At 36.7% G+C, this 72,089-nt stretch overlaps 1 protein-coding gene, 2 long non-coding RNA genes and 1 pseudogene across 3 annotated transcripts; 3 read left to right on the forward strand and 1 right to left on the reverse strand.

Annotated features, from left to right (window-relative positions):
- Window positions 1-5,183: 5,183 nt before the first annotated feature.
- On the reverse strand, window positions 5,184-5,663 carry LOC128285103 (ATP synthase subunit beta, chloroplastic-like). Its single transcript, XM_053022428.1, has one exon. It carries the CDS (start codon window positions 5,661-5,663, stop codon window positions 5,184-5,186), a length of 480 nt encoding a protein of 159 aa, XP_052878388.1.
- Window positions 5,664-6,938: 1,275 nt separating this feature from the next.
- On the forward strand, window positions 6,939-13,283 carry LOC128285104 (photosystem II CP47 reaction center protein-like; annotated as a pseudogene).
- Window positions 13,284-31,345: 18,062 nt separating this feature from the next.
- On the forward strand, window positions 31,346-33,783 carry LOC128283821 (uncharacterized). Its single transcript, XR_008274232.1, has 3 exons — window positions 31,346-31,447; window positions 31,906-31,989; window positions 33,428-33,783. It is a non-coding gene; the product is annotated as an uncharacterized LOC128283821 (long non-coding RNA).
- Window positions 33,784-37,595: 3,812 nt separating this feature from the next.
- Window positions 37,596-40,060, forward strand: LOC128283822 (uncharacterized). Its single transcript, XR_008274233.1, has 3 exons — window positions 37,596-37,726; window positions 38,193-38,276; window positions 39,706-40,060. It is a non-coding gene; the product is annotated as an uncharacterized LOC128283822 (long non-coding RNA).
- The last annotated feature ends 32,029 nt before the right edge of the window (window positions 40,061-72,089 follow it).

A 72,089-nucleotide genomic window follows, 5' to 3' on the forward strand; every position in this document is an offset into this window, starting at 1 on the left:
AGTTAGAAAAAGAAAATATGGATTGATATACATATGATATATATCCAAATCATTCCTATCTTCTATTAGGAATAGCGTTTTGATATGAATAAATAGGAATAGCGTTTCGATATGATAATAAAAATGGGTTGCCCGGGACTCGAACCCGGAACTAGTCAGATGGAGTAGATAATTTCCTTGTTTCAATTAAATAAATTTGAATTTAAAAGAATAAAAAATCCCTCCCCAAACCGTGCTTGCATTTTTCATTGCACACAGCTTTCTCTATGTATCCATCTAAAACCCTGTTTATTCCCTAAACAGGACTCTAAAAAAGCGGAATACTCGGCCAATCCCTCTTATTCTTCTTGCTGAACATTTAATACTAGAAATGAATAAATTCGTTTGTTATCTCTTCATCATTTCGTAAAATTACCATAAATTTTATCTAACTCCATATACCATATAATATATGTGGAATGTATGAAATATGAAATGCGTATGAACGGAAGAAGAAAAATTATACTCAAATTTGAATTTATATTTATAACAAATGAATCTGAAAAGAATTGATAAATGCCATTTAGCCGCTTATTAGCGATTAATAGATCACTTGAATGGCATATACATCACACATCCCGGATCAAGTAAAAGCTCGGGTTTCAAAGAAGCCACCGCTACATCCATTTCATTAGGAATTGATGATCTTTTAACGATACCTTCTAAGGGATGGCTAGTCCAAGATCTTTGAACAAAGAAAGTTTGATTTTGGAAAAACACCATCATTTTGGGAATGTACACGCGGTAGAAAAATTACGCCAATCAATTGAGATATGACGAATCTTGTATGTGTTCCTAAGAAAAGAAAAGAAATTTGTCAAAATTTCGGGGTCTTAAAGGGTCGTGGAAACACATAAGAACTCTTAAATGGAACTGGAAAAGAGATGTAACTCCGGTTCCTTGAAAATGGTAAGATCTTTGGCTCAAGAAGAAGTGGTGATCCGTATCATCTTGACTTGGTTTTGATTTCTCTACTTTTTAAGAATCTCGCTTCTCCTACTCAGATCGAATAGAACATCTTTGAGGCAAACCTTCTTCATGTAAAACCCGCTTGATTTAGATTGGGAGAATAAATGCGGTTTTATGAAACCATGTGTATATGGCTCGAATCCGTAGTCAATCCTATTTCCGATATGAGCAGTTGACAATTGAATCCAACTTTTTCCATTATTTTCGTATCCGTAATAGTGCGAAAGGAAAGCTTGGCTCCAAGTTGTTCAAGAATAGTGGCGTTGTTGAGTTTCTCGATCCTTTGACTTAGGATTAGTCAGTTCTATTTCTTGATGGGGGCAGGCAAGGGATATAACTCAGCGGCAGAGTGTCACCTTGACGTGGTGGAAGTCATCAGTTCGAGCCTGATTATCCCTAAACCCAATGTGGGCTTTTCCCAATATTTTATTTGTGACAGCCTTAAAACGACCCTAGTCGGAATGTGGTTTCGGGACCACAAAATCGAGGCATAAAAATAATTTAAAATTTATTTTGATGAATATAATGTGTGTTAACTCATGTGTGACATTTTTGATGTTTTGATTTAGAGTTATAAATGTGAATTTCACTAGAAAGGACCTAGTAGTAAACTTTGAAAGTATGATGGGGAAATGTGTGATGACTAGTTGATCATGCATGCAAAAATGAGGGTTTGCATGTGAAATTTCCCATTTAAGAACTAGTGGCCGCCATGACAAAGGGATGGGCAAAACATGTCATGAAACATGTTTTGTAAGTGGTTTATGTTTGAATAAATAAAATAATGAGCATGGGAATTGAATAAGGAAAGGGAAGAAAAAAAAAAGAGAATGGTGAATGTTCCCCCCCCTTTTGCCGTGAGTTGAAGAAAAGAGAAGAAAAAAATTTGTTGTTCATCTTTTTTTTCATTTCTTTGAGCTGAAATTCTAAGGAAGAAGGAAGGGGTTCTTGCTTCATGCTTGGTTTGGAAGAGGATTAGGAGGAGGTTTGGCCATACTTGTGTCTAGATTAAGGTATGTTTGGGGTTGTGCCATGAGATTCATGCATGTTTTTAGTTGCTAGCTTGATGTTCTTATTAGCCCATGGTTCAAATCTTTGCTATGTCATGGGGATGATATTCGGCCAAGGTGGATGTTGTGTTAATGCCATTGCATGCTAAATATGAGGCTTGTTGATGATATATGTGATGGTGGGTTGAGGACTCTTGGATTTTCTTTTAGCATTTTTGAGTGAGACATTAAGTTCTTTGTTTAACCATGACCAAATTGAAACGGTATGGTGTTGTGGTGTATTCGCCATGGTATATCCATAAGCATAATTTATGCATATTGCATGGTAGGTAAGATTTGAGCTTTGGATATATGTTTATATTTGGTTATAATCAACTTGAGATTCGGCCCTTGCACCTACATGTATATATGTTTGCACAAGATGTATTGGTATGACATATATACTATCTCAAGGTATATATTTACTTATGATGATGTTTCGGTTATGAAGGAAATGATAGATGTGTATTGAGTTACAATATGTAATGCATTAGTTAGTAAAATGTATGCCGTTCATGTGTGATATTAAGTGTATAATTGGCCTCAACATGGACATGCATATTCGACCACATGAGGGGGATTGGTGTGCATGCATTCGGTTAGAGGCAAGCATATTGATGCCTATTCTTGGCTTGGAAAATTCGGCTAAGGAGAGTACTAACTAATGTGTTGAGTTTGATTCATGATTTCCGTACATATGTGACTTTAATGTCTAATGAATATATGTGGGCTAAGTACCTTGAATTCCTCTTGTCGATGCTCAAATGAATAAATCAATTTATTTGTTAAATTAAGCTCAAGAGCAAAGGGGGACTAAATCCGATAAGGGGAAGGAAAAAGTGAGCGAATAGCCGTCGAAATCGTTCGACAACATCCGAGGTAAGTCTTTGAGTAATGACCCTACTTGAATTATATTGAAATGATTTGTCATATTATGGCGGATAGCCGAATGTGCGTAGGGACTACGCTGTAATGTCAATTGAAATCATACTCTTTGTGTGTGGCTATTGAGCCGAAATTGGAAAGGTTTGATAAATGTTTTGTGTTTGAGCCTTAGTAACGAAAATGAAATATGGATGTGTCGTGATTATTGATATATGTGTGCGTGAGCAATTGAATGATACACGGGCTAAGCCCCGAAGGCATTTATGCTAGTTATTACATCCGGGCTAAGACCCGAAGGCATTCGTGCGAAGTTGTTATATCCGGCTAAGACCAAGGCATTCGTATGAAGTTGTTATATCCGGCTAAGACCAAGGCATTTGTGCAAGTTACCAAACCGGGTTAAGACCAAGGCAATTGTGCTTGTGGTTATATCCGCTAAATTCAAGAAACTTGGTTTGAAGGTGAGCGTTTTGTGCTGCAATAAATTCAATTAATACGCTCGAGAAACCCAAACGATAAGGTATGTTTGCATGTGCATCGGAAAAGTCGATCCGTTTGAAATAGTATTCGTTCAATCGACCAACGAACTTTCGGCTCTTAGATAGGTTGACACCTTGTGTGTGTATATATTGATGAAGTGTGAAGTAAGTATGATTATGAGAATGTGTATTAATAAAGTGATTCATTTAGCTATGTGAATGTAATACTATAGTCAAAGCTGATTTCATTACTTGAGACTTACTAAGCATTAAAATGCTTACCCCGTTGCTTTGGCTCTCTGTTTTATAGATTTTGCTCGTTAGCTATCGGATTCGGGATCATCGAAGTCGAAGTCATCCACACTATCAAAGCCCTTTGGTACTCATTTAGTTGAACTCTGGATATGGCATGTATAGGACTACCCTTTGCTGTTTTTCAAGTACGTTTTGTGATGTATGTGTGTACAACCATGCGAAAATGGCTCGTAAAAGTGGAGTATGACATTAGGCCATTTGTGTTTATGTATATATGTATGGTTCCATGATGTCACTATGGACTGGAATGAAAGTGTTGGGCAAATAATCGGCCATTTGAATGGCTAAGTATGATTATATGTGGACCTATGTATGACAAAACTCTAGTTGGTCCATGGAAACCACGAAATAGGTAAAGTTCACCTTGAAAACAGATGCTGACAGCAGCAGTGGTGTGGATTTGAAAAAAATCATTAAAAATTGTAAGAATGGAATTAAATAGTGAATAAATTATGTAAATGAACCTTGATGAATCTACTTTCATATGGAAGAAACGAAACGGTCATATGAGTTATATGTTAAGAGATATTAAAGTTCTCGTGAAACAGGGCCAGAACGGTTTCTGGATCCCCTGTTCGGACTTTGGAAATTCATTATAAATTAACCAGAGATAATTAGGAGTCATGCAATATATGTATAGATTCCTCTCTGAGTCTAGTTTCTATAGAAAGAAACGGTATCAGTATTGAAGCCCTGTACAGGGAGATATCCAATTCGTAATGCGTGAAGGTCAGTGTAGTCGAACCCTGTATTAGGGGAGCTTTTAACTAATAAACTGTACTAATTGGCCCGAAAAAAAGTTCTATAAAAAATTATGTTGATGGACATATGAGTCTAGTTTCAAAGAAAAATTACGAAACTTATTTTCAAGCTTTAAAACTCAAGATATGATTTTTAAGGCGACAGTGATGCAGTAACCAGCTAGTCTGGAAATTTTTTCTATGGACTGTGAAAACAATTAAGTTAAGTCTGTGTGCACCTTGTGTTCGACTCCGGTAACGGACTCGGGTACGGGGTGTTACATTATTGTTAAGTATAGTTATGATTTTTTTGCTCGATCTGTCTATTCAGCAAATAAATGGAAGTTCTATCTATCAATATATATGGGTCCGCTAATACACAACCAATTAATGTTTGGATAAAAATCATTTCCGGAAGCGTCCTCTTTTGAGGACTCACAGAAATCCCTCGGGTGGTGCCACAATCTGTTCTACGTACAACAATGTGTTGAACTACTTCAACAAGTCTCTGCGTAAGATATCCAGCATCGATGTTCAGACGGCGGTATCCACAACCCCTTTAGACTCCGTAGCAAGAAATGATATATTCTGTTAAAGACAGTCCTTCGCTTAAATTGCTTTGAATGGGTAAATCGATCATTTGTCCTTGGGGATCCGGCATTAATCCTCTCATACCTACTAATTGGTGCACTTGAGATGCATTTCCTCTAGCTCCTGAAATATTCCGCCATAGTTAGGGCAGTCAATCCAACTCTCATACGAGCTCCTGGCGGTTCATTCATCTGACCGTAGACTAAAGCCACTTTTGATTCCGCAAGATTTTGTTCATTAATTACTCCAGATTCTTTCATTTCCATGTAAAGATCATTTCCTTCATGAGTCCGTTCACCTACTCCGCCAAATAGGGATACGAATCCATGAGCTTTGGCAATGTTGTTGATCAATTCCATAATGAGTACTGTTTTACCTACCCCAGCCCCCCCAAATAGTCCGATTTTTCCTCCACGACGATAAGGAGCTAAAAGATCGACTACTTTAATTCCTGTTTCAAAAATAGATAATTTTGTATCTAATTGTATGAAAGCGGGCACGGATTTATGAATAGGGGATGTTGTGCGAGTATCTACAGGACCTAAATTATCAACGGATCCCCCATGAGCTTTGGCAATGTTGTTGATCAATTCCATAATGATTACTGTTTTACCTACCCCAGCCCCCCCAAATAGTCCGAGCTCGGTGTCATTATGTTAATAAAAAAAGGCTCGGTGGTATGTTAACAAATTGGCCCACTACAGAAACGAGGCTTCATAAGTTCAGGGACTTGAGAACAAAACAAAAGACGGGGGGACTCAACCGTCTTCCGAAAAGAGATGCAGCTATGTTGAAGAGACAATTATCTCACTTTCAAACATATCTGGGCGGGATTAAATATATGACGAGATTGCCTGATATTGTAATCATCGTTGATCAGCAAGAAGAATATACGGCTTTGCGAGAATGTATCACTTTGGGAATTCCAACAATTTGTTTAATTGATACAAATAGCGATCCCGATCTCGCAGATATTTTGATTCCAGCAAATGATGACGCTATAGCTTCAATTCGATTAATTCTTAACAAATTAGTAGTCGCAATTTGTGAGGGTCGTTCTAGCTATATACGAAATCCTTGAATAGAACAAAGGATGTCGAGCAAAAAGCACCTTCATTTCTACATAACGGAAAGTGGTGGGTTTTGACATCCACAGCTGATCATGTCCTTCAAGTCGCACGTTGCTTTCTACCACATCGTTTCAAACGAAGTTTTACCATAACATTCCTCTAGTTTGTTTTTTTACCCGGGGAACTGATTGGATTATTGCGAGCGGAACAAACGGGCCGTGCTTTAGAAGAAGTGATTTGTTATCGAGCCGTTTTATTGGGAATAACGAGAGCATCTCTGAACACTTAAAGTTTTATATCTGAAGCAAGTTTTCAAGAAACTGCTCGAGTTTTAGCACCAAGCACAACGTTTTCTTTCAGGCCTTTCAACCAATCGATACGACCCCGGAAGAAGAAGTATTTTCTTGGGTCCCCTGTTTCTGGTTAGGCCCTCCCCCTTCGGAAATAGTTTCTATTTCTATGTTTCTTTCTTCCTCACTTTCCCCCACTTCTTCCGGTTCAGAAATTCCTTTCAGTTTCTTAGTTAGAATGGGTGACGGTATTGTGCCTAAATAGTAAACACAGGTAATAAATAACAGAATACTAAAGAGTCGAGCCCGTTATCCGGAATGATTGGGCGTAAAGCGTCAGTAGGTGGCTTTTTAAGTCCGTTGTCAAATCCCAGGGCTCAACCCTGGACAGGCGGTGGAAACTACCAAGCTGGAGTACGGTAGGGGCAGAGGGAATTTCCTGTGGAGCGGCAACTAGAGCCGTATGCATTATATGAACAGAAAGCAAGCGATCGGGATGTGATTAGGACAAATGGCTCTATATGAATTAGCCGTTTTTGATCCCTCCGATCCCGTTCTTGATCCAATGTGGAGACAAGGTATGTTCGTTATACCCTTCATGACTCGTTTAGGAATAACCAATTCATGGGGCGGTTGGAGTATTATAGGGGGACTATAACAAATCCGGGTATTTGGAGTTACGAAGGTGTGGCCGAGCACATATTGTGTTTTCGCCTTGTGCTTCTTGGCGACTATCCGGCATTGGGTATATTGGGATCTAGAAATTTTTGTGATGAGCGACAGAAAACCTTCTTTGGATTTGCCCAAGATTTTTGGAATTCATTTATTTCTCTCAGAGTGGCTTGCTTTGGCTTTGGCGCATTTCATGTAACAGATTGTATGGTCTGGAATATGGGTGTCGGACCCTTATAGTCTAACCGGCAAGGTCCAACTCAGAATCCGTGGGGCGTGGAAGGTTTTGATCCTTTTGTTCCAGGAGGAATAGCCTCTCATCATATTGTAGCAGGACATTGGGCATATTAGCGGGCTTATTCCATCTTAGTGTCCGCCCACCCCAACGCTTATACAAAGGATTACGTATGGGAAATATTGAAATCGTCCTTTCGAGAGTATAGTCATTGTCTTTTTGCGCTTTTGTTGTTGCGTAACTATGTGGTATGGTTCAGCAACTACCCCATCGAATTATTTGGTCCTACTCGTTATCAATGGGATCAAGGATACTTCCAGCAAGAAATATATCGAAGGGTTAGTCTTTGGGTTAGCGAAAATCAAAGTTTATCGAAGCTTGGTCTAAAATTCACGAAAAATTAGCTTTTATGATTACATTGGCAATAATCCGTAAAAGGAGGATTATTCAGAGCGGGTTCAATGGACAACGGGGATGGAATAGCTGTTGGGTGGTTAGGGCACCCTATCTGTAACACCCCGTACCCGAGTCCGTTACCGGAGTCGAACACAAGGTGCACACAGACTTAACTTAATTGTTTTCACAGTCCATAAAAAAAATTTCCAGCCAGCAGGCTAACTGTGTCACTGTCACCTTAAAAATCATATCTTGAGTTCCACAACTCGAAAATCAGTTTTGTGATTTTTCCCTGAAACTATACTCATATATGCATCTACAAATTTTTTTCTAGAATTTTTGGTCGGGCCAATTAGTACAGTTTATTAGTTAAAGTCTCCCATGTTACAGGGATCGACTACACTGACCTTCACGCATTACAACTTGGATATCTCCCTGTACAGGGCTTCAATACTAATGCCGTTTGTTTCTATAGAAACTAGACTCAAAGAGAAATCTATACATATATGGAATGACTCCGAATTATCTCTGGTTAATTTACAATGAATTTCCAAAGTCGGAACAGGAAATCCAGAAACCGTCCTGGCCCTGTCTCACGAAATCCTTAACATCTCATAATATAATGTTCATATGAACTTTTCGTTATTTTCTATGAAAATAGATTCATAAAGGTTCGATTGTATAATTTATTCGCTATTTAATTCCATTCCTACTATTTTTAGAGATTTTTCACATCCATATCACTGCTGCTGCCAGCATCTATTTGTAAGATAAACTTTACCTATTTCATGATCCTCCATGGATCATCTAGAGTTTGTCATACATATACCAAAGGTGATCATGAATAACCATTCCCATGACTAACCGTTACCAACATTTCCATACCTCTCGACGGACGACATACAAAATGATTATAATGCTATGATCAAGTATACTTAAGCCATTTTCGCATGGCTATCCAAATTTACACAAAACCGAAAGGTACATGACCTACAACAAAAGGGTAGTCCTATACATTGACCAAAATATCCTCTCACTACTAGTCTATTCTATACATGCCATAAGATATTCCAAAACGTAGCAGTACCAAACAGTGGGTAGTGATAGTGTGACTAGTTGCTGATGATCCCCGAGCCTGTAGCTTCCAAATAAGATCTATAAAACAGAGGAAACAAAGTACACGGAGTAAGCATTAAAATGCTTAGTAAGTTTCAAGCAAAGTGTCAACAGATAACAATCAACTTATAACATAATTGTTCGTATTTTACTTCACTCTTCCTTCGGGCATACCAACCCTTTTTCCGAATATGCACGTCTCATCATATGTAATAGGCAGATAAATTCTCACTTGACGGTGACCTCTTATGATCATAGGTACATTACCTATTTTTACCTGACTTTCCACATTGACCAAATGCACAATAATCATAGAACAGCCTTATTGCTTTACTCACATGTGCATCACATGACGACCTTGTGATTTTGTCTAAGTCAAACTTAAATATAATCTCAAATACATACCTGACCAACTTAACACATTGAACGTATTTATTACTAATTGTCACTGTGAAGTCGCATAATCTTACGCTTTACTTGAATCTTCAGCAAAACCTTTAGTTCGGGGCATACCAGGATAAAATCTCCACACGTAGTCATTGGGTCATTAGAGCTCGGATGTAGTACGAGCACGAAGCCTACAGTCATTAATCAGTGATAATATTCTCGCATAAAGCCTGCGGGGTTTTAACCCGGATATAGTACTGACACAAATGCCCTTCGGGACTTATCACATTTATACACTTCCACATCCATCACTTTGGCCACTCGGCCCTATCACATATATATACACCTTCTCATTCATCACATCGGCCATTAGGCCTTATCACATATATATACACTTTCACATTCATCACATCGGCCATTAGGCCTTATCACATATATACACACTTTCACATTCATCACGTCGGCCATTAGGCCTTATCACATATATACACACTTTCACATTCATCACATCGGCCATTAGGCCTTATCACATATATACACACTTTCACATTCATCACATCGGCCATTAGGCCTTATCACATATATATATCTCATACATATTTCATATTTTTCGGTACATCAATTTCAGCAATAGCTTATAAGCAACTCAAATAGTTTCATCAAAGTTTACAATGTAATCACATATTCCTACAAGCAGTTTTCTGAGCAACAGTCACTAAATTGTTTATAATCGAGCTACAAAACTCAAAATCAATTGCCGTTAATTTTCCCGAATGTAGACTCATGTATCTTTCATCCATAAAATTTTCAGAATTTTAGGTGTGGCCAATCAATACCAGATTTTTCTTAAAGTTTCCCTGTTTCCTTTGTTTGACTAACTTTGACCGGTCTTCACTACGAATCAAAATTCTCATTGTACGTTCTACTTGATTTCATTTGAAACTAGACTCATTAAGGAGTCTAAGCATATAAATCTTATCTCATAACCATTTTTGTACAAATTATAATGATTTTCTAAAAATAGAACAGGGGATTTCGGAGTCATTCGACACTGTCCCGCACAACTTTTAATATCTCTTTATAGGAAATTTCTTTGCTTCCACGGTCTCTTTTATAAGAAACTAGACCAACTAAGCTTTGATTACATATTTTATTCAGCCTATAATTCCACACCAACAATTTATAGTGATTTTCTAAAATCACATTACTGCTGCTGTCCAAGCAATTTATTACAATTTGCTCTTAAATTTCCAAGTCCAAACACTTATGAACTTACCATTTGGGTTTAAGACATATCATGGCCACATCATATCTTATCAAATCAACTCATTATGTCCTATTATGATTGAATTTACTCAACAATTAATCGCTTAAAACTTACCTCGGATATTTTGAATAGTTGCGGATAGGCTACTCAATTGCTTTTTTTTTCTTTTCCTTTATCTGATTTTGACCCTCTTAGCTCTTGAGCTTGATTCAAACAAATAGATCTTATTAAATAACTTATCAAATTAGCTATTCGATTAAATACATGTATATTATACAATTAAGTGCGAATGATTTTATTAACTAGTTATTCAAGCATTATACATATGCTCTACTCATGCCCCATCGAACATAATACTAGCTTAATACCTTGCATATTAGGATTTCATAAACATCATTTAGTTTCACATAGTACACATATTGTCCCAAATTGACACAAGAGTCAAACGCATCACTCAAAATGCCGAAATCCAATTAAGTCTACCATTATAGCATTATCATATTTATGGTCAAACATAGCAAGAAGACTAAATAGGCTTTACTAGCCACACGTAGTTCAATTATAACATAACTTCACTTACTTATATGTACATTCGGCAGACTTGATAATTAAGTTAATATCATGGTATCATAACTCATCATTTATCAATATGTCATTAATAAAATATGTTCATGTCAAATTTACTCCCAATCACATCTCAAAATTCAACAAGCTTAGAACTCATTTAATAATTAAATTCCATTTCAAAGTATCAAAACATTATCAAATGTATACTCATCCTAATGACCGAATGCACATTACCTAAGCACTTAACAATTTTTCTTTAGCCATTAAACTCATTCGGCAATGATAAGTGCAATTTAACAAACCTTAAATTTAACTTGGTCCAAAACTGAATGCTATTTGAGCATTAAGCTCATGTTCGTTTCATTATTGAGCAAGTATTATAACTCAACTAACTCCATTAGCCGACTACTCAAGCTCATTTGAGCCACACATAGTAATTTAGTTTGTTTATACTCAATTAGAAACATTTCTCCTTACAAATTATCAAAACATACACAATGTAACCCATTGAGCTCATACCCGAATGCTTCATGCATCACAAACACAAAATCATATACAAGGGTCATTTTAGGAGCTTCAAAACCAATTTAAATTTCTCAAAATCCAAAGAAAAACATATGAAATCATACCTAAATTTCCAGCACAAGATGGTCGAATGCCTTAGGTGTTCTTCCTTCCATTTTTCCTTTCTTTTCCTTATGGTTTCGGCAAGTGGAAAAAGGATGATGGAGCTTTGTTTTTATCACCATTTACTAATATAAATTTATTATTTCAATATATAAAAATCATTTTATAATACAATGTTTATTTATATCCTTATTATACATAATCCCCACCAATTGAAAATGGAGACAAGAGAACACATTATCACATGCATGTGTTGGCTGCCATTTACATTCAAAGTTGGTCAAATTGACATGCAAATCCACATTTTGAATGCATGCTCTATTAGATCACTTCATATATTTACCTAACCTATTTTACCAATGTTTCACATAAGTCCCGTTTCAAGATTTCACATACAAATGGCAAAATTAATGCTTGAAATTTTCACACATGCATTTACTCACATCATGAACATAGAATATAACTTTCAATTATTTATAAAACTTGGTTTCGTGGTCCCGAAACCACTTTTCGACTAGGGTCAGATTAGGGGTGTCACACTATCTTTATCCGAACTCATTAGTTTACCCCCATCTATCTGAATGATCGGTCTCAACTCGGGAGGAAGAACCGATAATAGACATAAAACCATCCATTCTGGTTCTATATTTGTTCGAATAAAATGCTTAGCCAATTCCATGCGTCTAACCAAAAAATCCTTTCTTCTTCCAATTTTTCGATCTTCCCATTCATTACCCGTGAGGCCTTCTTCTCCTAATTCTTTCCATTCTACCACCGAATAATCGATAAGAATTCGCAAATCTAGATCGGCTAGAGAATACCTAGGGGCGCGAGACAACTCTCTCTAATGAACTCGGTAAAATAGCCCGTAACTTCGGAGAAGGGTGCCTCCTCACAAAGGGGTCGCAGTGACTGTGCCCAGGCATCGTTTACCAAAAACAGTGTCTCCGCAAAGTCGTAAGACTATGCATGGGGCTGACGCCTACCCAGGCTTAGGAAGGTCAAGGAAGTTGGTGACTGATGACAGGGGAGCCATGCCATCAAGCCCAGTGAACGGCGGCCGTAATTATAACGGTCTTAAGGTAGCGAAATTCCTTGTCGGGTAAGTTCCACCCCACGAAAGGCGAACGATCTGGGCATTGTCTCGAGAGAGGCTCGGTGAAATAGACATGTCGTGAAGATGCGGACTACCCGCACTGGACGAAAGACCCTATGAAGCTTCACTGTTCCTCAGGATTGGCTTTGGGCTTTTCTGCGCAGCTTAGGTGGAAGGCGAAGAAGGCCTCCTTCCGGGGCCCGAGCCATCGTGAGATACCACTGGAAGAGCTAGAATTCTAACCTTGTGTCAGACCTACGGGCCAAGGGACGATCTCGGTGTAGACAGTTTTATGGGCGAGGCCTCCCAAAAGGTATGTGAGGTGCAAAGGTTTCTCGCCGGAGAGAGATTGGCCTCGAGTGCAAAGGCGAAGGAGCTTGACTGCAAGACCCACCCGTCGGCGGGGACGAAAGTCGGCCTTAGTGATCCGATGGTGCCGAGTGGAAGGGCCGTCGCTCAACGGATAAAAGTTACTCTAGGGATAACAGGCTGATCTTCCCCAAGAGCTACTCATCTGGGGTACAAGATAACTCATCAAACACACGAATAGTATTATCAAGCCAGAATTCATCTCGCTCAGTATCATCATCATCAGTAGCTCTGAATTCTTCAGCACTGTGTTTTTTGATTTTATCAACAAGTGGCTTAGGCAATCTCAACGGATCACTCACTTGAGGTATAACAGGTATCGAACATGGATTAATCGACGGTGGAGGTTGTTTTGCAGCCGGATTAGTCCAGATATATTCAGTAAACCAATCATTTATCATTTGATAAAAGGCTTGTTTAGCCTTCCCCTCATGGCTACTCGAGGTCGGCCGAGAATCAACTGGCCCTATCCCTTGCACGGGAACAGACGCTATACTTTCAACATCATCAGCTACAGCTCTGTCAGGATCCATTTACTATATGAAAGAAGATTTTCAAATCTCAGGAGTCATCACACTATCGCAGTAATTATTATGGCATGTATAACTAGACTCACACATGCTACGTTAGTACAAGAATCGACTAAACTGTAGCTCTGATACCAATAAAATGTAACACTCCTAACCCGTATCTATCGCCGGATTGAGGTTATAAGGTATTACCGAACATAACACAGTTTGATACAATTACTCAATTCAAAAATATTTATATAGAGATCTAATGCTTAACTTATAACCCGGTACAATTCATTTCATATTCAAATGGAATATGTGAACTCAACATTCAAAGCATACTAATAGTTTATAAATAAATGGATCTATCAACTTGCAAATTTATAAAGTTACATATCATCATATTCATATAAGTAGCATATATCTCAATGTCCCATTCATTTCAATGCTAACCAAAATTTTATACCATTCTCCAAAAACAAGCATATTAAATAATACACATATACCAAAATAAATTCTAGTCATATGAATATATATAGTCGAATACATTTTAATACCAAAACTGTAACACCCCAAACCCGTGACCGTCACCGGATTTGACCACAAGGTGTTACCGGCTTACTTCCTTATTTCTCTCTTGGAAATAATTAATTTTGCATTCCGGCAGGCTGGCTAACTGCATCACTGTTACATTAAAAATCATATCTCGAGTTCCAGAACTCGAAAATCAGTTCCGTAAATTTTACCTGAAACTAGACTCATAATTCCATCTACACATTTTTTTCTAGAATTTTTGGTCGAGCAAATTAGTACATTTTATTAGTTAAAGTCTCCCCTGTTTCAGGGTTCGACTACACTGACCTTTGCGCACTACGACTTCGATATCTTCCTGTACAGGGCTCCAAAACTCATGACGTTTGTTTCTAAAGAAACTAGACTCACAAAGAAATCTGTACATATAGAGTATGACTTCTAATTCTCTCTGGTTAATTTATAGTGAATTTTCAAAGTCGGAGCAGGGGATCCAGAAACCGTTCTGGCCCTGTTTCACGAAAACCTGATTATCTCTTAAAATCCGACTCATATGACCGTTTCGTTTCTTCCATATGAAAGTAGATTCATCAGGTTAAATTTCATAATTTATTCACGATTTAATTCTACTTCTACTATTTTAGTGATTTTTCAATCTCACATCACTGCTGCTGTCAGCATCTGTTACTAAGGCAAACAATGCCTATTTCATAATTCCTCCATGACCCAACTAATCATCCATCATTCATATCACAAATTATGACCACCTTATCAAAATTGAGATTTTAAGACTCATGAATAAGTGTTTTGGAACCAAATCCATCCAACCATATGGGCCATTTTCGCATGGCTAAAGTTTACAACCCAAATTTCAACAAAACAAAATAGCCTATACATGCCAAATGTTCTCCTAGATCGACTAAGAAGACAATACCAAAGATTGCTTGCGGTGTGATGACTTCGTTGACGGTTCCGAGCACACAAAAGAGACAAGTCCACGAGACCTAAAATGGGTGACAAGAAAACACCGAGTGAGTTTATAACTCAAGAAGTCATAAGCACTTTACAATAATCCATTAGCTAAATTCATCACAAAGTGAAACAATGAAACAAGGCTAATTGTTCCATCCATATCGAACTATACCATAGTTCCTTAGACCTTCGGTTCAATCTCGTACCAAGTCATACATTCACATTTCATATTCTATTCAATAAGATATTTGAGTCATTTTATACACCAACTCATTTTCACCACAATCATACAATTGTAATCATCACATAGGTTTAAAGCTTACCAAGCTCAACCCCGAGCATGACCATAGTGCCCATTCGCCATGAGCTCAAGGTACTTACCCGATCCGCTGTCCGGATTAACTCGATAATGTCGCACACTCAGTGCCAATTGTAACGCAAGAGTATATAGTGAATCCGCACACTTAGTGCTATATATTTTCAGCTCGCACACTTAGTGCTATATAATTTTCAGCTCGCACACTTAGTGCTATATATTTTCGTTCGCACACTTAGTGCTGTACAATTTTAAACCCGCACACTTAGTGCCAATCTTGTCACCGTGTCCATTTATACCCGCACACTTAGTGCCGAGACCAATACCTTATGCATGTTGCTGCCTTTATACATTCAACAATGGCATCATTCCATACACATACATTTTCATTTACACATCAACTCATTTAAACACAATTGCGTATATATTATGGTCATTTACATCAACACCAAATATATGCTTAATGACTTACCTTGTGTTGGGCAAATAATCCCAAGTCGGCTACTCGATGACCTTCGATTTCCCTTGTTGGACGCCTCCTTTAGGATCTTGAGCTTAAACAATTAAATCAACCCATTCAACCACTTTGTAAAATATTTGTATCACACATTAAAATTTCATTTCATAGGATACACATGACAAATTCTTATCCTTCTACCCCATGCTTTTGAACTATTTGGTTCACAACCTTAGGCTATCACCCTATTGCCAACTATCCTAATCAAGGATAGTATCACAAGTTTGTACACCCATATGGCCGAATGTGCAAGATTAAATTCAACACCACCTATGTGCTTAATTAGGTGGCGAATATACATAAGCACATTTAGCATTTGATACATTCGCCTTAGCATAGATTTCATTAAAAGTCTCTATTAGCCACTTCACCATCAATTATCTCATCTACTTAATATATCATACTTATCATGCTAGCCGAATATTACTTATTTAAGTTTAACACCCTTATATACCACACTAGCACCAAATATGATATCTAATTCTTCTCTTTCTCTTTTCATCAAGACAACCTATATGAACCTTTAACTAATTCAAACTTCACCCTCTTAATGCCCATTATAGCCGAATGTACCAAGCATTTATCATTTTGCAACATGAATTCTATAGCATGGCGAATACTCATGCACATACACACACAACAACAAGAACTCAATGACCTAAAATCTCCTTTTATTAAACATTTGAACTCACTCCTCTTCATGCTTCATTACAACAACATCAAAACACCAACCAAGAAAGACAACATCCATGGCAATTTCATCTCCATCAAATAGCAAAAGAAATCTAAACCATGGGCTAGGTAGAACTTAAACTAACAACTAAAGCATGCATGCATCTCATGGAATATCATCAAACATACCTTAGTCTAGCAACCACCATAGCCGATTTTTCTCAAGCTCTTCCCCTTCTTCCCTTGCTTCTATTCGCCAAGACTACCAAAGGATGAACAACTATTTTATTTTCTTTCTTTCTTTGTTTTTGGTCACGCAAAGGGGCATCTACACATTATTTTTTTTTTGATATCATCATTTTCTTTTTCCATTTCTTTAATACTAACTTTCTTATTTTATTGTTTACTACATGCATCACTAGTCTAACATGTTGGAGACATGTTTCCACCCATAGCATGGCCGCCATCATGCTCCAATTTGGCTAATTTGACATGCAAGGACAAACACTTTTCCACATGTATTAATAGGCCATTTAAAATTAGCCTATCATATTTCACCACGTCTCGCATTGATCCCTATTTTATAATTTCTCATACAATTGGTAAAATTAGAGAATGAAACTTCCACATGTGCATGTACACCCACAATAAGCATAGAATATAGCAATTAATTATTTTTATGACTCGGTTTTGTGGTCCCGAAACCACTTTCCGACTAGGGTCAATTTGGGGCTGTCACAACTCTCCCCCACTTAAGAAATTTTCATCCCCGAAAATCTTACCGGTAAATAGGCTCGGGTATCGCTCTTTCATAGAGTCCTCAAGTTCCCAAGTGGCTTCTTCAATTCCGTGTTTATGCCACAACACCTTCACTAATGGAATTTTCTTATTTCGCAACTCTTTTACTTCACGCATCAGAATGCGAACCGGCTCTTCTTCATAACTCAAATTAGGCTGAATCTCAATCTCAGATGGAGTGATTACGCATGACGGTCGGATCTATATCGTCGAAGCATCGAGACTTGGAAAACGTTGTAAATCTTTTCGAGCTCAGGGGGTAAAATTAATCGGTACGCTACTGGCCCAACTCGTTCGGATACTTCATACGGACCGATGAATCTCGGACTCAATTTGCCCTTACGGCAAAATCTAAGCACCTTCTTCCAGGGTGAGACTTTGAGAAATACCTTGTCTCCAACCTGATATTCAATGTCTTTTCTTCTCAAATCCGCATACGACTTTTGGCGATCCGGCGACTTTCGGACTTTCACGAATTACTCGAACTTTCGCTTCGGCATTCTTAATCAAATCAACCTCAAGATTTTACTTTCACTAAGTTCACCAGAATAATGGGGTACGGCATTTACGATCGTATAAAGCCTCGTAAGGTGCCATCTTAATACTTGATTGAAAACTATTGTTGTGCGAATTCAATCAAAGGTAAATACCGTTCCCATGAACCACTAAACTCAAGGATGCAACATCACAACATATCCTCGAGTATTTGAATTATCCGTTCGGATTGACCATCGGTTTGGGGATGAAAAGCAGTGCTAAAATGCAGCTTGGTACCCAAAGCTTCTTGCAATTTCTTCCAAAACCGCGATGTAAATGTTGGGTCTCTATCCGACACGATAGAAATAGGTACCCCATGCAATCGAACAATTTGGGAGATGTATAATTCGCAAATTTATCGGCGAAAAATCCAAAGTGACAGGATAAAATGAGCAGACTTGGTCGGTCTATCAACAATGACCCAAACCGAGTCTTTCTTATTCTGAGTCAATGGTAACCCAGACACAAAGTCCATTGTGACTCGATCCCATTTCCACTCGGGTATCGTGATTAGCTGAAGTAATCCCGATGGCACTTGATGTTCCGCTTTCACTTGTTGACATATCAAACACTTTGAAACAAATTCTGAAATGTCCCGTTTCATACCGGGCCAGCAAAATTGACGTTTCAGGTCATTGTACATTTTAGTACTACCCCGGGTGGACTGACATTCGAATACTGTGAGCCTCGTTCAAAATCATCGAAACAAGTTTCGAATTCCTTGGAATACATAATCGACCCTTGAATGTCAAGCAATCATTGTCATCAATCTGAAATTCCGATTCCTCATTCGAAACACATTCGGCTCGCTTAGCGACCAATTCGGCACCGACCTTCTGAGATTCGAGTACTTGATGAATCAATAACGGTTTGGTCTCTAATTCGACTACTAGCACCTCATTGGGTGAAACGGATAGATGAGCATCCATCGCTCTCAAAGCAGACAGTGCTTTACGACTTAAAGCATCAGCCATCACGTTGGCCTTTCCCGGGTGATAATCAATGACAAGTTCATAATCTTTCAACAACTCAAGCCAACGTCTTTATCGCAGATTTAGATCTCTTCGAGTCATCAAATATTTAAGACTTTTGTGGTCCGAATAAATATGACACCTTTCTCCAAACAAGTAATGTCGCCATATTTTCAAGGCGAACACTATGGCTGCTAGTTCAAGGTCATGGGTCAGATAGTTTCTCTCATGCGGCTTTAGTTGTCTCGACGCGTAAGCCACAACTCGACCTTCTTGCATCAACACACAACCTAGCCCAAGCAAGGATGCGTCACTGTACGTGACAAACTCTTTACCGGACTCCGGCTGTACTAGTATCGGGGCCTCGATTAAACAGGTTTTTAGTCAATCGAAACTTTCTTGACAGCGTTCCGACCACTCGAACTTAACATCTTTTTGGAGTAGTTTCGTCATCGGCGCAACTATCGTCGAAAAACCTTTCACAAATCGTCGATAGTATCCGGCAAGCCCCAAAAAGCTCCTAACTTCGGTAACATTTCTCAGAGGTTTCCAATCGACTATAGCCGAAATTTTGTTCGGGTCCACCCTGTCACCCGATGCGGACACCACATGCCCCAAAAAGCTAACCTCTCTTAACCAAAATTCACATTTACTGAACCTTGCGTATAACTGCTTATCTCGTAAAATTTGCAACACTAGCCTCGGTGTTCAGATGCTCGAGATCATCTCTCGAATAGACCAAAATGTCATCGACACGGGGCTATTGAGATCGGCGTAGTACCGGTACAACCGATGCGAATTCCACTTCTCGAACCGGTGGCAATCCGGTAACTCCTCAGAAAACATCCGAATACTCACAAACCACTGGTACCGATTCGAGTTTCCTTTCCGTCTCTTTACTTTCAAACACATACGCAAGGTATGTTTCACACCCCTTTTCACATACCTCGGCGGTCATAGAAGATACTATCGCCGGCACTCTTTTAAATCGATGGTTTTCCTTTGCGGTCCACCACCGCATCACGTCTGATCGACCAATCTATACCAAGAATAACATCGAATTCATCAAATGGTAGAAGCAGCAGATCGGAAAAGCAGATTCTCAAATTATTAGGGGCATCTCTTGCACACATTATCAACGAGCACGTATTGACCCAAAGGGTTTGACACTCGAATTACGAACTCGAGAGACTCAACGGTAGAGTCTTCTTGGATGCTAAGGTTTCACATACATATGAATGAGTAGAGCCGTGGTCAATCAATGCAATCACACTAGTATCAAATAGAGTGAAAGTACCGGTGATAACGTCGGGGAGGTTGCCTCCTCTCGTGCGGATAGCATATGCTCTAGCAGAGCACGAGTCTCGGATCGAACAACCGCATTGAGGCCCTCTCTCGATTACCACCCCTACCTCCTGAAATCCTCGGGGTCTACCTCTAGCCGTCGTCCCACTAGATCTTGCACCTTGCATCTTATTCTTCTCATCTAGCTCCGTGCAATCTCTAATGAAGTGGTCCTTGAACCGCATCCATAATGAGCCCTATTAATGACTTACCCCAACATTCACCTATGTGTAGTCTTCCACATTGGGGCATTCGGCTTTTCTTGACGATTATTGCCCACACTAGCTACCGAAGTAGCTCGTGAGTCCATCGATGGTCGTGCTCTAATGGAAATCCCCGCAGTCGCCCTCGACTTATTTGTGTCCTCTCTGAACTTCTTTACAGCCGAAAATGGAGCTTTACCCGTCGATCTTTTACGATAATCTCTAGCTTCAAATTCGGCCTTCTTCTTCTCCCTTCCGAGCTCTTCCGCCTTGCAGGCTCGTTCAACTAGTGTTACAAATTCTTTTATCTCCAAAATACCCACCAGTAGCTTTAAATCTTCATTCAATCCCTCTTCAAATCTTTTGCACATAGCAACCTCATCAACCACACACTCCCGAGCATACCGACTAAGTCTTACGAACTCATGTTCGTATTCAGATACGGTCATCCGGCCTTGCTTGAGTTCCAAGAACTCCTTACGCTTCTGATCGATGAACCGTTGACTAATGTATTTCTTTCGAAATTCGGATTGAAAGAAATCCCAAGTAACTCGTTCATTTGGGACTATGGAAATTAAAGTCCTCCACCAATAGTAAGCTGAGTCTCGCAACAAGGATATAGCACACTTAAGACATTCATCGTGTGCATGGCGTTCATCTAACACTCGAATGGTGTTATCGAGCGAACTCGGCCTTTTCGGCATCATCAAGAACTATGGCCTTGAACTCCTCGCCCCACGCTTCCTAATCAAGTCCACGGTGGTTTACTCACCTTACAGTGATTAGTAACTAGAGGCATTGCGGGCTCTTGGGGTGGGGTGTTTGAATTCGGGAATGGTTGGACAGTAGGATTGGTTCGGGCATATTGCGCGACCCACTCATTCATCATGGTGAAGAAGGCTTGTTTCGCCCTTCATTTTGATTATTCGCGGATGATCGAGGCTCAACAGGCGGTGTCCCTTGCGCGGAGCAGCCGCTACACTTTCAACGTCGTCCGCCAAGGGTCTCTCTACCCCGGGTTCCATTTGCTACCCAAGACAAAAATTTCAACCATCAGAAGTCATCACATTATTAAGCACTAACAATTTGGCATGTATAGCTAGACTCACACGCGCTATGGTAGTCCTAGAACCGACTAAACCATAGCTCTGATACCAATAAAATGTAACACCCCAAACCCGTGACCGTCACCGGATTTGACCACAAGGTGTTACCGGCTTACTTCCTTATTTCTCTCTTGGAAATAATTAATTTCATTAAAGGCAGGCTAGCTAACTGCATCACTGTTACATTAAAAATCATATCTCGAGTTCAAGAACTCGAAAATCAGTTCCGTAAATTTTACCTGAAACTAGACTCATAATTTCATCTACACATTTTTTTCTAGAATTTTTGGTCAAGCGAATTAGTACAGTTTATTAGTTAAAGTCTCCCCTGTTTCAGGGTTCGACTACACTGACCTTTGCGCACTACGACTTCGATATCTTCCTGTACAGGGCTCCAAAACTCATGACGTTTGTTTCTAAAGAAACTAGACTCACAAAGAAATCTGTACATATAGAGTATGACTTCTAATTCTCTCTGGTTAATTTATAGTGAATTTTCAAAGTCGGAGCAGGGGATCCAGAAACCGTTCTGGCCCTGTTTCACGAAAACCTGATATCTCTTAAAATCCGACTCATATGACCGTTTCGTTTCTTCTATATGAAAGTAGATTCATCAGGGTTCAATTTCATAATTTATTCACTATTTAATTCTACTTCTACTATTTTTAGTGATTTTTCAATCTCACATCACTGCTGCTGTCAGCATCTGTTACTAAGGCAAACAATGCCTATTTCATAATTCCTCCATGACCCAACTAATCATCCATCATTCATATCACAAATTATGACCACCTTATCAAAATTGAGATTTTAAGACTCATGAATAAGTGTTTTGGAACCAAATCCATCCAACCATATGGGCCATTTTCGCATGGCTAAAGTTTACAACCCAAATTTCAACAAAACAAAATAGCCTATACATGCCAAATGTTCTCCTAGATCGACTAAGAAGACAATACCAAAGATTGCTTGCGGTGTGATGACTTCGTTGACGGTTCCGAGCACACAAAAGAGACGAGTCCACGAGACCTAAAATGGGTGACAAGAAAACACCGAGTGAGTTTATAACTCAAGAAGTCATAAGCACTTTACAATTATCCATTAGCTAAATTCATCACAAAGTGAAACAATGAAACAAGGCTAATTGTTCCATCCATATCGAACTATACCATAGTTCCTTAGACCTTCGGTTCAATCTCGTACCAAGTCATACATTCACATTTCATATTCTATTCAATAAGATATTTGAGTCATTTTATACACCAACTCATTTTCACCACAATCATACAATTGTAATCATCACATAGGTTTAAAGCTTACCAAGCTCAACCCCGAGCATGACCATAGTGCCCATTCGCCATGAGCTCAAGGTACTTACCCGATCCGCTGTCCGGATTAACTCGATAATGTCGCACACTCAGTGCCAATTGTAACGCAAGAGTATATAGTGAATCCGCACACTTAGTGCTATATATTTTCAGCTCGCACACTTAGTGCTATATAATTTTCAGCTCGCACACTTAGTGCTATATATTTTCAGTTCGCACACTTAGTGCTGTACAATTTTTAAACCCGCACACTTAGTGCCAATCTTGTCACCGTGTCCATTTATACCCGCACACTTAGTGCCGAGACCAATACCTTATGCATGTTGCTGCCTTTATACATTCAACAATGGCATCATTCCATACACATACATTTTCATTTACACATCAACTCATTTAAACACAATTATGTATATATTATGGTCATTTACATCAACACCAAATATATGCTTAATGACTTACCTTGTGTTGGGCAAATAATCCCAAGTCGGCTACTCGATGACCTTCGATTTCCCTTGTTGGACGCCTCTCCTTTAGGATCTTGAGCTTAAACAATTAAATCAACCCATTCAACCACTTTGTAAAATATTTGTATCACACATTAAAATTTCATTTCATAGGATACACATGACAAATTCTTATCCTTCTACCCCATGCTTTTGAACTATTTGGTTCACAACCTTAGGCTATCACCCTATTGCCAACTATCCTAATCAAGGATAGTATCACAAGTTTGTACACCCAAATGGCCGAATGTGCAAGATTAAATTCAACACCACCTATGTGCTTAATTAGGTGGCGAATATACATAAGCACATTTAGCATTTGATACATTCGCCTTAGCATAGATTTCATTAAAAGTCCCTATTAGCCACTTCACCATCAATTATCTCATCTACTTAATATTTCATACTTATCATGCTAGCCGAATATTACTTATTTAAGTTCAACACCCTTATATACCACACTAGCACCAAATATGATATCTAATTCTTCTCTTTCTCTTTTCATCAAGACAACCTATATGAACCTTTAACTAATTCAAACTTCACCTCTTAATGCCCATTATAGCCGAATGTACGCATTTATCATTTTGCAACATGAATTCTATAGCATGGCGAATACTCATGCACATACACACACAACAACAAGAACTCAATGACCTAAAAATCTCCTTTTATTAAACATTTGAACTCACTCCTCTTCATGCTTCATTACAACAACATCAAAACACCAACCAAGAAAGACAACATCCATGGCAATTTCATCTCCATCAAATAGCAAAAGAAATCTAAACCATGGGCTAGGTAGAACTTAAACTAACAACTAAAGCATGCATGCATCTCATGGAATATCATCAAACATACCTTAGTCTAGCAACCACCATAGCCGATTTTTCTCAAGCTCTTCCCCCTTCTTCCCTTGCTTCTATTCGGCCAAGACTACCAAAGGATGAACAACTATTTTCTTTTCTTTCTTTCTTTGTTTTTGGTCACGGCAAAGCGGGCATCTACACATTATTATTTTTTTTTTCTTATCATCATTTTCTTTTTCCATTTCTTTAATACTAACTTTCTTATTTTATTGTTTCCTACATGCATCACTAGTCTAACATGTTGGAGACATGTTTCCACCCATAGCATGGCCGGCCATCATGCTCCAATTTGGCTAATTTGACATGCAAGGACAAACACTTTTCCACATGTATTAATAGGCCATTTAAAATTAGCCTATAATATTTCACCACGTCTCGCATTGATCCCTATTTTATAATTTCTCATACAATTGGTAAAATTAGAGAATGAAACTTCCACATGTGCATGTACACCCACAATAAGCATAGAATATAGCAATTAATTATTTTTATGACTCGGTTTTGTGGTCCCGAAACCACTTTCCGACTAGGGTCAATTTGGGGCTGTCATAAAAACATGATATAAAATATACTTTTCAAAGATAATTTAATCATCGATTATGGATACATATTTATATTCAAGACACAACTTCCATGAACCATATTTAAAAAAACACATACAATATATCTCCCATCATATTCGGTCATTATAATATGTCCTTTATTACCAACTCATTTATAGCATGTTAACCTAACATAATAACCTAAATTTCATATATAACTTTTCCTATACAAACCATGTCCACGTTGAGCAAACATATTTATGCATGTATTATGACCATTTCATTTATCAACCAATCTCAATATGCACACATACAATACAAGTTCTAATCATCCAAGGTATAAGCCATAATATCTAAAATAGACTCAAACCATTATTTAACCAATACATACTCAAGCATAGAGATTAAGCCATTTTCGCATGGCCTTTATACATAAACCAAAATATAGCATTCCAAAACGCATTACAGCATATACATGCCATAGTTCCAAAATGTAACTTATAAAATACCAAAGATGGTTGATAGTGTGATAGACTTTTCTGACGATCCTTAAGCTTGTAACTTGAATCCAAAATCTATAAAACAAAATGAACAAGAAAACACAAAGTAAGCTATAATAGCTTAGTATGTAGCACCCCAAACCTGACCCAGACGTTATGGCCGAATCCGACATGCCACATTGAAGTTAAGAACCCATGTTCCCATTTTAGTGTTTTAAAAGTCGACTTTTGTTAAACTAACCAAGTGAATGGAAGCTGGGCACCAGGTAGGTATCCGTAACAGAGGAGGTGAGCCATGAAGGCTGCTTAAGTACCAAGCTCTTCGATTGGATCCAATCCTAGACATGCCCACATCCATTGCCACACTTGGTTATAACAAATTGAAATTCCTTTGGGTGGTTATCTTTGGTAAGTCGAATATTCGTGACGTCGTGTTTTTTTAAAACAAGCATCGTTTTGAAATCGCGCCCTAAGTCTAGCCCATTTGAATTATTATCCATCAATTTAAATTTTTTTAAAATAATATAATCCCAGAAAATCAAAGAAGAAAATAAAGTTAAAATGGCCTTATTACAACCCCCAAAAAAAATTAAATAGTAATTAAAAATAGCTTAAGAAAACCATTCTCTTTTTCAAACCCAAAAGCGTTCACCATGGCCACTCTGAATCCCCTCCGACTCCAAGACACCCTCATCAAGGCCCACCTGCAAGGTTAAAGAAGGGGTGAGTTTGGAAACTCAATGTGTAAGGAAACCCATCCAAAGCCCAAGTTAGCTCAAGCCCATTGGGCCTAAGCCCATTCAGATAATAGTGATACTGGGCCAGAGCCCTTTTCAGATTACATTAAACTAGGCCTTAGCCCCTTATTCAGATAACAGTATGGCCCATAGGCCCATTTCAAAATACATGCAACATCAATAAACATATGCAAGCCCATTTGGGGAGACACTCAACCCACCAATCGCTACACTCCACCGCATCACTCTACACTCCATGTGGGAATAGCTTAACCCACCCAAATTTCTACACTCCACGATTGCAGCCTTGCTTTGCTCGGTTAATAGTAAATTGAGGCAAAGCCTCCAGTACGTGGACAGGCCACTTTCAGTACTTCCTCCATCAATATCCCAGTCCCATGCATCAGATAACAACATGGTATGCAGTAAATAACAACAGTCAAACATGCAATTAGGTCAATTTAACCATAGGGGTATCTGTAATTTATCTATTTTAGGGTTTTTCATGCATACTCCTACCTTTCACGTACTAACAGAATCACTTACTGAGGGTTCTTACCGAATTGGGCCCGTTGGCCCTTTATTTCAAATTTTGGCCCATTAAGCCTAAAAATATCGAGGGTACAGAAATCATGCACTTTTCACTCCAAACATTTCAGCTTACCAAAAACATTAATCGATTTACCTCACGAGCATTCACACACTCGCAAATCTACAAAATACCGGTTTTCAGCATTTCGGCTTTTTGGCTTTTGTCGATCTATACTAAGAAAGGTTGTCAGTTACACACCTGTTTTATGACGATTCGTTGACGAGATCCACACACGAACTACCTACAATTATATTACTTGCACATTAATCTGCTACCGAAACGAACTACATAATAACTCCTTACCTTATTCGGCCATAACACCTTAGGCACTGGCGATCCTACCTTTGCCGAAGTTTGTGACTAGACTTAGATCCCGTTGCTCCACTTGTCCAAGCCCTTGATCAGTAGCATCTAGATCATATTATTATCAAGACAAAACAGTTATCACAACCCCTTAGGGCTACAAGTCCAAGTCGACAGCCTCCCTAACCTTTAGGGGTTTCAGTTTTTCTGAAATATGAAATAAATACTAGATTGAAAAGACTTACCACCGGTTCCTTCGGTCAATGATCCCAATTAATTTATACTCAATTATGATGCCGATCTAAGCCCTCAAATGATAACAAAAGTCGAGCCTTCAGTGATCTCACTATTCGGCCAAGTTCCTAAGAGAGTGGGGTTTTCGGCTTTTGTTGAAGCTGTGTAAAGAAAGATGAAATAGGAGGGTTTTGCTATGGTCTTGTCGACAAAACCTTGAGGTTTAGAGAACTAGAGAATCGATCAAGAATGATGGAAAAGATAATAAAATTGGCTAGGAGAAATCGGCACAGAAGAAAGTATGGGTTTCGAGATTTCGACTTTTTATGGCAATGGCTATGAAGGTTTTAGAAATGTTTAAAGCAAAAGATGGAGATGCACAGGTCGTTAGAGAGATTCGGCTATGAAGGAAAAGAAGAAAAAGAAAAATTTGAAGAGAAGAGGAGAATGGTCAGCAAACGGCACAACTTTCCCCCTAATGCCGAATTTATACTAGCACTTAACCTAGCTGAATTTTGCCCCCCAAAAGAAACCCTTGGCCGGCCAACTCTTGCTCCTCAAGAGTCCACTATTCGGCCATCACTACTCTTCCCAATCACCTCCTAAATCCTCTCCCTCCCCTTCTTACTCAATACCTTGAGCAATTTAAACTCCTCTTGACAGTCTTTCACTTAGGTTCCATTACTTACCTTTTCTGCACATAAAAATTAATATCACTAGTTTGCTTACCTTGCGACTCGAACCTTAGCTTTCCTTGGTCATCCACAAGCCACCTCTCAAGCCCCCAAGTGATGCCACAAGCCAACTTACCACGGGCTTCCTTGTGTTTTATTTTACCCAACTAATACCTTAAAGCCCAGCTAACCAGAACACCTTTTTCTATAAAATTAAAATTAACTAAAATTACCGGATTTAACTTAAACTTGGGCCTTCTAGAGACCCACTAACCTGATTAAATCTACGCCAAGCAGACAGAACACCAAAATTTAAAATTTGCCAACACTCACAGAATTCCTAAAAATTGGGGCGTTACATAGTAAGTCATAAGCAAATAAACATCCCATTGTTATAATCAACTCATTTTAAGCTAATCCAAATTTCATTATCATTATCAAGGTTAACCTCAAACCTACAAATGAGATAAATAGCACATTTTCATACACAAAATCTACCTTGGTCAAATGCTCACTTAGTCAATTTGACCGATATTTGTAACACCCCGTACCCGAGACCGTTTCTGGAGTCAAACACGAGGTATTTACAGACTTATTTCATTTATTTTCACAGTCCATTTTAAAAATTTCCAGACAAGCTGGCTAAGTGCGTCACTATTACCTTAAAAATCATAACTTGAGTTCCAAAACTCGAAAAACAGTTTTGTAAATTTTACCTGAAACTAGACTCATATATCCATCTACAAATTTTTTTTCTAGAATTTTTGGTCGAGCCAATTAGTACAGTTTATTAGTTAAAGTCTCCCCTGTTTCAGGGTTCGATTGCTCTGACCTTCATGCGTTACGACTTATATATCCTCCTCTACAGGGCCTCATTACTTATGCCGTTTGTTTCTAAAGAAACTAGACTCAAAAAGAAATCTATAAATATATTGCATGACCTCTAATTATCTCTGGTTAATTTATAGTGAATTTCCAAAGTCAGATCAGGGGATCTAGAAATCGCTCTGGCCCTGTTCCACGAAAACTTAAATATCTCTTAAAATACAACTCATATGTTCATTTCGTTTCTTCCATATGAAAGTAGATTCATCAAGGTTCGATTACATAATTTATTCACTATTTAATTCCATTCCTACTATTTTTAGTGATTTTTAAAATCCACACCACTGCTACTGTCAGCATCTGTTTTTAAGGTAAACTTTACCTATTTCATGGTTTTCCATGAATCAACTAGAATTTGTCATACAAAGCACCAAAATGATCATGATTAACCATTCCAATGGCTAATCGTTACCAAACATTTCCATACCTCTCAATGAACGACATACAAAACGATTATAATGCTATGCTCAAAGAGTATATAAGCCATTTTCGCATGGCTATCCAAATTTATACAAAACCAAAAGGTACATGACCAACAACAAAAAGGGTAGTCCTATACATGCCATTTTCAGAGTTCAACCAAAAATGTACCAAAAGGGCTTTGATAGTGTGGACGACTTCGACTTCGACAATCTCGAGTCCGATAGCTGACGAACCAAAATCTATAAAACAGAGATTCAAAGAACGGAGTAAGCATTTAATGCTTAGTAAGTTTTGAGCAATGAAATCATGCGCAACTGAAGTATACCATTCATACGACTAAACGAATAATTTCATATACACATATTCTCACAATCATATCTACTTCACATTTCCGACCCTTATATTCATACGTAAGGAATCAACTTGTCTAAAAGCCGGAAGCTTGTTAGTCGATTGAGCAAACACTATTTAGAAGGAATCAATTATCTCAATGCACATACGAAACATACCTCATCGTTGGGATTTTACGAGCGTATTAATTGAAATTATTAGAGCAAGATCGCTCATTCCCAAACCCAAGTATCTTCGGGATTTAGCCGGATATAACCACTCGCACAAGGCCTTCGGGTCTTAGCCCGGATATGGTCACTAGCATAAATGCCTTCGGGACTTAGCCCGGATATAATCGCTAGCACAAATGCCTTGGTCTTAGCTCGGATATAGCAACTCGCACAAATGCCTTGGATCTTAGTCCGGATATAGTCACTAGCATAAAAGCCTTGGGACTTAGCCGGATATCATTCGAATAACCATGCACATATATCCATAATCATGACACATCCATATTTCATTTTCATTACGAAAGCCCAAACACAAGACACTTATCACACTTACTAATTTCGGCTCAATAGCCACATACAAAGAGCACGATTTTGACTTGCTTTATGACATGATCTCTATGCACATACGGCTACCCATCATACGTATAGACTAATAACTCAACATATAATTCAAGTAGAATCATTATATCACCGTATTTTTGTTATGATTATTCGTCATGACTTAATCAAATCGTAAACTAAGTTTCATTACTCAAAACTTACTTGGATGTTGTCGAACGATTTCGCGTGCTATTCGATCACTTTTTCCTTTCCCTTGTCCAACTTTGGTCCTCTAAGCTCTTGAGCTAATTCAAGCAAATTTAACTTATTAAAGTCTCATTATGCTAGCTTATGGCCGAATATGACAAGGGGTTGATAGGTCATATGGCCACCTTTAGCTCAAATACAAAGTGGTCACACGCATTTTTAATCACATTGAGCAATTTAATACAATTAATCTAACATTTCCTCATGTGCACCTTCATGACCGAATACACACATCATTAACCTAATATCAATTAACTAAGCACTTTAACAAATTCTCCTTGAGCCGATTATCTAAGTCAAGATAAAAGCATCAATATGCTTGCCCCTATCCAAATACATGCAACACCAATCTATCTCATGTGGCCGAATATGCATGTCTATGTTGAGGCCAATTATATGCTTAATACTTCCTACAAATATGGTTACTTGTATTAACTACATACCATTTTGTTTCAAGTTCAAAACTCGGCTAATACACATATGTACACTAGTATTCAAATACTAATATTTGCACTTCACCTTACTACCATTTCTCATGCAAATAACATGAACAACAACCATATTTCCTACTATGGCTGAATGCATCAAGACACCATACCTGTAATAGCCCGATTTTGGGTCTAGTCGGAACAGTGGTTTTGGGACCACAAACCTGACGAAAAAAAAATTATTTTTATTATATTTTTATAGTCTATAAATTTATGAAAATATTTTGTAAAAATTTCATTCGAAAATTTTGACGTTTGAGCACTCAATTTAGTCAAAAGGACTAAATTGTAAAAAGTGCAAAAGTTGAGTTCTTTATATATGAGGTGCCTAATTGTTATGAGTTTTAAATTGAAAGTCCTTATGTGACAATTATTCCTTTAATAAGTTAGTGAATGGATATTTGTTTGGTATTTTTGAAATTTGGTTAAAATAAAAGGGTAATTTTGTAAATTAATTAAAATATATTAGACAAATGATAAAAGCTATCATTTTTTTCATTCTTTCTTCTTCAACCGTGGGAAAGAACTGAAAATGGCAGCCATGGATGAGCTCCATTCAGCCAAGCTTCTATGGCTTATATAGGTACGGTTTTTGTCCCGCTTTTAATGATTTTCGTATTTTGAGATCCCGAAGCTTAAATTTTCTATTTCTACAAATTGATTGAAGAGAAATTAGAGTTTAAAATTTTACCCATTCATGATATGGTTGTGTTTTGATGATTTATAGTGGATAATGAATGTTTGATGTGTTAAATATGAGTTTTATTCAATGAATTTTCTAAAAATGTCAAAAGGGTTAAATTGTGAAAGTTACAAATTGGTCATAAGTGTGTGAATTAGTGAAAATTTAGAGTTTCCATAGAAGAGAAAATGTTCATCATGTCTTAAACCTTATAGAAATTGAATAAAATTAATTTACGAGCATTGGGGCAAAAGTGCAAATATGCAAAAGTTTAGGGTCAAAATGAAAATTTGTAAAAATATGATTTTAGACCCATATGAATATTGTGACTGATTGGTAGGCTAAATGTGATGTTATAGATGATGAAAATTGAGACTTGGACCTAGAACGGAAAGAAATCGATTTATGGACGAGTATGTCCTTTTCACCTTTGTGGTATCGAGGTAAGTTCATGTGTAAATAATGTAGCATAATTGTTATTTTTAAGTTATTGATGTTAAATATATGATATGCTGATTTTTATCATGAAATATATGCTTTGTGGTTATTTTCGAATAAAATGCAAGATATGTGTATTATCTGTTAAATATAAAGTGCTACCGAGTATTGGTTTCGGTATTTTACTAAGATGGCAAGGATATGTGTTCGAGGAAAATCCCGCTTGAACCTTAGGAATAGATTAGGATACAAGTGACATGTCACTAGGATGGTTGAGCATCCGAACTCGTCGAGTTGAGTCCGAGTTCACTTATGGATGCGAATGTTCGAACTCGTTGAGTTGAGTCCGAGTTCGTGAGATGTAACTAGGCATCCGAGCTCGTTGAGTTGAGTCCGAGTTCACTTATGGATGCGAACGCCCGAGCTCGTTGAGTTGAGTCCGAGTTCACTTATGGGCGGGTTACATGGTAGCTTGGCTACATATGTGGCACTTATGTGCAAACTTTCCATGTATCCGAATTATATTCCAATGTGTTCAACGGGTAAAATTCTACTCAAATGGAGGAATACTCGAGATGAAAGGGACGATTGGTAAATGTTGTAAAATGAATACTTTGAACAGGTATGTACTTAACCTCGGGTTGAAAACTCGACATAACAACAATATGGTAAGATGGTAAATGAAAATGTGATATGAATGTCTCGGTGATGATTATACAAACGATGTTGTATTAATTTTGTGAACAATGATCATGGATGAGTAACTTAGCCTTGACAGATTTGAGTTACTGCAGTAGTGTAACTTTAAAAATACACTAAAAATAGTGGAAAATGAGTTAGAGGCAGAATAAAATATGGGATTAAATCTTAATGAGTCTATTTTCACATGAAAGAAACAGGGAAGAAAAGAATTCCATATTGTGTGATATTTGAATTCTTGTGAAATAGGGTCTGAATGAATTCGAGATCCCCTGTTCTGACTTTAGAAATTCACCAAAAATTGTACAAAAATTATTAAGAGTCATACCTTATATGAATGGATTCCTTATTGAGTCTATTTTTATGGGAAATAAACGACATGGTCGTTGTAATTTTGTACAGGGAGAAATTATGTTTGTAGTGCACAGGGGTCAGAGTGGTCATACCCTGAAACAGGGGATACTTTAACTAATAAACTGTACTATTTGGCTTAACCAAAAATTCTGGAAATTTTATGGAAGAAAGGAAAATAAGTCTAGTTTCAGGGAAAATTAACGGAACTTAATTCGGAGTTTCGTAGCTCCAGATATAAATAATTTAGTGATCGTTGCTCAGAAGGACAGCTTGTAGTGAACTTGAACATATGTTGTAAACATTGATAAAACAAGTTAATGAGTTGCTAATTGTTTTCATATGAACTTACTAAGCGAAAGCTTACCCCCCCTTCTTTCCCATGTTTTCTAGAGTTTCCAGGTTAGCTCGGGTTGGAGGCCGTCAGAGATATTATCACCCTATCGAGTTAACGTTATCGGAGTAAGTAAACTCAAGTGATTCGAGTCTATGGCATGTATAGGGTTTTAATGTGAGTATGTAATATTATGATTTAGCCAAAGGCATTGGCTTGTTATTAAGGTAGTATTAGTCATGTAAATTGGCCTATGTCGGCTAATGACATTATGGGCCCATATGATTATTCTTATGCATGTATGTTATTATCTCTTGTGATGTGGCTTACAACATGTATGCCTAGAGATTGAATTGAGATTCATTGATGAGCTAGTAACTAATGCAGGATTAAGTGATTGGTAAATAGTTAATAATGCTTCATGAATGGTTTGTGATGTAATGATAGTTATGTCTAGTATGTGGTAATGATATGGGCAAATTCTATAATATTTATTACATAAGAAAATAACTCGAGCATAACATGTTTGTAGATGTTTAAGAGCTCATTTATGCCACGTTGTATGTTATTGGATAAGTATGTATCTATGCATGTGGTGTGAGAGTGACAAAAGGCTTGATAATTAGACTATTTCGCCACACGGCCTTAGCACATGGGCGTGAAGCCTTAACGCAAGAGATTTTTCTAAGTTTTTCATGAGTTCTCGATTGGGTTCGAACCGCCCGAATGCATGTATTGGGCCTCGAAGCTCGCATAAGGGACAAATTGCATGTGAAAAGAAAAGTTTTTAATTATTTGAGATTTCATGGCCCTGTTTAGTATGGAAGTGTTAGTAAAAGTCAGGTAGCACATCGAACCCCGTCCCAGCGTCGGATGCGGGCGAAGGGTGTTACATTTAGTGGTATCAGAGCATGGTTTAGTCGGTTCTCGGACTAACCTAGCGTAAGAGAGTCTAGTTATACATGCCATAGTATTACTCGTGATAGTGTGATATCTCTCGGCCCTAACAAAACTGTTGATTAAGACAGGAATGAGTTCCAACCGAGCAAATCTTGATAGAGATAAGAGTAAAGTTGAGATTATTGAATAATGCTTATGATATGCTGAAAATTTGGAAAGGTATGAAAAGAAATCCATGATTTTTTTTATATGAACTAGTTTTCATTATGTGATACTCTTGAGATAAAGAATGTGAAATAGTGGAGTAAAACACAGTTAAGTTGTGAAAAGCGCTTTTATGCATGTTAGTATTCATACGATGTTAAATGTCCAACTTGATTTGGCCAAGTGTTTAGGAAAAGAAAGAAATTTGCTTGAAATGACAGAATACATGTATGAATACTTTTATTGCATGATTAATAATCAGTATATACATGAGGTTGACATTTATGTCTAGATTGATGAAGTCAATATGCAATAATGTTATGCTTTATAATCTCGTTTCAAGGAATCATAAATGTCACAATAGCATGAAAGTTGTAATGAAAGATCAAATTGGGTGGAACGCAGGGAATGAGTACGATCGTTCACTAATGAATTGACGGAAAAGACCATGGTTGGACCATGGCAATACATGAGATTTGTGTGCCAGTGTAAGACCATGTATGGGACATGGCATCGGCATTGAGACGAGGGCTAGTGTAAGTCATGTCTGGGACATGCATCACCACATGATGAGAGCCATTGTAAGACATGTCAGGACATGCATCGGCCTCGAGATGTTAGCCGATGTCGACATGTGCGGGACATGCGTCGGCTACGAGATGTGCTAGTGTAAGACATGTCAGGACATGCATCAAGACGGTTACATGTGTCGATGTAAGACCACATCGGGACACGGCATCAACACGATGGATGAGAGCTAGTACAAGACCATAGTTGAACTATGGCATCAAGTAAGCGATGTACTCAAAACCATAAGACGTTCTCCAATTTGATAAATGTTGGCAAGTGATTAAGACTAAATATGGGAATTTGATAAAACATTAAGGGTAATTTGAGAAAAAGAAATGAAAGTTTGAGTTATGATAAATTCACTTATGTTTAGCTAATATTCGCATGAAATAAAGTTACATGTATTACTGAGATATGTGAAAATGTGTTTATAACAAGTTGGAAATTTGAAATGTTTGAATCAATATGCGTAAAGCTATACTGTTGTTGAATATGTATTTGCTTGAAAGTCAAAAGTTTAGAGGCTTTACAATCTTCGCCTTTACCGTAATAGATTTATACGATTGGATTCTCGAGAAATATGTTGCATAAGCTTGCAAAAGTGAAACGAAGAGTACAAAAATGGAATAGTATGAGATTAGTGAAGACAGAATTAGTTAGAGAAATAATGTCGGACTTGCACAGATGTCTGAGTATGACGAATTCAATTAAACAAAAGTGATGGCTATCTTTCTCTTCTGAGTATTCTATGTTTTCCTCTATTCGGGAATACGTATGGTGATCCCTTTCGAGTGGGAATTCTATTGTGTGAGGATCTTGAGACGTGATATTAGATGAAAAGTTCTATTGGTCCGATTAGTTATGATCTACATTTCCCCATCTCTTTAGATTTCTATTCGATATATTGGAATGAAGTTGACAAGAAAAATCTATGTAAGATTATTCGATGTTCTATTGATTATGGTTTATATATATAGAATTATATTATCTCTATTATGAGAAATTCTAAAGCATACTGCATGTAGTTTCTTCCGGTTTTCTTTGAGGATTTTTGGATCATCTTTATTATTTTCTTCGGATTATATTATCGATTTACGGTATAATCTTTATATCTTGGAATTTCTTATATTGGCTTTTCTATCGTTCTTGTTTGAGAATTATCAAGCTTGGTTTATCTTTACGAGTAATCTTTGACTTGCGATATTAGAATCTGTTATGATTAAGCTTCGCTCGATCATAGAAGTGTGGGGATTTCAGGTCGAGATTTCTTTAAAATTTCGGGGTAAAGAATGGTTATTCGCAAAAGTAAATCTGAGTTATGTGCATTTAAGTTTATTCTCGGTTCGAGAATACCGCTACGTGTTCCTTGGTAAGTAGTCGATAATGTAAATGATAGGGTTTTATTCTTGAAAGTATGTTATGGAAACATATTAGTTGGATTTCTCTTGTTCGAGAGATGTTATAAGTATAGTTATCCTGATTAATAAAAAGACCACATCTATGAAGTTGGAATCATTTGATTCATGTTAGTAAAGTTTCTAAACAGTTGATGATCGAGTATAGAAATGTGGCTATAAGTGGTAAATTAAACAAGTACAAAGATGATTCGACTTTTAATTTGGAATTGCAGGGAGGATTTGATTTCTGGTTTCTAGTACTATTAATTCAGAGTAAGATTTCAGTACTGAGAAACTCTGGGTATACAGAGAATTGAGTACAGAGTTCACAGCAGTATCTTGTTTATTCGTTCAAAGGATGTCTAATTGTCTATAGGGTAAAGCCGAATATCAAATGTATTCGAGATTATTATTGTCAGTGATGACAGTGGGAAGAAAATGAGAAAGGACTATTATGAATTTCGTATCGGGATGTCTCTCATTTCCAGGAAAAAGGAGAGATGCAAGTTGAATTGTGAAAGATTGATGATGGAAGTCTGCATGATTATTTTAGTATGTACAGATATATTATTCAATGATATGACCGAGTTGTATGTTTCTAAGTTTATAGTTCCAAGAATGTCGGTCTCAGTGTTTCAAATTGAGCTCCGAGGTTTATACCTCAACTATGGAAAAGCTATAGGAAATCTTGAGTATGAGCTTGTGTGGAGTTGTTTTGTAAGTTGTGAGAAAAAGATATAAGTGACTCGTGAAAGTAGAGAACAACTTTTTCTGGTAAGATTTTCGGGGACGAAAATCCCTAAAGGGGGGAAGAAATGTAATAGCCCGATTTTGGGTCTAGTCGAACAGTGGTTTTGGGACCACAAACCTGATTTAAAAAAATTATTTTTATTATATTTTATAGTCTATAAATTTATGAAAATATTTTGTAAAAATTTCATTCAAAATTTTGACGTTTGAGCACTCAATTTAGTCAAAAGGACTAAATTGTAAAAAGTGCAAAAGTTGAGTTCTTTATATATGAGGTGCCTAATTGTTATGAGTTTTAAATTGAAAGTCCTTATGTGACAATTATTCCTTTAATAAGTTAGTGAATGGATATTTGTTTGGTATTTTTGAAATTTGGTTGAAATAAAAAGGGTAATTTTGTAAATTAATTAAAATATATTAGACAAATGATAAAAGCTATCATTTTTTTTTCATTCTTTCTTCTTCAACCGTGGGAAAGAACTGAAAATGGCAGCCATGGATGAGCTCCATTCAGCCAAGCTTCTATGGCTTATATAGGTACGGTTTTTGTCCCGTTTTTAATGATTTTCGTATTTTTGAGATCCCCGAAGCTTAAATTTTCTATTTCTACAAATTGATTGAAGAGAAATTAGAGTTTAAAATTTTACCCATTCATGATATGGTTGTGTTTTGATGATTTATAGTGGATAATGAATGTTTGATGTGTTAAATATGAGTTTTATTCAATGAATTTCGGTAAAAATGTCAAAAAGGGGTTAAATTGTGAAAGTTACAAATTGGTCATAAGTGTGTGAATTAGTGAAAATTTAGAGTTTCCATAGAAGAGAAAAATGTTCATCATGTCTTAAACCTTATAGAAATTGAATAAAATTAATTTACGAGCATTGGGGCAAAAGTGCAAATATGCAAAAGTTTAGGGGTCAAAATGAAAATTTGTAAAAATATGATTTTTAGACCCATATGAATATTGTGACTGATTGGTAGGCTAAATGTGATGTTATAGATGATGAAAATTGAGACTTGGACCTAGAACGGAAAGAAATCGATTTATGGACGAGTATGTCCTTTTCACCTTTGTGGTATCGAGGTAAGTTCATGTGTAAATAATGTAGCATAATTGTTATTTTTAAGTTATTGATGTTAAATATATGATATGCTGATTTTTATCATGAAATATATGCTTTGTGGTTATTTTCGAATAAAATGCAAGATATGTGTATTATCTGTTAAATATAAAGTGCTACCGAGTATTGGTTTCGGTATTTTACGGAAGATGGCAAGGATATGTGTTCGAGGAAAATCCCGTTTGAACCTTAGGAATAGATTAGGATACAAGTGACATGTCACTAGGATGGTTGAGCATCCGAACTCGTCGAGTTGAGTCCGAGTTCACTTATGGATGCGAATGTTCGAACTCGTTGAGTTGAGTCCGAGTTCGTGAGATGTAACTAGGCATCCGAGCTCGTTGAGTTGAGTCCGAGTTCACTTATGGATGCGAACGCCCGAGCTCGTTGAGTTGAGTCCGAGTTCACTTATGGGCGGGTTACATGGTAGCTTGGCTACATATGTGGCACTTATGTGCAAACTTTCCATGTATCCGAATTATATTCCAATGTGTTCAACGGTAAAATTCTACTCAAATGGAGGAATACTCGAGATGAAAGGGACGTATTGGTAAATGTTGTAAAATGAATACTTTGAACAGGTATGTACTTAACCTCGGGTTGAAAACTCGACATAACAACAATATGGTAAGATGGTAAATGAAAATGTGATATGAATGTCTCGGTGATGATTATACAAACGATGTTGTATTAATTTTGTGAACAATGATCATGGATGAGTAACTTAGCCTTGACAGATTTGAGTTACTGCAGTAGTGTAACTTTAAAAATACACTAAAAATAGTGGAAAATGAGTTAGAGGCAGAATAAAATATGGGATTAAAGCTTAATGAGTCTATTTTCACATGAAAGAAACAGGGAAGAAAAGAATTCCATATTGTGTGATATTTGAATTCTTGTGAAATAGGGTCTGAATGAATTCGAGATCCCTGTTCTGACTTTAGAAATTCACCAAAATTGTACAAAATTATTAAGAGTCATACCTTATATGAATGGATTCCTTATTGAGTCTATTTTATGGGAAATAAACGACATGGTCGTTGGAATTTTGTACAGGAGAAATTATGTTTGTAGTGCACAGGGTCAGAGTGGTCATACCCTGAAACAGGGATACTTTAACTAATAAACTGTACTATTTGGCTTAACCAAAATTCTGTAAATTTTATGGAAGAAAGGAAAATAAGTCTAGTTTCAGGAAAATTAACGGAACTTAATTCGGAGTTTCGTAGCTCCAGATATAAATAATTTAGTGATCGTTACTCAGAAGGACAGCTTGTAGTGAACTTGAACATATGTTGTAAACATTGATAAAACAAGTTAATGAGTTGCTAATTGTTTTCATATGAACTTACTAAGCTTAAAGCTTACCCCCTTCTTTCCCATGTTTTCTAGAGTTTCCAGGTTAGCTCGGGTTGGAGGCCGTCAGAGATATTATCACCCTATCGAGTTAACGTTATCGAGTAAGTAAACTCAAGTGATTCGAGTCTATGGCATGTATAGGGTTTTAATGTGAGTATGTAATATTATGATTTAGCCAAAGGCATTGGCTTGTTATTAAGGTAGTATTAGTCATGTAAATTGGCCTATGTCGGCTAATGACATTATGGGCCCATATGATTATTCTTATGCATGTATGTTATTATCTCTTGTGATGTGGCTTACAACATGTATGCCTAGAGATTGAATTGAGATTCATTGATGAGCTAGTAACTAATGCAGGATTAAGTGATTGGTAAATAGTTAATAATGCTTCATGAATGGTTTGTGATGTAATGATAGTTATGTCTAGTATGTGGTAATGATATGGGCAAATTCTATAATATTTATTACATAAGAAAATAACTCGAGCATAACATGTTTGTAGATGTTTAAGAGCTCATTTATGCCACGTTGTATGTTATTGGATAAGTATGTATCTATGCATGTGGTGTGAGAGTGACAAAAGGCTTGATAATTAGACTATTTCTGGCCACACGGCCTGAGCACATGGGTGTGAAGCCTTAACGCAAGAGATTTTTCTAAGTTTTTCATGAGTTCTCGATTGGGTTCGAACCGCCTGAATGCATGTATTGGGCCTCGTAAGCTCGCATAAGGGACAAATTGCATGTGAAAAGAAAAGTTTTAATTATTTGAGATTTCATGGCCCTGTTTAGTATGGAAGTGTTAGTAAAAGTCAGGTAGCACCTCGAACCCCGTCCCAGCGTCGGATGCGGGCGAAGGGTGTTACAATACCATTTCAATTTTGGTCATGGGTTAAACAAAGAACCTAATGTCTAACTCAAAAAAAATGCTAAAAAGAAAATCCAAGAGGCATCAATCCACCATCATGTGTATCATTACAAAGCTTCACATTTAGCATGCAAATGACATCAACACAAATCCACCTTAGCCGAAACTTAACTCATCTTCATGTATCATCACCAACATCAAGCACCAACCAAGAAGACAACACCCATGGCCGAATATCATCTCCATCACATAGCAAAGATTTAAACCATGGGCTAGGTAGAACTCAAGCTAACAACTAAAACATGCATGCATCTCATGGAACATCATCAAACATACCTTAATCTAGATACAAGTATGGCCGAACCTCTTCAACCTTTTCTTCCCCTCCTTCCTTTGATTTTTCGGTCAAGAAGAAACAAATGAGAACCTTTTTTCTTTTTCTTATTTTCATCATCCTACTAACCATTATTATTTTATTACCCATGCTTCTTACTTTATTTTTCCTAACATAAAACACTAACATAAAAGGTTTATAATACCTTTTATCCCATAGCATGGCCGGCCACTAGTCAAATTTTGGGTAATTTGACATGCAAACCCATCACCTTTATAACATGCATTAATAGGCCACTTACATTTGCCTAGCACATTTCTAAATTTTCTCACATAAGTCCTATTAACTAAATTCACATGCAATTAACTAAATCGAAGCTTAAAACTTTCAAACATTCATATTCACATATTTTAGACAATAATTATCATATTCAAATAATTTGGTGACTCGGTTTAGCGGTCCCGAAACCGCTTTCCGACTAGGGTCACTTTAGGGCTGTCACAGTATTATTCATCTTTCAAAGCCAAAATGTCTTAATATAATCAAACATACATATACGCATTTATATAAGCTCAAGAACCATAATATAACATCATGTACATCTACCACTTATATGGCCGAATTTACATGATCATATATATGCACATATCCAAGAATCAATTCTACAATATTCATACTATTTATTTACAAGGACGAATACACATACTAAATTCACATGTAATCTTCATTTTATCACACATAATTAGGAACAAATATCAAGTTACTTATTTAACTTATCTCAAGTAAACAACAAGCTAACTTGGACCTGATCATTTAGCTCGTTTAACGTATTCAATTACCACGTCAGCATAAAGTCTTTTAGGCATAAACTTATAATAATTCACCGACCTAAAGCCTACTAGGCCTAAGCCTGTATTTCACACCGGCACAAGGCCTGCTAGACTCAAAGTCTAATTTTATACACCGGTAATAAGCCTACTAGGCATAAGCCCAATTTAATTCACCAGCACAAGGCTTGCAAGGCTCAAAGCCTGAATAGCACTATTATAAAGTTGTGATGTGAGCACACCCGGGGCATCCTCGAATGCATATCAAGATTCAATTAAGCTTCCAAAAACACCCATAACTCGAGCTTGTGCTAAGTATTTCCTAAAAGTTGTTTTAGCTTCTAATGCAAAACCTTGGTTTGAAACAAGGGCCAATGCTCACAAAATCAGCTTGAAGCAACTACCCAAAGAACTTGTGCACTATTGGCAAGCTGATCCTAGCTCATTTCCAGCTCCTCAAGCTCCGTCCAGCTTAACTCAGCTCATTTGAGCTCGTTTCAGCTCGTTTGAGCTCAACCGAAATTACTTTCAGCTCGTTCTTTATTTCAATAAATTAAACTAAGTTTTAGTTTTACACTAATTAGTTTGTTACAGCTCATTAACGAAAATCCTAGCTCAATAAGTTCATTAATAGTTTTCACTTAGTTTGAGCTAGCCGAACTTAATGCTACTAGCTAGTCTTTAATTAATGTGTTTAGTTTAGCTTAGCATGATGTTTATGATGCTTAGTTCATGCTCTTAACATGTTCAGCTGGATATACATTGGGATTTAATGTGTTCATGTTTCTTGTAGGTTCAGCCGAATGTATTGAGTACATTTAATGAGATTCATGCACGGCTAGGTACATGGAATACAAGGGTTCATGCATGAACGAATTTATGCATGGCGGGCTGGCTATTGGTGATCCCTAAGCAACCTTTTGGCCAAGATTTAAGTTCCACAAAGTGACTGAATACATGAAGGAGCCATTAATGCAAGTATATGCATGGCTTAATACATCGTATGGAAGGATGCATGCACAACTAGTGTTCATTGGATGGCATTTGAAGGAATTCATGTATTGGGGACGTTCATGCAAGTGGGGGCTATTTTATGTACATGTATTTGAAGATTCATGGACCGTAATTAAGGAAGAACATGCATTGGGACGTTTCATGCATGTATCATGCATATCCAAGATGTCCATTCAAGTATTCAAGGTACATTCAAGCCTCATTTGGCCAAGGGAGATGTAGGAGTATTAAAGGGCTGCACATTCATGAACTCTGGCTTTTCTTCTACGCTATGTATGCATGAATGCATCAAGTGAAGCAACATGATGGTTCGGCCAATTCATGCACCATCTTCAAGCATGAACCGAATTTTAATGCTTTTGTGTGAACATGTTAACTACAAATGTGAACAGAATTTAAGTTAGTGTTGACATCATAGATGCCGAATATCAATAGGCATCTTAGTCTTATAAATAGTTTGCTCATTTCATGTAAGAGGGACTTTTGCCAATTTGTTTAATGAACATTGTTCTTGTGAGGTTGCTTCCTCTCATATCTCGTACAAGTTTCGAAAGACTTATCTAGCTTGTGCTAGTGGCGTCAATCGTCTTGTTTTGAACTTATCACCAATCTTGGTGTGGCGTTCACCTATCCATCTATCCATATTTTTCACCTTAACCATATAGGAATCGGGGTGTAATGCCCCCACGGCCGAAACCGTCGCTGGAGTCGAGCTTGAGGGGTTACCGAACATAATTTATCAAATTAAGAACTTCAAATCATTTGTTTCTACATTCACAGCTTTCTAGCTACCAGCATTACAGTTACAAGAAAACTCATATCTCGAGTTATGAAACTCGAAATCAAGATCCGTAAATTTTCCCTAAATCTAGACTTATATGTCTATTTACTAATTTTTTATAGAATTTTTGGTTTGGCCAATTAGTACAGTTTATTAGTTAAAGTCTCCCCTATTTCAGGGTTCGACTGCTCTGACCTCTATGTATTACGAATCAGATATCTCTCTATACAGAATTTCAATGACTATGAGGTTTATTTATATTAAAACCAGACTCAATAAGGAATCTGTAAATATAAAGAACAGCTTCTAATTATTTTTGTACAATTTATTATGAATTTTTAAAGTCAGAACATGGGATCCAGAAATCACTCTGGCCCTGTTTCACAAAAGTTTAAATATCTCATAAAATATAATTTATATTCCTGTTTTGTTCAATCCACATGAAAATAGACTCATTAAGCTTAAATTTTATAACTTACTCATCATTTATTTCCATTTATACTATTTTTAGTGATTTTTCAAATTCATGTCATTGCTGCAGCAATATTCTGTTTTAAGGCAAATTTCATCTTTTCATGAGTTGTTATGAATTAGATAACCTATTACACTTCCATGATATCAAACATGATCTAAATTTAACCATCATTGTGACTTATCAATATCAAACATTTTCTCAACCAATCATGGCTATATGATAAAATTATTTACACAAAATAAGTATATTGCTATACATGCCATATGTAAGTTTTACAAGCCATTTACCGAGATGAAAGTCCTTTAGATAGTGTGATCAAACCTTCGACCCGTCCCGATTCCTGAGCTGGCTTGTTCAAAACTACAGTAAATAAAGAGGAGGGAGTAAGCATAAATGCTTAGTAAGTTCATATGTAAATAACAAGTAAGATAACAATACAAATATACCAAACAACTTTAGCATGGCATCACCAAAACATATATCATATTTCTAAACATTATTCATCATCTTACCACCTTATCGTTGTTGTATCTATTATCAACCCGAGGGTTAAGAACATACCTGTCCAAAGTGTCCATTTCACAACACTTACTAATACGTCGCTTGCATCCAAGTGTTCTTTCATTTCACTAGAAATTTCACCGTTGAACACATCGTATACAACTCGGATACACGGATAATTTGCACATAAGTGCCTCATATGTAATCAAGAAATCATGTAACCCACCCCTAAGTGAACTCGGACTCAACTCAATGAGCTCGGGCGTTCGCATCCATAAGTGAACTCGGACTCAACTCAACGAGTTCAGACATTCGCATCCATAAATGAACTCGGACTCAACTCAACGAGTTCGGATGCTCAACCATCCTAGTGACATGCCACTTGTATCCTAATCTATTCCTAAGGTTCAAATGGGCTTTTTCCCTCGATCTCACATTTGTCGTCTTCCATGGAATATCGGAACCGATACTCGGTAGCAATTCATATTTATCAAGTAGTAAACATAATTTGCATATTACTCAACATTAACCACAAAGCATAATATTTCACGATTAAAAATCAGCGTATCATATAATTAACATCAATAACTTAAAAATAACAATTATGCTACATTATTTACACATGAACTTACCTTGGTACCAAAATATAAAGATTTTGCAATTTAGTCCACAATCTTTTCTTTTCCTCGATTGCGACTTGAATCTCATTTCTCTTGATCTATAATGCCAAATTAATCTTATTTAATACATACATTCATCAAAACAAGATTTAATACTTAACTTTGGAAAAATTACACTTTTGCCCCTAAACTTTTGCATAATTACACTTTTTCCCCTAGGCTCGGAAATTAAACTTTATTCCTTATTCTTATGTTTTATAACATGCTGATCACTTTTCCCTTCTATGGAAACATCAAATTCTCACTCTAACATATACTTGTGCCTATTAGGTATTTTTGCCGATTAAGCCCTTTTTCAGGATATTACACGGGGTGACACTTTTTAGTGTTGAATCATTCTTGACGTTGAGTTCATTTTCCATTCCCATTTCAAATTTCCTTCTTGTTAACCAAATCGGGCCTTCTATCCTTCATCCATCTTTGCTACCCTTAACCAAACCTATTATTAAACTTACCCTTCTTGAAACCATCCGCTTATCCTATTCTAATCTTTTACTTTTATTTCTAAGAATCGAGACACGAACAATTCTCTCGATTATGATCGGGCAACTACGTGAATTTGTATCAACTACTTGGGCCGGATCACATCATTTGGTATCAGAGCTTCTAAAACGAGAGGCGTCGACGTTCGTATCAAGATCGAAATAGGTTCGTTGTAAAAAAAAATTCAAGTTGTATTTTCGTTTTACCATTGCAAAAGTGCTATATTGAAGGTGTAAATATATATATATATATAAATAAAATACGAAATTTAAAAAAAGTGTGAAGTGATCAAGTTCTATTCTTTGTCTGTATCTCGTTCCGATCAGCAAGTGTTATTTTTCATCAACTTGTACACCCAAAAAAAAAACCGCCACACTACATTAAACTTATTTTCTGTTGGCCTACCCGTACACCATACGATTTAACCCTTGTAACCGTTTGAAGCCGACCCCAAAGCACCAAGAGGAGTCAAGAGAAACAACCTATGAGGTTACGAGAGTAAGCTTGAGAGGTAAAAGGCTAGAGTGTGGGAGAGCATTCGAGTGTAGAAAAAGCCTAAAACGAGTGCAAACACGAGTGGAGTGCTCATCCATTATTTTCTTTTTCGAGTGAACTCGTGAGGTTTGTGGTGAGGTATTTAAACTTTTTTTGTTTTGATCTAACATATTTTCCTTTCAGTAATCAAAATGTCTTGTGAAGAATTTACCGAGTAGGGGTTCCAATACTTGGTTCAAGAAAAGCGAAGAATGGCTAATTCTGAGCTTGGCCAACAACAAGTGAGGCTAGATCGATTGGAAAAATGAGACCAAAGTGATCGAGTTTCTTCAAGTCGAAAAACGGAACCAAAAACACCACGGAGATATACCGCTGAATACTACTTGAACAAAAGTTCCTATCGTGATTCTTTCTCGCTATTGACTTCGAGGCAAAGAGATTCATACTATTACTCCTATTCGAGAAGAGACTTTGAACGGGAGTATGTTTCATCAAGGAGCTTGAGACGACAAGAAGGCGACTATGATTTTGACTCCTTCCAAGAAAATGTGCGAAGAGATAGATATACTTCTTCCCGAACTTCAAAGAAATCATTCAAGGAGTGTTCTACACGAAGTTTTGATTGTGAATCACATGCAAATAGTTCTTGGCCTTTCGAACATGATCTCTATTCTCATGATTCTTTTGTACATTCTTGTAATGAGAAAACAAAGAAAAGAAAAGAAAAAGAAAAAGAAGAAAAAGAAAACGAAATAAAAAGAAAAGAGAGGCAAAAGGCAAGTAAGAGAGAAAATGAGTGAATCTTGACAGAACTTGAAAAAGCCTTTGAAAAATAAAAAGAAAATGAAAAAGAAAATGAGATTGAAAAAGAGAATGAAAAAGAGTTCGAGAGTGAAAAAGAATGTGAGAAGAAAAAGAAAATTGAAAAAGAAATTAAGTCTGAAGAGAGAAAAGATATTGAGCAAGAAACGAGTGTTGTCAATGAAAATGAAATAAGAAAAAGAAATGCAAGAGAGCAAGAAAAAGTGAGTAGTGTTCCTACTAACCCACATGTGAGATTTCCTCGTGTTGTTCCTTTTCAGGTTTCTGAAGATCCGAGGAAAGAATTTCGACTTCAATACCTTTCCGAGGACAAAAGGTGTACGTTGATTGAAAGAGCTAACATTTTCAACGATCCTCGTTCACCTTTTCCAAAAGGTAAGCAAGGTATGAGTTTTGAAGTTTTTAAAGCACATTAGCCTCATTCGATTGTCGATGGAAACTTTGTTAATGTTTTGGGTTTTGAAAAGCACTTGTACCATGGCATGGTTGATTATTCTTTCTTGATTAATAATGATTTGTTTGTTTCAAGTGTTGATAATAAAACTGCTACACATAAAGAATGTGTTGTTGATGAGTATGTCGGTGAAGTAATCATTAATCAGCAATTGCAAGGTTTGGTTGTACAAAATAATGAATCATGTAACCTTTTTCATTTGCTTGATTGTGGTGGTAATGTATGGATGAGAATTGAGACATATGAATGTTTAAAATCGTGCATGTCTAATTTTCCTTTGTTTCGTTTGTGTGATAAAACGTTGACTTGTAAAATGCCTAGTTCATTTAATTTTGATGGTGGGTGTTTAATGCTATAGTCCAAAAGGCTTGAACATAATTTGCATACTCATAACTTTAGTTTGCTTCATGTTCCTACCATGCTGACAGCCAATAAATACTCAAGTCAACGTGAAATGGTAAACAAAAACTTTATTTTTGATCCCGGTGATTATTATTATTTATTGATGATCAAGGGATTTGATTCAAGGATTTTTGATTGTCGAGATTCTAACTGTCAAAAGCTTTGTTACTCTGGATCATTATTAATTGAAATCAAGCCTTCTGAATTTTGTGTAAGTGGATGTGTAAACCATTTATGCTTATTTGATGTTTTGTCTTTAAATCTAAACACAAAGTTGTGGATTTGTGAAAGGTTACAAATGTTAAATCAAAGTTTTGGTTTTATATCGTTGTTCATAGAATTTAAGTCGTGGACTTTTGTTGTTCAAAATTTTGAGTCACGAATGCTTCATGGATCTAGTTTGCTTTCAACAAAGAACAAGGTAAGGTCCACTTTTATTTTTGATCCCGGTATTGGTTTATCTGCCCAAGTTTTGATTAAGAAGCTGGAGCGAGATTGTATGTTCTTAATTCGGTGTGTCCCTAAACTTCTTCTTTCTTTTGTTATTGAAACTTTGAAATGGCCTATCCAAAAAGAGGAAGGACATGTAACTAATATAGTTTCTTTGCGAGTCTTGTGTGACTTTCAGGTTATTGTAAGCCATTCTACCCCATTCGACAACCAAGGGCCTAGTGACGACGAACACTTTTTCACAAGCAAATGGCCTGACTTGAGGACAAGTCGCTTTGAAGACAGTGGAAATGATGTGAGCACACCCGGGGCATCCTCGAGCTTGTGCTAAACATTTCCTAGAAGCTGTTTTAGCTTCTAATACAAAACTTTGGTTTGAAACAAGGGCCAATGCTCACAAAATTAGCTCGAAGCAACTATCCAAAGAACCTGTGCATTGTTGGCAAGCTAATCCTAGCTCATTTCCAACTCCTCGAGCTCCGTCCATGTAACACCCCAAACCCGGCCCAGACGCTAAGTTTGGCTCGAATCTGGCATGTTACATTAAAGTGTTTTTCAAAAACCATGTTTCCATTAAAAACCCTTCTTAATAATTAAAAACTTATACCCTTTTTAAACCTTGTTAGAAAACCTCAGCTAAATAACATTCTTAACAACTTTGTAAAAATCTTGGTAGTTGCGAAAGCTTAATTTAAAAACAATTGTGGATATGTGATGTTTTGAACAACAAGAGTTGCCTTGGAAAACTGTGTTCTAATACTAGCAATTATAAGAACAATAAATAAAATTCCAAATTTGAAATCCGAAAATTACAAATGACTTTACTACAACCCACATAAAACATTTAAAAGTAATAATCAAAACTATAAAATAAACAAGTGTGTGGCTTCCTCCGAGCCCCTCGCATCTCGATCCGTCTAAGGTTGGAAATTACCGAAGGTTAATAAACGGGTGAGTTTACTTAAAACTCAGCAGAAATCCCTACTATAAGAAGAAACAATACCATATAAAAGAATTAAAAGTCCGCCCCAACCTTACTTACAGTTTTAGTATCAATTGGGCCTTAGTCCACTATAACAGACAGTACCAGATGGGCCTTAGCCCATTACAGAATAAGAAACATTATCATAACTAGAATCAAAATGAGAATCAGAATCAGAATAAGAATCAGAATTAGGTGACATAATTAGAATCAGAACCAGTATTAGGTAACAGAATCAAAATCATAATGTGAATGCAATCCCAACCCAATCCATCCGTATACACCCCCGTACCAACCTTACACCATGTGGGGAGACTACTCGACCCACCCAACCGCTACACACCACAGAAATTGCAGCGAGGCAGCCAGATATTGTGACGGTTACAGATATGTGATATTGTGGCTAGGCCACCAGAACAAATATATATATATATATATATATATATATATATGTGGCGAAGCCGCCATATTACAACGAGGCTGCCAAATATTGTGACGAAGTCACCAAAACAGATATATGTGGCGAGGCCACCAAATTGCAAATGAGGTCGCTGTAATGCTTCCTCCATCAATATAAACCCATGTCCCATGCAATGTAAATAATATGTCATGGCATACGATACGTAAATGTAACATCATGCTTTTCGAAAAAAATATAACCCTAGGGGTAAAATCGTAATTTTGCATGCATAAGGGTATTTCAAGAATTATTACCTATTGCTAAGGTTTCATGCTCATTCTAATGTTTACCAAGTAATCAAGTACTTACTCTCTTTTTACCAAATGGGCCGTTGGCCCATTGGCCCGCTTTTGACCCATTAAGCCCAAAAATACCGCTATGCACAAAACCGCAACTCGCACTCTAATCACCTAAATGCACCATATTTATTAACAATCGTTTCACGAAGGCCAGACGTCATGAAGTTCACAAAATACCAACGTTTCGGTATTTTGACTTTTACCGATTCAGTCTAAGGAAGGGTGTCGTTACACACCTGCTTGATGATGATTGATGATGATATCTCCCACGCGATAATCATACAATCGATCACTAACACATTAGACTTACGAATTAATGATAACTAACATATATCCACGTCAACTAACCCAATCATCACACAAGTTAGTCATTTACGCACGAGGGGCAAAATGGTAATTTTACCCCACGAGGGTATCTCGGTAATTCTACCCTACAGGGGTATTTCGATATTTCTACCCTACAAGGGTATTTCAGTAATTCTACCCTACAGAGGTATTTCAGTAATTTGGTAAACTAAAGTATTCTAAACAGGGATAATAATATGAATGTAAAGCCTATTCTCGACCGAAATAGGCCCATACGCTCGTGTGGCCCTTTTAGCCCAAACCTAGCCACGATATGAGATTCACCTAGCCTAGTCCAATATTTACTACACAATCAAACAACTTATCCAATTGGGCTCAGAGGCCCATTGGGCCCATTATGGCCCCTTTCGCCCATCGCGTCCAAGTAGCCATCCTATAGCTAGAGTAGTGAGAAATACACACCGATAGAGATCGAATAATCCACGCCGAGCACTCGAGCGACGCCCAACCCAAACGAGCACGCCATAAAGCGAAAGGGATCACCAGAAAGGTACCTTACTCTCCTCATGGTTCTCTATTTAAAGCCAACTTTGCAACCACTCTTATGTTAGTTTCCCAATGTGGGATCCTCCATCATCGAGTTTAGAACCAACACCAACTCTTGCCGTCCCAACATAGAAAAATAGTCAACCTTTGTGTGCCAAGTGATTCAACCAAAGTCCTCTCACATGCCAACTCACGCCACCACCACTAGGCCATCAACTCATTTGTGTCATAAATCCAACACATTAAACTTTAAAGCGCATCTACTTGCTTCCAAATTTATTGAAATGAAAACCAAAATATATTGCAAGACCCAAGACTTGAACCTTGGACCCTTGCTTCCTCTATGGCGCTACTTCCTTGTCCCTAAGTGGTGCCACCTTGCCAAGACACCATACTCCTTTTGTGGCACAATTCCTACTATGCCTGTGGTTTGATTCACCTTAAACCAAAATTTTGCTAGAGTCCGATTTTAACCTGTGACTTCTCAAACACTTCTCAAAGACACTTAACTACTAAAACAAGCCTTCATTAACTAAATTTACATGCACAACAAAATATTATAAGTCGCCTTCAACCGCTCCCATGCTCAAGGCCCAAAACTTCTAGGCCCAAATTGTGGTGTTACAACTCTACCTCCCTTAAAAAAATTTTGTCCCCAAATTTTGTCTAACAGGTAGTCGTGTAACATTTACCCACTACGCTATCAAGCAAGACTCGATCCTACTATCACTATCACACTTCACTCGATCCTACTATCACTATCACAGTTCAACTAGAACTTGAAACATCTCATACATACAACATTTATTCACCAAGGCATACATATATTTCACATATATATATACCATTTCTATATTCAAACATCACATCCACATAAAATAAATACCAAATTTAAATTCAAACCAATATCTAAGGAATCCACAGTATTTCAATTTCTAAACAGACAAAAGTATTCAGAAGACTTAAGGATTCGGCGCCGGAGACTCGGTGTGCCACACTTTTTAAAAGAAATACTTCAAACAGACCACATAGTTGAAAATAATTTTCTAAAATTCAACCTTTGAACACCCAATCCACAGCAGAGTTGTTGCAACTTGGCTCTGATACCACTGAATGTAACACCCCAAACCCGACCCAGATGTTAAATTTGGCTCGAATCTGGCGTGTTACATTGAAGTGTTTTTCGAAAACATGTTTCTATTAAAAACCCTTCTTAATAATTAGAAACTTATACCCTTTTTAAACCTTGTTAGAAAACCTCAACTAAATAACATTTTTAACAACTTTGTAAAAATCTTGGTAGTTGCAAAAGCTTAATTTAAAAACAATTGCGGATACATAATGTTTTGAACAATAGTAGTTACTTTGGAAAACCGTGTTCTAATACTAGCAATTATAAGAACAATAAATAAAATTCCAAATTTGAAATCCAGAAAATTACAATGGCTTTACTACAACCCACATAAAACATTTAAAAGTAATAATCAAAACTATAAAATAAACAGTGTGTGCGGCTTCCTCCGAGACCCTAGCAGCTCCGATCCGTCTAAGGCTAGAAATTACCTGAAAAGTTAATAAACGGGATGAGTTTACTTAAAACTCAGTGAAATCCCTACTATAAAAAGGAACAAATCATATAAAAGAATTAAAAGTCCGCCCCACTTTACTTACAGGCCAAGATCAATTGGGCCTTAGCTCACTATAACAGACAAGACTGATGGGCCTTAGCCCATTATAGTATAAGAAACATTATCAGAACTAGAATCAAAATGAGAATCAAAATCAAAATCAGGTGACAGAATCAGAATCAGAATAAGAATCAGAATTAGGTGACAAAATTAGAATCAGAATCAGTATCAGGTAACAGAATCAAAATCAGAACGTGAATGCAATCCCAACCCAATCCAGCCGTATACACCCCCGTACCAACGTTACACTATGTGGGGAGACTACTCGACCCACCCAACCGCTAAACACCACAGAAATTGCAGCGAGGCTACCAAATATTGTGACGAAGTCACCAGATACAAATATTGTGGCTAGGCCACCAGAAAAAATATATATATATATATATATGGCGAAGCCACCAGATTGTAGCGAGGCTGCCAGATATTGTGACGAAGTCACCAAAACAGATATATGTGGCGAGGCTCCCAGAACGCTTCCTCCATCAATATAAACCCATGTCCCATGCAACAGAAATAATATGTCATGGCATACGTATACAGAAACAAAACATCATGCTTTTCAGAAAAAAATATAACCCTAGGGGTAAAATCGTAATTTTGCATGCATAAGGGTATTTCAGTAATTATTACCTATTGTTAAGGTTTCTTGCTCATTCTAACATTTACCAAGTAATCAGAAGTACTTACCTCGTCTTTTTACCAAAGTGGGCCCATGGCCCATTCACTGCTGCCGACCCATTAAGCCCAAAAATACCGCAGTACAAACGCACACTCGCACTCTAATCATCCAAATGCACCATAGTCATTAACAATCGTCTCACGAGCGCTTGCATCATCATGAGTTCTAAATACCAACGTTTTGGTATTTCGGCTTTTACCGATTCAGTCTAAGGGAGGGTGTCGTTACACACTTGGTTGATGATGATTGATGACGATATCTCCCACGCGATAATCCTACAATCGATAATCCTACAATCAATCACTAACACATTAGACTTACAAATTAACGATAACTAACATAAATCCACGTCAACTAACCCAATCATCACACAAGTTAGTCATTTACGCACGAGGGGCAAAATGGTAATTTTACCCCACGAGGGTATCTCGGTAATTCTACCCTACAGGGGTATTTTGGTATTTCTACCCTACAAGGGTATTTCGATAATTCTACCCTATAGGGTATTTCAGAATTTGGTAAACTAAAGTATTCTAAATAGGATAATAATACGAATGGACCTAAAGCCCATTCTCTACCAAATGGGCCGACACGCCTGTGTGGCCCTTTTAGCCCAAATCTAGCCACAGATATAAGATTCACCTAGCCTAGTCCAATATTTACTACACAATCAAACAACTTATCCAATTGGGCCTGCACTCTACACTATAGTAGTGAGAAATACACACCGATAGAGACCTGAGTTAATCCAGTTCGAGCACTCGTAGTCGATTTACCAACCCAAACAAAGACGCCATAAATCGAAGGGATCAGCCAAGAAAGGTACCATTACTCTCCTCATGGTTCTCTCTATTTAAAGCCGACCAGAACCACTCTTATGTTAGTTTCCGATGTGGGATCCTCTATCATCGAGTTTAAAACCAACACCAAGTCTTGCTATCCCAACATAGCAAAATAATCAACCTTGCTTGCCAAGGAATTCAACCAAAGTCCTCTCACATGCCAACTCACTCCACCACAACTAGGCCATCAACTCATTTGTGCCATAAATCCAACACATTAAACTTTAAAGCGCACCTACTTGCTTCCAGATTTATTGAAAAGAAAACCAAAATATATTTTAAGAGCCAAGACTTGAACCTTGGACCCCTTGCTTCCTTTATGGCGTTAGTTCCTTGTCCCTTAAGTGGCGCCACCTTGCCACTACACCACACTCCTTTTTGTAGCACAATTCCTCCAACAATATTCTTAAGGCCTACCTACTACACCTGTGGTTTGATTCACCTTAAACCAAAATTTTTGCTAGAGTCCAAATTTGAACCCAGGACTTCTCCAACACTTCTCAGCACACTTAACTACTAAAACAAGCCTTCATTAACGAAATTTACATGCACAACAAAATATTATAAGCTGCCTTCAACCGCTCCCATGTTCAAGGCCCAAAACTTCTAGGCCCAAATTCAGGGTTTTACAGTCCAACTCAACTTAGCTCATTTGAGCTCGTTTCAGCTTGTTTGAGCTCAACCGAGCTTACTTTCAGCTCGTTCTTTATTTCAATAAATTAAACTAAGTTTTAGTTTAATACTAATTAGTTTGCTACAGATCATTAACGAAAATCCTAGCTCAAATAAGTTCATTAAAAGTTTTCACTTAGTTTGAGTTAGCCGAACTTAATGCTACTAGCTAGTCTTTAATTAATCTGTTTAGTTTAGCTTAGCATGATGTTTATGATGCTTAGTTTGTAATAGCCCAAAATTGGGTCTAGTTGGAACAGAGGTTTCAGGACCACAAAATCTGAGATAGAAATAATTATTTTATGATTATTTTGAGGTCTATGATATGATTGCATGATTGTGTGAAAATTTCGTGAAGAAATTCTATGCATAAAGTGCTCAATTTGAAGTTAGGGACTAAATTGAATAAGTTGCAAAACTTGCATTCTAGAAGTTTCTAGTATGAAATTGCTTTGAAATATTAATTAGGAGGTCTTAAATAGCAATTTGACCAATTTCTAAGTAATGGACAAAAATTAGACATGGATGGAATTTTTGAAAGTTTAGTAAGGAAGGGCATTTTAGTCATTTGGTAATTAAAAGAAATAAAAAGGGAAAATAAAGCCAAAATTGACTCATCTATTTCATGGAGGCCGAAATTAGCATGGGGGAAGCCATGGCTAGGGTTTTCAAGCTTTCCAAGCTCAATAGTAAGACCGTTCTAACCCCGTTTTTCAAGTTCTTTACTTTTTTGGAATCCCGGTAATTTGATTAAGCTTATTCTAGCAATGATTTAAGCTAGGGTTCATATTTGGAAAAATACCCATAGGTTAAATGTGTTTATTTTTCTGTTTTATGATAGAATATGAGGTTTTAAATTATGTTAGACAACTTTTGCTACTCGATTTTGAGTGAAAACGAGTAAAAGGGCTTAATCGGTAAAAATACCTAATAGTCATAAGTATATGTTAGAGTGAGAATTTGATGTTGCCATAGAAGGGAAAAGTGATCATCATGGGGATGAAGTTTAATTCCCGAGCCTAGGGGCAAAAGTGTAAATATGCAAAAGTTTAGGGGCAAAATTATAATTTTTCCAAAGTTTGAGTTAAGGACTGTTTTGAATATCACATTAATTAAATAAGTAAAATATGATGTTTTAGATCTCAAAAAACGAGATTTGAACCTAGAATGAGAGAAAAATCGAAAATTGGGAAAGTTGGTAAAATGGTCGTTTTAGCATCGAGGTAAGTTCATATGTATAATAAGCATTAATTTATGCATGTTTCAATGTAAAATTGATATATTTATTATAATTTCCGAGGTGTTGAAAGTATGTAAGTTGGTATGATAATAATACAGTAATAATGCTGGAATTTATATTTGAAAGTTAAATTTAGTGAATTAATTGAATTATGTTAAATTAAATGATTATGGTGCCAAGTTTATGAATTGATTTAAAAATATGTCTATGGTACATGAAGTGCATTGAATTATCATACATAAATGTGATTTCTATGATTATGGATATTATGGGATATTGTAAGTTCATATGATTTTTAATAAGGCAATGTGTAATTTAATGTTATTGCCTTGATATTAAATGAGATGTAAGTTTGTATGTAAGTAATACATTAATATTACTTGTATTATGATATTTTATAATAATATTGGAAATATGTTTGTGGATAATTAGTTGATTAGTGAAATTGTTGGAAAAGAGAGACAAATCCTGGTTGAACCTTCGGAAAGATTGGATGATACAGATAGTATGTAGCTAGGTCACATGTATGGTGCTGGGTGCACATCATGTGTACAAGAGAGCTACAAGGCATTATTATGTATCTAGGTCGCATGGGTGATATTATGTGTACACCATGTACACAAGAGAGTTACGGGATATATGTAGCTAGGTCGCATGCGTGGTTCCAGGTGAAGGACACCATATAGACAAGAGAGCTACGAGATAAATTGGCTAGGTCACATGGGTGGTACTGAGTGTTCACCATGTGTACAAGAGAGCCGAACTATATGATGGGTGGAGCTATGTGCTGAAACCACCAAGTATCGAGGATAGATCCGAAGTGTTCAACGGGAGACTCTCTATGCATTGCTTTGTGAGTTTTGTGATGAATAAGTGCAGGAACTTGGTTATGTGAATGATGTGTTCATTAAGTGACCAGGATGTGGTAAGGTTATAAACAAGTAAGTTATACATGAAGATGATTTCATGGTGACCTTGTGATGTATGAAATGTGGTGAAAATGATCTGTGATATGTATGTTAAAATGAGGTTAATACAAAGAAAGTGTGAAAGAGTGAATTAGCAATAAAACTGTTTTGGACAGTAGCAGTGACGTGATTTTGAAAAATCACCAAAAATAGTAGAAATTAAATCAGAGAATGAATGAGATATCAAATTAAAGCTTAATGCATCTATTTTCATATAAAAGAAACATTATCAAATTAAAGCTTAATGCGTCTATTTTCATATAAACGCAACAGAGCAAGAAAAGGAGTTCTATATTTTGAGATATTTATGTTTTTGTGATACTGGTTCAGAATGATTACGTGATCCCCTGTTCTGACTTTGGAAAATCAAAACAATTTGGATAAAAATAATTAGAGGGTTAAACTTATATTTTTAAAATCCCTAATGAGTCTATTTTCAGGATAAATCAACAAGAACATTATCCAAGTTCTGTACTGTGAGATAATTAATTTTTAGTGAAGAGAGGTCAGAACTTTCAGAAAGTGAAACAGGGGAAATTTTATTGAATAAACTGTACTAATTGGCTGAATGAAAATTTATGAAAATTTTATGGCGAAAAGATGTGTGAGTCTAGTTTCAGGGAAATTTACGGATCTTAATTTGGGTCTCTGAGCTCGAATTATAAATAAGTAAGTGACTATGACTCGTGTAGACAGTTTGATGTGAGCATTTATTTATTAGTAAATTGTGAAATCGTACTTACAAGAGTGCTATATACATTAAGGATGTGGAATGGAGAGGAGGAGGAGGAAAATAAATATATGTGGAATACATGGAAACTATGGTATATGAAATATTGATATAATGAAATAAATGATATGTGTTTATAAGAAAAGAAAGAGAATGATATGTATCATGACATGTATATATATATATATATATATATATATATATATATATATGACTAGTCTCAATGTAATGCTTGTTGGGTATGGAGTTGAATTGAAATGTTTCAGCAAACATGTTATTTTATGCATCTAAATTGTGGTATTTTATAAAGATATGATCTAGTTTTAAATATGAATGCTTGATGATTGTGAATATATTTGGTAAGATGATAATCTTGGTATAGATGTATAAGTGGTACTATAATAAACAAGGTAAAATGAGTATGAGAGATGATGTATGATGACATACAAATGCTATGTTTGTGGTTTAATTGAGAATATTTAATCATTAAATGAATACCATGTTATATGCTTTTGATTTTGTATAAGTGTGTAAGAGATTAAGGTTGACCAAAGCTTGGAAAATAGCCTAGGTATATTCCACACAGGCAGAAACACGACCATGTGTCTTAGCTGTGTATGGAACACGACTTTGGGACACGGGCGTGTGGAGCCTTAAAGCATGAAATTTTCAAGATTTTTGTAAGTTCTCGGTTTAGTCCCAAACCCTTTCTAAAGTATGTTTTGGGCTTCGTAGAATCAAATAAGGGACTATGTGTAAGTGAATGAACGTTTTGAAATATGAATGAAATTTTATGGCCCATATTTTAGTTTAATGTTTGTATGTTTGTCCGGTAACACCTCGTACCCTATCCCGGCCTCGGGTACGGGTAAGGGGTGTTACATAGTTCATGTTCTTAACATGTTCAGCTGAATATACATTGGGATTTAATGTGTTCATGTTTCTTGTAGGTTCAACCGAATGTATTGAGTACATTTAATGAGATTCATGCACGGCTAGGTACATGGAATATAAGAGTTCATGCATGAACGAATTTATGCATGGTGGGCTGGCTATTGGTGATCCCTAAACAACCTTTTGGCCAAGAGTTAAGTTCCACAAAGTGACCGAATACATGAAAGAGCCATTAATGCAAGTACATGCATGGCTTAATACATTGTATGGAAGGATGCATGCACAACTAGTGTTCAATGGATGGCATTTGAAGGAATTCATGTGTTGGGGACGTTCATGCAAGTGGGGCTATTTTATGTACATGTATTTGAAGATTCATGGACCGTAATTAAGGAAGAACATGTATTGGGACGTTTTATGCATGTATCATGCATATCCAAGATGTCCATTCAAGTATTCAAGGTACATTCAAGCCTCATTTGGCCAGAGGAGATGTAGGAGTATTAAAGGGCTGCACATTCATGAACTATGGCTTTTCTTCTACGCTATGTATGCATGAATGCATCAAGTGAAGATACATGATGGTTCGGCCAATTCATGCACCATCTTCAAGCATGAACCTAATTTTAATGCTTTTGTGTGAACATGTTAACTACAAATGTGAATAGAATTTAAGTTAGTGTGAACATCATAGATGCCGAATATCAATAGGCATCTTAGGCTTATAAATTGTTTGCTCATTTCATGTAAGAAGGACTTTTTCCAATTTGTTTAATGAACATTGTTCTTGTGAGGTTGCTTCCTCTCATATCTCGTACAAGTTTCGAAAGACTTATCTAGCTTGTGCTAGTAGCGTCAATCGCCTTGTTTTGAACTTATCACCAATCTTGGCGTATGCTCACCTATCCATCTATCCATATTTTTCACCTTAACCATATAGGAATCGAGGTGACACTTTTTAGTGTTGAACCATTCCTGGCGTTGAGTTTGTTTTCCATTCCCATTTCAAATTTCCTTTTTGTTAACCAAACCGGGCCTTCTATCCTTCATTCATCTTTGCTACCCTTAACCGAACCTATTATTAAACTTACCCTTCTTGAAACCTTCCGCTTATCCTATTCTAATCTTTTACTTTTATTTCTAATAATCAAGACACGAACAATTCTCTCAACTACGATCAAAGCGATCACGTGAATTCATCTCAACTACCCAGGCCGGATCACATTAAGTTGTCTCATAAATAATTCATATATCGAAAAATCTAGATATTCCATATAGTTATTACGGACTTTCAGATGTTATAACTCAGTCGAATTAAGCTCAAATACATTATTTCCATGCTTAATCATACTCGGCTAACTCTATTATAATTCTATGAATTCCAAATCAGCATATTAAACTAATTTACATTCAAAATTTACGATGTTTAATTGCTTAAAGACATACCTCAGATATCGACGAGCAATGTAAATTGACTATTTGACTATTTTTGCTTTTCCCCGATCCAAGTCTGATTTCTTTTGTTCTTGATCTATACAATTTTAAATTAATCTTATTCAAACACAATTTCATTCAATTTAATCCAACAACACATAAATGGGAAAATTACCATTTTACCCCTAATATTTCATACTTTTACAAATTAGTCCTAATTGCATAAAACACAAAATACACAAAATCTCACAACAACATATTTAGGCCAAGTCGCCTTATATTCATACCATCCATATATTTCATTTATTTTACATGTTAGTCCCTCAATTTACTAATTTAACAATTTAGTCCTAATTACTCAAAATCATCAAAACTCCAATACAAAACATGTTAATCTAAAACATATCTTTCATATTTCATCATAAAACAACAAAAATCTCAAGCTCTCATCGGTGGCATAACTCAAAATATTCATCAAAATCAAAAATTCAAGCATGGGTCGGATAGTATTCGAATCAATGATCTAAAAAACGTAAAAATTATCAAAAATCGAAACCAAACTAACCTTGAATTTGAATCAACAATGGATGAATATAATTTTCTTTCTCTTTTTCTTTTCTTTTACAAGTTTCGGTCAAAGAAAATGAACACATGCATTTTTTATGTTTTAATATATTATTACATATTAACTAGTTTACATATTTATCCTTGGATTTAAAATATAAAATCAAGTTATATTAAGGCCATTACCTTCGATTGCATGTCATCATGGGATAATTACCACATAAATCCCTCCATTTACAAAGACAAACATATTTCAGCCCTTACACATTAAACCATTAAATTTTCAATTTACGCGATTAAGTCCTTTTATTTAATCAGACATTCAAACGTCCAAATTAAATTACGAAAATTTCACAGGCATAAATTCACAAAAATAAAACAGAAAATAAATTTTTTTATAAAAATTCTGACTCAAATTCGTGGTCTTGAAACCGCCGTTTCGATTAGGGTCTAAATCGAGCTGTTACAACTAAGGTTGATGCCACTGACAACAGATAAGGCAAAAAAGTCTAAGAACGAAATTTGAGAGAAGAAAATCTCAAAAATATAATATATTTCATTCAAATTGAAAAAAGTTCTAAAACAAAGAAATAAGCTACATATTTATAGTGCTGAACTTAAGCTAGCCGAATGGTCATCATAGGGTAGCTAATTGGACATTTGTTTTCAGCTTAAATGAGCTGAAATTTCTTGGAAAGTTCCTAGAAATATTCTTGAAGCTTCCAACAGCTTGGGAACGCCAATGGTTAAGTCTTTTCTGGTCTCAATCAACTGAAATAATTGAAATTAATTTTGGAGCTGGAAGGAGTTGAATGGAGCTGATTTCTACTTGACAAATTCAGCCAAGTTCATTTAATTGCAATCCCAACCCAATCCATCCGTATACACCCCCGTACCAACCTTACACCATGTGGGGAGACTACTCGACCCACCCAACCGCTACACACCACAGAAATTGCAGCGAGGCAGCCAGATATTGTGACGAAGTTACCAGATACAGATATTGTGGCTAGGCCACCAGAACAAATATATATATATATATATATATGTGGCGAAGCCGCCATATTACAACGAGGCTGCCAAATATTGTGACGAAGTCACCAAAACAGATATATGTGGCGAGGCCACCAAATTGCAAATGAGGTCGCTGAATGCTTCCTCCATCAATATAAACCCATGTCCCATGCAATGTAAATAATATGTCATGGCATACGATCTGTAAATGTAACATCATGCTTTTCAGAAAAAAAATATAACCCTAGGGGTAAAATCGTAATTTTGCATGCATAAGGGTATTTCAGTAATTATTACCTATTGCTAAGGTTTCATGCTCATTCTAACGTTTACCAAGTAATCAGAAGTACTTACCTCGTCTTTTTACCAAAATGGGCCCGTTGGCCCATTGGCCCGTTTTTGACCCATTAAGCCCAAAAATACCGTTGTACAAAACTGCAACTCTGCACTCTAATCACCTAAATGCACCATATTTATTAACAACTGTCTCACGAGTGCTCGCACGCTCGCGAGTTCACAAAATACCAACGTTTCGGTATTTTGACTTTTACCGATTCAGTCTAAGGAAGGGTGTCGTTACACACCTGCTTGATGATGATTGATGATGATATCTCCCACGCGATAATCATACAATCGATCACTAACACATTAGACTTACGAATTAACGATAACTAACATATATCCACGTCAACTAACCCAATCATCACACAAGTTAGTCATTTACGCACGAGGGGCAAAATGGTAATTTTACCCCACGAGGGTATCTCGGTAATTCTACCCTATAGGGGTATTTCGATATTTCTACCCTACAAGGGTATTTCAGTAATTCTACCCTACAGAGGTATTTCAGTAATTTGGTAAACTAAAGTATTCTAAACAGGGATAATAATATGAATGTAAAGCCTATTCTCGACCGAAATAGGCCCACACGCTCGTGTGGCCCTTTTAGCCCAAACCTAGCCACAGATATGAGATTCACCTAGCCTAGTCCAATATTTACTACACAATCAAACAACTTATCCAATTGGGCTCGTAGGCCCATTGGGCCCACATGGCCCCTTTCGGCCCATCGCGGCCCGAAGTAGCCATCCTATAGCTAGAGTAGTGAGAAATACACACCTGATAGGAGACTGAATAATCCACGCTTCGAGCACTCGTAGCCGACGCCCAACCCAAACGAGCACGCCATAAAGCGAAAGGGATCAGCCAGGAAAGGTACCCTTACTCTCCTCATGGTTCTCTCTATTTAAAGCCAACTTTGCAACCACTCTTATGTTAGTTTCCCAATGTGGGATCCCTCCATCATCAGAGTTTAGAACCAACACCAACTCTTGCCGTCCCAACATAGAAAAATAATCAACCTTTGTGTGCCAAGTGATTCGAACCAAAGTCCTCTCACATGCCAACTCACGCCACCACCACTAGGCCATCAACTCATTTGTGTCATAAATCCAACACATTAAACTTTAAAGCGCATCTACTTGCTTCCAAATTTATTGAAATGAAAAACCAAAATATATTGCAAGACCCAAGACTTGAACCTTGGACCCCTTGCTTCCTCTATGGCGTCACTTCCTTGTCCCCTAAGTGGTGCCACCTTGCCAGTACACCATACTCCTTTTTGTGGCACAATTCCTACTATGCCCAGGGTTTGATTCACCTTAAACCAAAATTTTTGCTAGAGTCCAGATTTTAACCCAGGACTTCTCAAACACTTCTCAGCACACTTAACTACTAAAACAAGCCTTCATTAACGAAATTTACATGCACAACAAAATATTATAAGCTACCTTCAACCGCTCCCATGCTCAAGGCCCAAAACTTCTAGGCCCAAATTCAGGGTGTTACAACTCTACCTCCCTTAAAAAAATTTTGTCCCCGAAATTTTTGTCTAACAGGGTAGTCGTGTAACATTTACCCACTACGCTACCGCTGCGCACTCTGATCCTACTATCACTATCACACTTCACTCTGATCCTACTATCACTATCACAGTTCAACTAGAACTTGAAACATCTCATACATACAACATTTATTCACTGAAGCAGACACATATTTCTCACATATATATATACCATTTCTATATTCAAACATCACATCCACATAAAATAAATACCAAATTTAAATTCAAACCAATATCTAAGGAATCCACAGTATTTCAATTTCTAAACAGACAAAAGTATTCAGAAGACTTAAGGATTCGGCGCCGGAGACTCGGTGTGCCACACTTTTTAAAAGAAATACTTCAAACAGACCACATAGTTGAAAATAATTTTCTAAAATTCAACCTTTGAACACCCAATCCACAGCAGAGTTGTTGCAACTTGGCTCTGATACCACTGAATGTAACACCCCAAACCCGACCCAGATGTTAAATTTGGCTCGAATCTGGCGTGTTACATTGAAGTGTTTTCAAAACATGTTTCTATTAAAACCCTTCTTAATAATTAGAAACTTATACCCTTTTTAAACCTTGTTAGAAAACCTCAACTAAATAACATTTTTAACAACTTTGTAAAAATCTTGGTAGTTGCAAAAGCTTAATTTAAAAACAATTGCGGATACATAATGTTTTGAACAATAGTAGTTACTTTGGAAAACCGTGTTCTAATACTAGCAATTATAAGAACAATAAATAAAATTCCAAATTTGAAATCCAGAAAATTACAATGGCTTTACTACAACCCACATAAAACATTTAAAAGTAATAATCAAAACTATAAAATAAACAGTGTGTGCAGCTTCCTCCGAGACCCTAGCAGCTCCGATCCGTCTAAGGCTAGAAATTACCTGAAAAGTTAATAAACGGGTGAGTTTACGAAAACTCAGTGTGAAATCCCCTACTATAAAAAGGAACAGTCAGTCATATAAAAGAATTAAAAGTCTGGCCCCAGCTTTACTTACAGTTTCAGTATCAATTGGGCCTTAGCTCACTATAACAGACAGTACCAGATGGGCCTTAGCCCATTATAGTATAAGAAACATTATCAGAACTAGAATCAAAATGAGAATCAAAATCAAAATCAGGTGACAGAATCAGAATCAGAATAAGAATCAGAATTAGGTGACAGAATTAGAATCGTAATCGATGTCGTAATGTAATCAAAATCAGAACGTGAATGCAATCCCAACCCAATCCAGCCGTATACACCCCCGTACCAACGTTACACTATGTGGGGAGACTACTCGACCCACCCAACCGCTAAACACCACAGAAATTGCAGCGAGGCTACCAAATATTGTGACGAAGTCACCAGATACAGATATTGTGGCTAGGCCACCAGAAAATATATATATATATATATATATATATGGCGAAGCCACCAGATTGTAGCGAGGCTGCCAGATATTGTGACGAAGTCACCAAAACAGATATATGTGGCGAGGCTCCCAGAACGCTTCCTCCATCAATATAAACCCATGTCCCATGCAACAGAAATAATATGTCATGGCATACGTATACAGAAACAAAACATCATGCTTTTCGGAAAAAAATATAACCCTAGGGGTAAAATCGTAATTTTGCATGCATAAGGGTATTTCAGTAATTATTACCTATTGTTAAGGTTTCTTGCTCATTCTAACGTTTACCAAGTAATCAGAAGTACTTACCTCGTCTTTTTACCAAAGTGGGCCCGTTGGCCCATTGTCCCGTTTTCGACCCATTAAGCCCAAAAATACCGTTGTGCACAAAACTGCACACTCTGCACTCTAATCATCCAAATGCACCATAGTCATTAACAACTGTCTCACGAGCGCTTCCACGCTCGCGAGTTTACAAAATACCAACGTTTTGGTATTTCGGCTTTTACCGATTCAGTCTAAGGGAGGGTGTCGTTACACACTTGGTTGATGACGATTGATGACGATATCTCCCACGCGATAATCCTACAATCGATAATCCTACAATCAATCACTAACACATTAGACTTACAAATTAACGATAACTAACATAAATCCACGTCAACTAACCCAATCATCACACAAGTTAGTCATTTACGCACGAGGGGCAAAATGGTAATTTTACCCCACGAGGGTATCTCGGTAATTCTACCCTACAGGGGTATTTCGGTATTTCTACCCTACAAGGGTATTTCGATAATTCTACCCTATAGGGGTATTTCAGTAATTTGGTAAACTAAAGTATTCTAAATAGGGATAATAATACGAATGGACCTAAAGCCCATTCTCGGCCCAAATGGGCCGACACGCCCGTGTGGCCCTTTTAGCCCAAATCTAGCCACAGATATAAGATTCACCTAGCCTAGTCCAATATTTACTACACAATCAAACAACTTATCCAATTGGGCCCGTACCTACAGCTATAGTAGTGAGAAATACACACCTGATAGGAGACTGGAGTTAATCCAGGCTCCGAGCACTCGTAGCCGACGACCAACCCAAACAGCACGCCATAAATCGAAAGGGATCAGCCAAGAAAGGTACCATTACTCTCCTCATGGTTCTCTCTATTTAAAGCCAGCTTCGCAACCACTCTTATGTTAGTTTCCCGATGTGGGATCCCTCTATCATCAGAGTTTAAAACCAACACCAAGTCTTGCTATCCCAACATAGCAAAATAATCAACCTTTGCTTACCAAGGAATTCGAACCAAAGTCCTCTCACATGCCAACTCACTCCACCACAACTAGGCCATCAACTCATTTGTGCCATAAATCCAACACATTAAACTTTAAAGCGCACCTACTTGCTTCCAGATTTATTGAAAAGAAAAACCAAAATATATTTTAAGAGCCAAGACTTGAACCTTGGACCCCTTGCTTCCTTTATGGCGTTAGTTCCTTGTCCCTTAAGTGGCGCCACCTTGCCACTACACCACACTCCTTTTTGTAGCACAATTCCTCCAACAATATTCTTAAGGCCTACCTACTACACCTAGGGTTTGATTCACCTTAAACCAAAATTTTTGCTAGAGTCCAAATTTGAACCCAGGACTTCTCCAACACTTCTCAGCACACTTAACTACTAAAACAAGCCTTCATTAACGAAATTTACATGCACAACAAAATATTATAAGCTGCCTTCAACCGCTCCCATGTTCAAGGCCCAAAACTTCTAGGCCCAAATTCAGGGTTTTACAGTCCAACTCAACTTAGCTCATTTGAGCTCGTTTCAGCTTGTTTGAGCTCAACCGAGCTTACTTTCAGCTCGTTCTTTATTTCAATAAATTAAACTAAGATTTAGTTTAATACTAATTAGTTTGCTACAGATCATTAACGAAAATCCTAGCTCAAATAAGTTCATTAAAAGTTTTCACTTAGTTTGAGTTAGCCGAACTTAATGCTACTAGCTAGTCTTTAATTAATCTGTTTAGTTTAGCTTAGCATGATGTTTATGATGCTTAGTTTGTAATAGCCCAAAATTGGGTCTAGTTGGAACAGAGGTTTCGGGACCACAAAATCTGAGATAGAAATAATTATTTTATGATTATTTTGAGGTCTATGATATGATTGCATGATTGTGTGAAAATTTCGTGAAGAAATTCTATGCATAAAGTGCTCAATTTGAAGTTAGGGACTAAATTGAATAAGTTGCAAAACTTGCATTCTAGAAGTTTCTAGTATGAAATTGCTTTGAAATATTAATTAGGAGGTCTTAAATAGCAATTTGACCAATTTCTAAGTAATGGACAAAAATTGGACATGGATGGAATTTTTGAAAGTTTAGTAAGGAAGGGCATTTTAGTCATTTGGTAATTAAAAGAAATAAAAAGGGAAAATAAAGCCAAAATTGACTCATCTTTTTCATGGAGGCCGAAATTAGCATGGGGGAAGCCATGGCTAGGGTTTTCAAGCTTTCCAAGCTCAATAGTAAGACCGTTCTAACCCGCTTTTCAAGTTCTTTACTTTTTTGGAATCCCGGTAATTTGATTAAGCTTATTCTAGCAATGATTTAAGCTAGGGTTCATATTTGGAAAAATACCCATAGGTTAAATGTGTTTATTTTTCTGTTTTATGATAGAATATGAGGTTTTAAATTATGTTAGACAACTTTTGCTACTCGATTTTGAGTGAAAACGAGTAAAAGGGCTTAATCGGTAAAAATACCTAATAGTCATAAGTATATGTTAGAGTGAGAATTTGATGTTGCCATAGAAGGAAAAGTGATCATCATGGGGATGAAGTTTAATTCCGAGCCTAGGGCAAAAGTGTAAATATGCAAAAGTTTAGGGCAAAATTATAATTTTTCCAAAGTTTGAGTTAAGGACTGCTTTTGAATATCACATTAATTAAATAAGTAAAATATGATGTTTTAGATCTCAAAAACGAGATTTGAACCTAGAATGAGAGAAAATCGAAAATTGGGAAAGTTGGTAAAATGGTCGTTTTAGCATCGAGGTAAGTTCATATGTATAATAAGCATTAATTTATGCATGTTTCAATGTAAAATTGATATATTTATTATAATTTCCGAGGTGTTGAAAGTATGTAAGTTGGTATGATAATAATCTGAAGAATAATCTTGGAATTTATATTTGAAAGTTAAATTTAGTGAATTAATTGAATTATGTTAAATTAAATGATTATGGTGCCAAGTTTATGAATTGATTTAAAATATGTCTATGGTACATGAAGTGCATTGAATTATCATACATAAATGTGATTTCTATGATTATGGATATTATGGGATATTGTAAGTTCATATGATTTTAATAAGGCAATGTGTAATTTAATGTTATTGCCTTGATATTAAATGAGATGTAAGTTTGTATGTAAGTAATACATTAATATTACTTGTATTATGATATTTTATAATAATATTGGAAATATGTTTGTGGATAATTAGTTGATTAGTGAAATTGTTGGAAAAGAGAGACAAATCTGGTTGAACCTCTGGAAAGATTGGATGATCTGAGATAGTATGTAGCTAGGTCACATGTATGGTGCTGGGTGCACATCATGTGTACAAGAGAGCTACAAGGCATTATTATGTATCTAGGTCGCATGGGTGATATTATGTATACACCATGTACACAAGAGAGTTACGGGATATATGTAGCTAGGTCGCATGCGTGGTTCCAGGTGAAGGACACCATATAGACAAGAGAGCTACGAGATAAATTGGCTAGGTCACATGGGTGGTACTGAGTGTTCACCATGTGTACAAGAGAGCCGAACTATATGATGGGTGGAGCTATGTGCTGAAACCACCAAGTATCGAGGATAGATCCGAAGTGTTCAACGGGAGACTCTCTATGCATTGCTTTGTGAGTTTTGTGATGAATAAGTGCAGGAACTTGGTTATGTGAATGATGTGTTCATTAAGTGACCAGGATGTGGTAAGGTTATAAACAAGTAAGTTATACATGAAGATGATTTCATGGTGACCTTGTGATGTATGAAATGTGGTGAAAATGATCTGTGATATGTATGTTAAAATGAGGTTAATACAAAGAAAGTGTGAAAGAGTGAATTAGCAATAAAACTGTTTTGGACAAGAGCGATGGCGTGATTTTGAAAATCACCAAAAATAGTAGAAATTAAATCGAGAATGAATGAGATATCAAATTAAAGCTTAATGCATCTATTTTCATATAAAAGAAACATTATCAAATTAAAGCTTAATGCGTCTATTTTCATATAAACGCAATGAGCAAGAAAAGGAGTTCTATATTTTGAGATATTTATGTTTTGTGATCTTGGTTCGAATGATTACGTGATCCCCTGCTCGACTTTGGAAAATCAAAACAATTTGGATAAAAATAATTAGAGGGTTAAACTTATATTTTTAAAATCCCTAATGAGTCTATTTTCAGGATAAATCAACAAGAACATTATCCAAGTTCTGTACTGTGAGATAATTAATTTTTAGTGAAGAGAGGTCAGAACTTTCAGAAAGTGAAACAGGGGAAATTTTATTGAATAAACTGTACTAATTGGCTGAATGAAAATTTATGAAAATTTTATGGCGAAAAGATGTGTGAGTCTAGTTTCAGGGGAAATTTACGGATCTTAATTTGGGTCTCTGTAGCTCGAATTATAAATAAGTAAGTGACTATGACTCGTGTAGACAGTTTGATGTGAGCATTTATTTATTAGTAAATTGTGAAATCGTACTTACAAGAGTGCTATATACATTAAGGATGTGGAATGGAGAGGAGGAGGAGGAAAATAAATATATGTGGAATACATGGAAACTATGGTATATGAAATATTGATATAATGAAATAAATGATATGTGTTTATAAGAAAACAGAAAGAGAATGATATGTATCATGACATGTATATATATATATATATATATATATATATATATGACTAGTCTCAATGTAATGCTTGTTGGGTATGGAGTTGAATTGAAATGTTTCAGGCAAACATGTTATTTTGCGCATCTAAATTGTGGTATTTTATAAAGATATGATCTAGTTTTAAATATGAATGCTTGATGATTAAGCTGAATATATTTGGTAAGATGATAATCTTGGTATAGATGTATAAGTGGTACTATAATAAACAAGGTAAAATGAGTATGAGAGACAGATGTATGATGACATACAAATGCTATGTTTGTGGTTTAATTGAGAATATTTAATCATTAAATGAATACCATGTTATATGCTTTTGATTTTGTATAAGTGTGTAAGAGATTAAGGTTGACCAAAGCTTGGAAAATAGCCTAGGTATATTCCACACAGGCAGAAACACGACCATGTGTCTTAGCTGTGTATGGAACACGACTTTGGGACACGGGCGTGTGGAGCCTTAAAGCATGAAATTTTCAAGATTTTTGTAAGTTCTCGGTTTAGTCCCAAACCCTTTCTAAAGTATGTTTTGGGCTTCGTAGAATCAAATAAGGGACTATGTGTAAGTGAATGAACGTTTTGAAATATGAATGAAATTTTATGGCCCATATTTTAGTTTAATGTTTGTATGTTTGTCCGGTAACACCTCGTACCCTATCCCGGCCTCGGGTACGGGTAAGGGGTGTTACATAGTTCATGCTCTTAACATGTTCAGCTGAATATACATTGGGATTTAATGTGTTCATGTTTCTTGTAGGTTCAACCAAATGTATTGAGTACATTTAATGAGATTCATGCACGGCTAGGTACATGGAATATAAGAGTTCATGCATGAACGAATTTATGCATGGTGGGCTGGCTATTGGTGATCCCTAAACAACCTTTTGGCCAAGAGTTAAGTTCCACAAAGTGACCGAATACATGAAAGAGCCATTAATGCAAGTACATGCATGGCTTAATACATTGTATGGAAGGATGCATGCACAACTAGTGTTCAATAGATGGCATTTGAAGGAATTCATGTGTTGGGGACGTTCATGCAAGTGGGGGCTATTTTATGTACATGTATTTGAAGATTCATGGACCGTAATTAAGGAAGAACATGTATTGGGACGTTTTATGCATGTATCATGCATATCCAAGATGTCCATTCAAGTATTCAAGGTACATTCAAGCCTCATTTGGCCAGAGGAGATGTAGGAGTATTAAAGGGCTGCACATTCATGAACTATGGCTTTTCTTCTACGCTATGTATGCATGAATGCATCAAGTGAAGATACATGATGGTTCGGCCAATTCATGCACCATCTTCAAGCATGAACCTAATTTTAATGCTTTTGTGTGAACATGTTAACTACAAATGTGAATAGAATTTAAGTTAGTGTGAACATCATAGATGCCGAATATCAATAGGCATCTTAGGCTTATAAATTGTTTGCTCATTTCATGTAAGAAGGACTTTTTCCAATTTGTTTAATGAACATTGTTCTTGTGAGGTTGCTTCCTCTCATATCTCGTACAAGTTTCGAAAGACTTATCTAGCTTGTGCTAGTAGCGTCAATCGTCTTGTTTTGAACTTATCACCAATCTTGGCGTGGCGTTCACCTATCCATCTATCCATATTTTTCACCTTAACCATATAGGAATCGAGGTGACACTTTTTAGTGTTGAATCATTCCTGGCGTTGAGTTTGTTTTCCATTCCCATTTCAAATTTCCTTCTTGTTAACCAAACCGGGCCTTCTATCCTTCATTCATCTTTGCTACCCTTAACCGAACCTATTATTAAACTTACCCTTCTTGAAACCTTCCGCTTATCCTATTCTAATCTTTTACTTTTATTTCTAATAATCAAGACACGAACAATTCTCTCAACTACGATCGAGGCGACTACGTGAATTCATCTCAACTACCCAGGCCGGATCACATTAAGTTGTCTCATAAATAATTCATATATCGAAAAATCTAGATATTCCATATAGTTATTACGGACTTTCAGATGTTATAACTCAGTCGAATTAAGCTCAAATACATTATTTCCATGCTTAATCATACTCGGCTAACTCTATTATAATTCTATGAATTCCAAATCAGCATATTAAACTAATTTACATTCAAAATTTACGATGTTTAATTGCTTAAAGACATACCTCAGATATCGACGAGCAATGTAAATTGACTATTTGACTATTTTTGCTTTTCCCCGATCCAAGTCTGATTTCTTTTGTTCTTGATCTATACAATTTTAA

The sequence above is a fragment of the Gossypium arboreum genome, chromosome 2 (assembly GCF_025698485.1).
Source record: "Gossypium arboreum isolate Shixiya-1 chromosome 2, ASM2569848v2, whole genome shotgun sequence".
In the NCBI taxonomy this organism is placed as follows: Eukaryota; Viridiplantae; Streptophyta; class Magnoliopsida; order Malvales; family Malvaceae; genus Gossypium; species Gossypium arboreum.

Excerpts from the sequence above, each read along its gene's own strand:
- LOC128285103 (XM_053022428.1), bottom strand. The coding sequence starts at position 5,663 with ATGGAATTGATCAACAACATTGCCAAAGCTCATGGGGGATCCGTTGAT.